The 60,948-nt window shown below is 41.9% G+C and overlaps 3 protein-coding genes across 3 annotated transcripts; 1 reads left to right on the top strand and 2 right to left on the bottom strand.

Annotated features, from left to right (window-relative positions):
• Positions 1-315: 315 nt before the first annotated feature.
• Positions 316-14,202, bottom strand: SKP2A (F-box/RNI-like superfamily protein). The gene is made up of 5 exons (XM_078591120.1): positions 14,047-14,202; positions 13,116-13,376; positions 2,764-3,112; positions 1,826-1,967; positions 316-901 (listed from the first exon to the last, which is right to left on the bottom strand). The coding sequence occupies exons 2-5, from the start codon at positions 13,355-13,357 to the stop codon at positions 567-569; spliced, it is 1,068 nt and encodes a 355-aa protein (XP_078447246.1). The 5' UTR covers positions 13,358-13,376; positions 14,047-14,202; the 3' UTR covers positions 316-566.
• Positions 14,203-16,440: 2,238 nt separating this feature from the next.
• On the top strand, positions 16,441-20,466 carry LOC144716169 (3'(2'),5'-bisphosphate nucleotidase 1-like). The gene is made up of 8 exons (XM_078591242.1): positions 16,441-16,708; positions 17,106-17,181; positions 17,355-17,428; positions 17,529-17,731; positions 18,315-18,519; positions 18,675-18,773; positions 19,097-19,250; positions 20,176-20,466. Exons 1-8 carry the CDS (start codon positions 16,493-16,495, stop codon positions 20,346-20,348), a joined length of 1,200 nt encoding a protein of 399 aa, XP_078447368.1. The 5' UTR covers positions 16,441-16,492; the 3' UTR covers positions 20,349-20,466.
• A 15,694-nt stretch (positions 20,467-36,160) lies between these two features.
• Positions 36,161-40,964, bottom strand: EMB3003 (2-oxoacid dehydrogenases acyltransferase family protein). The gene is made up of 6 exons (XM_078591181.1): positions 40,021-40,964; positions 37,710-37,901; positions 37,287-37,374; positions 36,817-36,887; positions 36,658-36,741; positions 36,161-36,525 (listed from the first exon to the last, which is right to left on the bottom strand). Exons 1-6 carry the CDS (start codon positions 40,837-40,839, stop codon positions 36,421-36,423), a joined length of 1,359 nt encoding a protein of 452 aa, XP_078447307.1. The 5' UTR covers positions 40,840-40,964; the 3' UTR covers positions 36,161-36,420.
• Positions 40,965-60,948: the final 19,984 nt, after the last annotated feature.

The following is a 60,948-nucleotide window of genomic DNA, read 5'->3' as shown; positions in this document are numbered from 1 at the left end:
TATTTGGCCATGAACACGAGACATTCAGGTCCCCTTCGTCCTTTGCACGCATGTCACCCACATCACACATGAACGTGCAATTACTTCTATGGGAAAAATTACTAAAATTTTCAATAAGTGCGCATTTTCTCAAATAGAAATATAATTGCAAAATATAGATGATATCATATTTGGACCGTCCATGTGGCCATGAACATGAGTCATTCACGTCCCCTTCGTCCTTTGCATGCATGTCAAGATTTCACTATGTTCAAGGAGGATCCAATCCAAGAATTCATGAGTGTAATAGCATGGAGAATGATCAGGAGTAATATGGACATAAGAAATGGGTTTGACCCACATGTAGACTGAACCAATCTCCCAACGCTACCAAACAATAATAAGATGTCGTCTCCTGGTTTTTCCAATTCTTTTTCATCCATGATAAATATTTACAATTATTTAGAGCTGAATTATCCAGACTATCACCCGGAAGAGATATACAATGGGCACCATTATCCAAAATGAAGAAGCTTGTCCTACCATAATGCATCGTCCACAGCACATCAGCCATGGGCTTCGGGTCTTTAATGAGCCCGGTGTGACAGTGGTATCGGCCTTGGCCTACGGGAGTGGACAGCACACGCGCAGTGCACGGTTGTGAGGCTGAGACAGCCACTAATTATGAGAGAGTGCTGGCCCGGGCACGTGTGGAGAGAAGGATACGAGTCACAGACAGCCTGCACAGCCGGCGGAGTTAACGCCGTGCACTGGCTTATGTTCAGGTTGACCAGGCCCGAGCCATCCGGACCAGCCCTCCGGGCCAGCGAGTACATGGCCCGGTCTGTGATGTTCTGGCAATAGTACAGATCCAGTGATCTCAGCCTTGGGCACCCTTCTGCCAGTGCCACCACACTCTCATCTGCGGAGAGGTGAATAAAAACACATGGATGGTTTAAAAAAAGATGAATAAATAGCCATGAAAGATTAAATTGGGAGATGAGTAAATACCCATGAATGGTTAGAAAAAGAGATGAATAAAAGACCATGGATGGTAACATAGAGATGAAAAATACCAATGATCGATTAAATTGGGAGATGAGTAAATAACCGTATTGGTTAGAAAAAGAGATGAATAAATGACCATGGATGATAACATAGAGATGAAAATTACCAATGAATGATTAAATTGGGAGATGAGTAAAACCCATGAATGGTTAGAAAACGAGATGAATAAATGACCATGGATGGTAACATAGAGATGAAAAATACCAATGAACGATTAAATTGGGAGATGAGTAAAACCCATGAATGGTTAGAAAACGGGATGAATAAATGACCATGGATGGTAACATAGAGATGAAAAATACCAATGAACGATTAAATTGGGAGATGAGTAAAACCCATGAATGGTTAGAAAACGGGATGAATAAATGACCATGGATGGTAACATAGAGATGAAAAATACCAATGAATAAATGAATAAATATCCCCCGATGAGTAAATACCCATACTGGTTAGAAAAAAATATGAATAAATGACCATGGATGGTAACAGAGAGAAATGAGTAAAGACCCAAGGATGGCCAGAAAGAATGATGAATAAGAACCCACGGATGGTTGGATAAAGAAGAATAAATACCTATGGATAGTTTTAGAAAAATAGGAACAAATATCCAAGGATGTTTTGGGAGAGACATGAATAAATATCCCCCGATGGCTAAGACGAGATGAATAAATACCCATGGATGGTTAGAGATATACAAATGGATATCCACGGATGGTTAGAGAGCGAGTGATGGATAAATACCCATGGATAGTTTGTGAGAGAGACAACTGCTTAATACCTGTTATGAGAACACATCCGCATAGGTCTAGATTCCTGAGATCTGGGCATCCAAAGGCGAGTGCCATGACCCCTTTATCTGTCACGCCTTCGCACCAGCCCAGGTTCAGACATTGCAACTGTTGACAGCTGCGTGCTATCGCCTGCACCAGGAATATAATCAATATAAAAGAGGAGTTCAGTTCTGATCGAAATTTTCAAAAACGATATTAAGGGAAATACAGAAAAACTAACTAGAACTTCGAGTTGCCCATAGAACTTCAAGTTGCCAAAAATAGTAGCTCAGTTCTGATTGAAATTTTCAAAAACGAAATTAAGGGAAATACACAGAAACTTACTAGAACTTCGAGTTGGCGATAAAACTTCGAGTTACCAAAAATAAGCTTAGATAAATAGAACTTCGAGTTGCACATAATTGTTTGAAACAAAACCATAATTATAAAAAAGAACCATAAAGTAATTATAGAGATAAAAGGGACTTTAAGTTACCCATAAGAGTACGAGTGATAGTAATAAACTCAAAGGTAACAATAAAAAGTAAATTATCCACCCGTGAAGTTGACCATAAGTAAAATTTTAACCTTTTTTTCTTTTTTTTGAAATATATAACCTTTTTTTCACATTTTCAACCAAAAAAAGCTTGGATAAATGAACCCCCAAGTTACCCATAAAAATAATAGGAAAAAGTGCCCCCATGTTTCATAAATTATGATACAAAAAAGAACCTCCAACTTAACCTTAATGATGGTTGTAGTAAAATGAACGGACACCCAATATAACCATAGTAATAATAAAAAGAAGTTTATAGTAATATTAAACTCAGCCTGAAATTTAATCATAAACCCCACCTACAAAGGTCCATCAGTAATAGTAAAACAACCTCCCAGTTACACATATTAATAATATTATGAAAGGTAATTATAAAGGGGAAAAAACCACCTGCAAAGCTCTGTCAGATGAAGCTCGAACACATCCGCAGAGGTTCAGAGACTTGAGATTTCGACAGGAAGTGACCAGATACGCAAGGGCGGTGTCACTAAAGGCAGAGCAGCCGCTTATGTTAAGGGTGGTGAGATTAGGGCATCCGTGAGCTAAGGCATACAGGGAACAATCACGAAGTTTGAGACTTTTGCTAAGATCTAAATCTCGGAGATCCCGGCAATGAGTTGCAACACACTCTACTGCATCGTCTTCAAGCTGAGGTTTATTCTGCCTCAAAGATAGAACTCGGAGCTTTGTGAACTTTGGAGCGAGAGAAAGAAGAAGGCTATTCATATTATTCTTACACCTGCCACAAACAAATATCAACTTTAAACTTAAATCTGCAAATTTATATCTCGTCAAGTAAATAAATAATACTGGCATCCATGGAATGCAGGGACCATGAGCTCTTCAAGAGAAATTTTTTAACTCTTCATTCACCCCAGACATCAGAAGGCAGAAGCATTCAGGTTTGATTTCCCCATGCCTCATTGATGCTTATTTACAATTAGAAGTAATATTATTTTATCAAATGAATGGGAACATGCTTTGAAGAGATCTATTGAGTCTATGTTTCATTGTCTGCACGAAACTAGAAATAGACACAAATATTTCATTCATTCTTCTTTGAGTTTCTTGCTTCTGACAGAACAAATTCTTGTGTCTCTCTTTGATAATCATTGAATTGACCTCTAGTTTTACTAATTGCGTTAAAATAGATCTAGAGCTTACCAATGACGGAAAGAAAAGGATTTCATCCTAATGAATCTTGCGCACAAAAGTTGGCATGTGCAAAAGGAGTTATTGTTGAATAAGCTTTATATGTATCTGTCTGTTTTGTTCATCTCCCACTCTCACACACCTCCCTATCTCTATATGTATCTTCTTGAAGAGAACCCTAAAATGAGCTATTTGATTTTTCCACATTTTCTCTCCCCTCGGAGCTTCTTCACTTTGGGGCTTTTTTATGGTATCAGAGTTCCGATCCGCCGCCACGATCTGCCGGTGACGTTTGTTTACCCAAGTCGGGGTGTTCTGCTGGTATTCGCCGCCAATGTTTGTTCTTTCAGTGTGTTCTCATCGCTCGTTCAGTGTCATGTTCAATCCACCGACGCTCGATCCACTGCCGAAGTCACGCTTGATCAGCTGCCGCTGCCCACGTTCAGAGCGTTCTCTACGATGCTCGTTCTGCCGACGCTCATTCAGCGTCAAGCTTGATCCGCAGATGCTCGATCTGCCGACGTTCAGAGCGTTCTCATCACTCGATCGGCCGGTGTACGTTCGTTCGGTGCTTGTTTGTCCAAGAGGGAGCGTTCTGCCAGTGGCGTCTGTTTGTTCGTTCGTTCTGCGTTCATTCACTGTCGTTAGGCATCACCGCCAGCAGCAGCGGACTCCAGCTTGTTTGGCATCACCAACCACCGCCATCCCTCTCGTGTTCGTTCGGCGTCACTGACTGCTGCAACGATCCGTCAGCGTTGCTGTCTTGATTCGCCCAAGTCGGAGCATCTCATCGAGATTCATTAATCTCGTGGGACCTCCAACTCCAATATGGCGTCCAACGACTCTACTACTTCTGCTGCCACTTTGCCACCGGCCTTGTCTCCTAACTCACCCAAATAGAGCTCTTGGCACTATTCTGATACGGACCTTGATCTAGGCTCGTATCGGAGGGACGGTAGAGGGCGAGGTAGGGTAGAAGTTCCCGGGGTAGAGAGGAGAACGGGAATGGTCGGGGAAAAGCCGAGAGGGGATAGGGATCGACCGAGGACGAGCCGCCTGAAGATGCAGTGAAGTGGAAACAATCACAAGGACGGGGATCATAGAGGGAGATGGAGCATGGATGTAAGAAGAGACGAGAGGGAAGAGAGGACCAATATTCACTTAAGCCAATAACATTCTGTCTGCCCTCCTCCAAGGAGAGCTGTGCTATTTAAAGGGAACATAGGGGGAAAGGAAACATAGCGAATGACAATGATGCCCTTCACGCTATCAGGGGATCTTATCATATTCTTTGCCCTGTATACCTTTTGAATTTAGATTCGCTGGGTTAAATCTTCTTCAATGGCATCAGTACGTTCAAATTACCTTGAAAGGAAACTTATGAAGCATCTTTCTGAGAGCCGCCGCTTCCCACCACCTCACACTATGATCATTGACTTGATGTTGAGGGTGTGGTTCACCGATGGCTTCTTGACAGTATCAGTCGATCATGTGCTGCTGAATTCTTATCTCTAGACTCCGCAATAAGATATGGGAAGCTGCTCAAGAATTTCATTAAACCTTCTGTTCGAGCTTCTAGCCTGGAATTGACCTCTCTTAGGGCTGAGTTGGACCATTACATGCCTCCTGATCCCCACTCTGTTGATCGTGGGTATGTCCTTCAACTCTGGGTGTTTAAATTCCTCATGGGACTGAATCCCGAGTACGAATCTCTACGCAGCCAACTTATTCATCAGGAAAATGTTCCTACCTTGAAGGAGGCCCTTCTTGTCTAGCCAAAAGGTTATGGAAAATCCTCTCCAGAAAATCCGATAATGGAAGGATCAGCCGAGTCTTGATTGCGCAGCTTCCACAGAGTTCTCCGTTCTTGTGTGGCATATTACAATGGCTGTTGAGCAGTTGGGGAACTCACGACCTACATCTACCTGGGGTGTGCAGCCTCATATGCCCTCTCCTACGGTGCTGCAACCTTGCGTTCATCTTCTCCTTTCTCCCTCATTCACAGTGATCTATAGGGGTCAGGCCCTATCCCTAGTACTTCGGGCGCATGATGGTTAGTGATATTCATGGATGATTCCACCCGCTTCACATGAGTTTATCTCCTAAAAAATAAATCAGATATTTCCGAAACTATAATTTCATTCCATGCCCTCATCCAAAATCAGTTTGCAACGTCCCTCAAAAGCTTCAGCTCCGATAATGCCCGGGATGACGATAACTCCACCATTTCTACCTTCACCTCTCATGGCATCGTCCATGAAACATCATGTCCCTACACGCCTCAACAGAACGGTCTTGCGGAATGCAAGTTTTGTCACATCTTTGACACCTCTCGCTCTCTCCTTCTTCGCATGAATATGCCCATTTACTTCTGGGACGAAGCCTCTCTAACAGCTGTCAACCTCATCAATCGCCTTCCCTCTCGCGTCCTTTCCCACCTTTCCCCTATCAATGCTATACATCAAGCCTATCCGAAGGTTTCCTTGAAAACTAATCTTATTCCCCGTATTTTTTGGTGCACCTGCTACGTTGCTAACCATCATCATTCTTGGGATAAGCTTGATACTAAGGCGCTCTATTGTGTTTTTCTGGGTTACTCTTCTCATCAAAAAGGGACATAAATGCTATCATCCTTCCATTCATCGCCTCATTGTGAGTAGAGATGTCACCTTTGACAAGTTCATTCCATTCTATGTTTCTGGCTTGTCGTATTCTCCTTCCTCTCCTCCTTCATGTGATGAGTCCCTAAATTTCCTTGTTCCACTTAACCTCCCTTGTATCTTTTACCTGTTACTCCTCCATCTGTTCTCCCAACCTCAGCTCCTCATCAGAAATTTGATGGGACCACGTACCATCGCCGCCTGCATCATCCCGTAACTGTCTCTTCTGCGTCGCCTGCGCCACTAACCGATGCACCAAAATCTCCTCCCTCCCGCGATGATCTTTCCCTGGACTCTCCAGCTTCCCCACCTCTTGCTGCCCTGAAGCCTCCTCCACCCTCTGATAATCTCCCCATTTCCTTGCGGAAAGCCCCTCAGTCATGTACCTCTACTCCTCTTTATCCTTTGGCCAATTACGTTTCTTTCCATCGCCTCTCCCCGTCTTACCGTGCCCTTCTCACCCGTCTTGATTTTATTGCCATTCTGAAGATGGTGGATGAAACGTCGGCTTTCCCGGAGTGGCGTCACGCAATGGAAGAGGAATTGGCTGCCTTGGAAAAAAACTGGACTTGGGATCTTGTTCCTTTGCCTTCGGGCAACCATTTGGTTGGCCGTCGGTAGGTCTATACCGGCAAGTACCAGCCTGATGGCTCTCTCGAACGGTATAAGGCCCATCTTGTGGCTAAAGGATATACACAACATTATGGTATTTATTATCTGGAGACATTTGCCCCAGTTGCTAAGATGAACACTGTTCGTCTTCTTTTTGCTCTTGCAGCTCATCATGATTGGCTTCTTCAGCAGTTTGACGTCAAGAATGCCTTTCTCCATGGTAATCTCCATGAAGAGGTTTATACGGCCTTGCCTCCCGGCTATACGGCTCCACCTTCGGCGTTCCCATGGTATATCGTCTCAAGAAGGCTCTCTATGGCTTGAAGCAGTTTCCTCGGGTTTGGTTTGGTTGCTTTACGCACTCGATGAAATTATTTGGATATTCTCAGGGCAATGGTGACATACAATTTTCTATCGTCAGTCCTTTTCCAGGAGAGTCACACTGCTTTTTGTGTACGTGGATGGCATTATCATTACGGGGAATGATTCGCATGCGGCAGTCCAGTTGGCGGCTCACCTTGCTGGTGAATTTGATATCAAACATCTTGGCCTCTTCTAATACTTCCTTGGCATTGAGGTGGCATATTCTGCGAGTAACATCTTCCTTTGCCAGAGGAAATATATTACAGACCTTCTTCAAGAGCTTGGAAAGGAGGACTCACAAACCCTTACTACTCCCATCGAAGTGAATCACCGGCTATCTCTGGTAGAGCATGCAGAGGCGTGAACATGAATAACTTATGAATTTAAGAATAGTTTGATTTCATTACCTCAGAAGTGACATTTGAGACTTTTGTTAATCAAGGAAGGTACCAAAGATTGGTTGGTAAGCTGATATATCTCACTCACACTCGCCCAGACATCGCTTATGCCGTGGGCGTGTTAAGTCAATGTATGCATTCTCCGAAGGCGTGTCACATGGATGCTGCCAATCGCCAACTCTGCTATCTCAAATGTACTATTGGTCGTGGTTTTCATTTCAAGCGTAAAGGTGATCTCCAATTGGACTTCTATACAGATGCTGATTATGATGGTTCTCATGTTGACCGTCGCTCAACGACGGGCTATTGTACCTTTCTTGGTGGCAATATTATTACATTGTGCAGTAAGAAACAGTCTGTCGTCTCTCAATCCAGTGCTGAAGCAGAGTTTCGTGCCCTAGCACAATGTCTCTGTGAGGCATTATGGCTCACCAATCTCCTTGCAGAGCTGAAGCTTTCATGTCATCAACCTACTCAAATCTTTAATGATAATAAGTCGGCTTTCAGCATAACCTATGATCCGATGCAACACAACCGCACTAAACATGTTGAAGTTGATCGTCACTTCATGAAAGAGAAGCTGGAGTCGGGACGCTCTAGCATTTCATAAGTCCCGTCCGCCCATCAACGAGCTGATATTTTCACCAAAGGACTGTCTGCCCTGCATTTTCAAGAATTCTGCAGCCAACTTGAAATGGATAACATCCACTCAACAGTTTGAGGGGGACTATTGAATAAGCTTTATACGTATCTTTCTGTTTTGTTCCTCTCCCACTCCCTCACGTCTCTCACTATATGTTTTTATCTTGAAGAGAAACCTAAAATGAGCTATTTGATTTTTCCACATTTTCTCTTTCATTGGAGCTTTCTCTCTCTTCGGAGCTTCCTCTCTCCTCAGGGCTTCTTTAGTTATAAATAGTGAGGGTGGGAGTTCCAGCATCAAGATTTGAATCCCCATTCAGATTTTAATCTTCTCTCTGACTTCTTGTGTCTTCGTTGGCTCAATTGGATTGCATGAATTTTCGAATGCTCTTTGACATTTTGATTTTCTCATGAAGTTACTCTATCCTCCCTACATCTTAGGTATAAGTGCATGTCATTGTCTCATATTCTTCAAGAATATTGACGGTCTTCATTCCTGGGTGTATAGCTTTTTGGAAAATGAGTTGATACGGGGATGTTCTTTTGCCTCAAACAAAAACTCCAACAAAGATAAGCAGGCAGTAAAATAATTAATCACTAAATATTTGGATCATAATCATTGATATTGGTCTTTCAAACAAAATGATTATCTTTCCAATAATTGACCTCTGAGACTGAACTGCTTGAAATTATGCATTTGTATTTCGCACTGTTGCAGAACATTTTATGGTGATAAAAAGAGAGTATGGATTTTATACTTCATAAATATTATACTATCTTCTTTCCTGGTTGTAAAACCTTTTCTGAAACCAGATGTTCTTTTGTCTTTTATGGAAGTACCCTGAAGACGAATGGGTTAATCACTAATCACTTGGATCATGATGATTATTCTTGCCCCTGTAGACACATGGAATCCAAATGCTCAAAGGAACGGGAAGCTTCAGTGTCAGCGGCGATTCTGGTATCCGCAGGTGTTCTTGAAGGGTGCTTTGAGTTAGGTCTATCTTGTTCACAGATGGCTGGCTCTTTTGAACAGTAATTTGTTGCCAATGGCACGTGGTCTTAATGGGAAGGTGGGAGACTCAATTGATCGATTGATCGGGGAACGAATGACGCCAGAGAAGAGGGAGATGGACTCCCGGTGGCAGCTGTGCGAGATGCCACAGACACCCCTGATCAATATGTAAAGCAATGGCACACCGCTGATCAGTTACTTTGCTTCCTATTGAGTTACTGGACCCCTTATCAATGAAGTTGAAGCGGATACCAGCTCAGCCTCATCAGGAGATCAAGAAGAGGACCAAGGGGATAATGCTGAAGGCCTGATCAGTTAATTTGCTTCCTATTGAGTTACTGGATCCATTACCAATTGAGTTGAAGTGGATGCCAGCTCAGCCTCAACCGCTGGAGATGTATTGTATCTGGAGGTTTGGTCAGCAGTTGAAGAATTCCATCTGCAAAAAGCACATAGTATCCAAGGAAGGGAAATGGATAGGCACAGAGGAGACTGATGGGGAGGAGATTGACTGAAAATACTCTCCTGGTGGCCAGACGCCATATGTCTCAGAGAAAACCAACGGCATACATCTCAGAGCAATACCTGAGGGGACGGCTACAGCTTCCACAGCAGGGGGAAGCAGCACACATAGAGTAGTAGCATCAGAAGTTGTGGTGGCCAAGGATAGCTTGTGGATGTGGATTAGGCGGGGGAGATTCCAACCTTATTGTGGAGGGGCTGGGAAAGGGTTGCCGGAGTGGTTGATCAGTACGACTGGTGGAGTTGGTAGGGTGTGCGCAGACGAGGGGCGTGTGAGCCGGTTGGACATGGTCATCATGGGCCCATGGGGAGTGGTCAGAGATGTGGCGGCGGATGCACCTTTTATGACAGCGGTGAGTCCCGTTGGAAAGTGGTTGTACAAAATCAAGAAATTGTGCAAAACTGTTCATTGGTACAGTGAACGAGGGTTGGATGAGTGTAGGGCACGCTGAACATGTGTTAGAAGGCTGAATCATGGACGGGTGGAGCCATCCATTGTTTAGCACGAGGCTATTACGCACCGACTACCCAGATCCTCCCCTTTGCCAGAGATGCAAAGGCATGGGCTATCACCAGTTTGAGTGCCTGGGGAGAGACCAGCAGAAGGGAATGAGTCCCCGTGGATAAAAAGGATTAAGGGACTTTCGAGAGCTGGAATGTAGAGTGCAAGGGGATGTGAAACTATGCAGCAGCATTGAAAAAGGTCTTGGGGAAGCCTAACCATCAATAGCCAAGATCAAAAGGACAACTTCCTTCATTGGCGCTTGCATTAAAGAGGAGCCCTTGAAGGGTTGTGACAGATCCCCAGTGACTACTGCCTTCCTTGGTGGTTGCAAGAATGGCGAAGATTTGATCAAGAGAGGGCCCCTGGCATGGAAGACTTTTGCTGTCTCAAATGGGCCGGCGGATCTAAAAGGAGGATCTTTGCAGCAAAGGCTAGTTGTTCAGAAGAGAAAAGTTGGCCTGATGAATGTGACAGGGTTTTTGACATGGGGGGTTCTCTGGGAATGGATGAATACTGAGGTTTACTGTCACTAAGTACACTGAATGGAATTTACTGTCATCTCGTATCTGAAACTAATAAAGAGAGGCAAGGGGTATTGTGCAGGACGGATCCTACCTAGAAAAGGGAGGTTGGACTGGTGATGGTGGACATGGAGGAGGAAAGCGCCGAAGTGGTTGATGACTGAAGGGAGGACCATGGAGTGAAGGAGGATCCTCCTATGAATTGTTGAGCACTGGTGATGGTCACTGCCCTGAGATTACAGAGGGTACAGAGGCCAAAAAGGGGTTGGCTCAAGATTATTTATGAAGTGTGTTTCATGAAATGTTCAAAAGCTTTGCAATGAGAGTTTGCAGGAGACAATGTTAGCAAGCGATGGAATACGGGATTGTAACTTGGGGAGCTGAAACTTTGTGGAGGGCTTTCTGGAAGTGGGGTTTGGTGGTTGCCTGTAATGAGACTCTGTTCCCTGGATGGGGTATAGGGTTGTGGTCACAAAGGAAGATAGGAAGATGGAGATGGATTGGAGACATTGATCTAGGCAGCTGTGACTAAGAGAGGATGATGGGATGATGACAACAAGTGACTCTTCCATCTGACGACAAATGTCCAAATGCGATCATAACAGATGTTAAGGCTGCAAGAGGGAAGCCAGGACTAAGTTATGAAACAGGTAGTTGGTTGATCTCTGGCAAACCATTAAGACTTTTTCTAAACAAGGGGCATGAATCAGGAGGAAAGTGGTGTGGCACAAGGGCAACCAAGTTGATACAGAAGCAGCAAGTTGAGTGGATCAATAGCCGAGTTTCATTTGGCCATGAAGGGGTTAAATGGAGAACAGGGTCTCAGAATGGAAGGCTTTATAATATTTTTCTTTAATGAATTTTGGGAGTTAGTCAAGACAGGTTATGGCCATGTTAAAATTCAGGAGAGGAATCTATGGCGTAGAGGGAATCAATTGATAATGCTTTTTTCTTTTTCCAAAATTCAAGGGGGATTTACCACTGAATGATTGGCCAAGGTCTTGAGATGTTTTGCCTCTTACTTTTGGAAAAAAGCTTCTGGAGGAGGGTGGACTCATCTGCAGCAGTGCCTTTGCATGCATCTGCTGCTCAGCCTCAGGCATGAATCTTGTTCCAGCATCCTAAGCCATTCTTCATCAAGTAAAATTCAGATTGCATTCTCCGAGATTAGAACATCTCATATTATTTGGTCAATTCCACGAAGAACTACAGCGCCTGAAGTTTCATCAGCAAATTCAACGAATGACATCTCTCCTTGTATTATTTACTATGGTAGCTCTGGTCACCAGTTTGAAGATCCTCCAGGCATAGATTTTCTCCACACTTCTGTGTAGATGACCCCGGATCCTCTTGGCCTTGGTCACCTGCCATACTATCCAGCAACCATCCATGTACACTGGCATCTTCCTTCTTCCAGACTATTTGAGAAGATGAATTAACTACTTACTCACCAGGATTAAGTCCACATATTGGCTCCAATCCATAAACTAGAAGCCATAAATCTTCACAAGCTTTGGGAAGAGGCTACTGCCGACTGAAGCTTTAAGGGCCTTGCCCATTAGAAAGAAGGAAAAAGTGGAAAGAAAGCAGACAGAGAAGGAGAAGAAAGAAATGGGCATGAAATGTCTACTACTGGTAGTGAGGACTTTTTGATAGGTTGCTACATAGATGAAGACTTGAGTTCCAAACCTTCAGGAAGAGATTACTGCCGGACATTTAGACAGAGTGTTTTGTGCTAGGGTGCGAACAAGACTGTTCTCAGCTATTCTTTAAGGACCCCTTCGCTCGAGTGGTTTGGGACAGCCAAAAGACTACATGGGTGCCTGTAACTTCAGATGAGACTTTTTGGGCTTCTCTTAGGAGTGGAATATTCAGGACAGAAGTGGAGTGAGAAGGCTATTAGAGGTGCGATGGGACATATGGCCGCATCTTAAAGATATTGCTTTGAAGGGAAACACGGCTTTAAAGGATGGCATCATTCATGAATTGAAGGGTTTTTTTCCATGCTGGTTTGGAAAGGTACGAATGGTGGAAGGGGGGTGGGGTGTGAATTTGGTCCTCCTAATATCTCTTGTTTATATCTCAAATAATATTCAGTCGATCACCAATATCGGGTGATTTTCCTTTTTCTGTCAAAAAAAATTATTTCCCTTGTCAGGAAATTCATTGTGATGCCAACATATTAATCGCCATGAAATGAACTGATCGACATTACGCACTAGTATTTCTTACTATTTCAAAGAATCTCCTGGCCATTAAAAAAGAATATACAGACGGATCTAGGAAAACTTCAAAGGCAAGCCTAGCTAAAAATCAAGACCAAATAAGAGAATTAAAGAAAGATGACTTTACCATGAGAGAGAAAGATGAGTAAGGCCAGCACCAAGGGCCTCTCTCCAACCTGTACACACGCCAGAGGCAACCACAGCCGTCCGATTGTCTGTGAGTGATATAATCCGCAACAAAAGTTCCATAGGCAGGTCCTTCCAGCCGGTCATTTCTGATATCATCCCAGTCATCGCTACCCCACTGGACAGTATAAGGTTCTTGAACCAGAAATCTAGGTCACTTTTGCCTGAGCCTCTTTCAACCATGACAAACTGTGCAACACACCTAATAAAACAGGAAAAAGGAGAGAAAAACAATCTAAGATATCGCAATTGAAGAAATAGGAATAAATAGGTTTTGTTTTCCTAGAATTTATGGATTCCTCTTGATGCGGGCACAATTGAGGAAACTCTAAAAAAGACTCTGGAGGGGGTTCTAAGGCTCATGCATGATAATTTAGTTATAAATTAATTCAGGAGACATATATGACGGGAATTTTCCTCGGAACATATCAACACTTGATACAAATTTTGATACAGGACGCGTAAACCTCCTATCAGAAGCATAACCAACCAGAAGATCAACAAAGCAAACACGATGCAAGAGTTTACAAAAAAAAGCAAACAAACAAAGAGAGTCTTCCACTGAGGAAACGCGTCGGACCAACCATCCGTAAGTGAAAAATCAATAAAAATCATATAAATTTCAAACCTATAACGGAAAAATAGATTTTTTCCAACTCAGAACTCTTTTCCTTCAACTATTTCAAAGGCCCTCGTCTGAAAAAGCCACACAAACATGTTCAAATCCGAAATCCGAAACAAAGAGTCTCAACGCACCAACAATCCCAGCATATTCGAGTCTAAAGGAAATTCAAAGAAAGAGGCGATCGCCCAGGCGAATCCATGCTATCTCCGATCATACTCTTCACTGAAAAAACGATCCAGCCACTCACCCGAGGGAAACAAACGACGGAAGAAATCACTTGAGACGAAGAGCTCGAAATCTTCGACCAACTGCTGAAGAGAAGTTCGATCACTGCGATCGATCAAGCGCAAAAACGAAAGCTGAAGACGACCTCCCACGTAAAACGCCAAGAACAAGACGTACGTCGTTCTTTGAAGAAACCCCGCGCGGGCCCCACCTCCGAAGATACCAGAACAAGATAAACTTTTAGTTTTCAACCCCATAACTTTAAAATTCTCCTCCGTACCCCTAAATTTGTTCAAAAAGTCTTCTCAAGCCCACATTGACTCCACGTGTCAGTTTACAGTTTTACCAAAAATATATTTATTTATTATTATTCCAGAACAAGAACAAGATAAAGGTTTCCTTCATTGACTTATAATTTCAAAACCCAGGGGCATATTATTGGACTCTGAAAAAAGTCTTTGAGAGCCCACTAGTTTGGCTCACTGATTCGGCACGAACCCGTGAAAGATGTGATGGGATGGATGACGAGTGGATGGGTAGTTCGTCACGTCTCCCCTCCTGTCATATATCTCTATTTAAGAAAAATCTGACATAGTCTGTCACACGTCACACGCCACCGTGCCATGTCATCGTTGTGTCGTCGTCATATTTCCAACCCATCTACACAAACGGTTTATTGAGGCCATGAATTCGCCCGAATAGCTGGAATTTCAACGCCGAACTGTCCAACCGTCCCAATCGGGGAAAATCCTTTTATGATACCCTCTCTCTATCTCATGCTCATAGTCAATTGCTCGTCTCTCTCCACTTTGCTCATAGTACGACGCAGTTTATTTGTCAGTAATTGACTCGACCAGCTTTACCGGTTAAGCTATAATCGTATAAAGATGGATAGATACGAAATTCTATTAACCTTATTAATGTATACTGTACTACAATAAAGTAGTACTCGTATACGACTCTCACATTAAATAGGTATGTCGTATCATATAAAAAGAACTTTCCCTCCACTGCTGACAAGCTGCCTCTGCGGGCCGTGAACAGGTGAAGAGAGCTTTACAGATGGATGACTTGAGAGAGGCAGAGAGAGCAAGCAATCTTATATAAGTTATCTCAACTTATCTTCCCGTTATGTTAACTGTTTGGACCCATCGTCATCAGTCACATCATATCATCATCCAGGCAATTCATCACATCTCCCGTCATTGGCCTCCCAGACCTGCCTGTGAACCAATGCATAGAGCTTCTTAGAGGGATAACATCCCATCACGTCAATCATCCCGACCCCTCGTCATCCGTCACATCATATCATCATCCAGACAATTCATCACATCTCCCGTCACTGCGCTCCCAGACCTGCCTGTGAACTAGTGCATAGAGCTTCTTAGAGGGACAATGTCCCGTCACGTCAACCATCCCGACCCCTCGTCATCCATCACATCATATCATCATCCAGACAATTCATCACATCTCCCGTCACTGCGCTCCCAGACCTGCCTGTGAACTAGTGCATAGAGCTTCTTAGAGGGACAATGTCCCGTCACGTCAACCATCCCGACCCCTCGTCATCCATCACATCATATCATCATCCAGACAATTCATCACATCTCCCGTCACTGCGCTCCCAGACCTGCCTGTGAACTAGTGCATAGAGCTTCTTAGAGGGACAATGTCCTGTCACGTCAACCATCCCGACCCCTCGTCACCCATCACATCATATCATCATCCAGACAATTCATCACATCTCCCGTCACTGCGCTCCCAGACCTGCCTGTGAACTAGTGCATAGAGCTTCTTAGAGGCACAATGTCCCGTCACGTCAACCATCCCGACCCCTCGTCATCCATCACATCATATCATCATCCAGACAATTCATCACATCTCCCGTCACTGCGCTCCCAGACCTGCCTGTGAACTAGTGCATAGAGCTTCTTAGAGGCACAATGTCCCGTCACGTCAACCATCCCGACCCCTCGTCATCCATCACATCATATCATCATCGAGGAAACTCATCACATCTCGTGTGAACGTGTGAAGAGAACTTCGTGGCGGGGATAATGCCCCATCACATCAATCGTCCGGAACCACTAGTCATCCGTCGCATCACCATTATTTAGGCAACTCGTCACGTCTCCCATCGCCGTGACGGTCTCCGGGACAGATTTTCCATCATGTCTTGGGGTGCCTAAGCTTGGGTGCAATGGTGGAGGATGACGTTATCATCCACGTGTCAGTCAACCAATTTTATTCATAGATTTTTATCCAAAAATAAGATAAAATTTTAGTTCTGAGCCGTATAAAATTAAAATTCTTGTAAATATCCGCAGGCTCAATATATTTTAAAATATCTCAATCTAATAAATATTAAAACCCGATGAATGACAAATAATTTAATTTTAAAATTTAAAAAATTCTCTTCTCGTCCGACGAAGAGAGTGATAGAAAGAGAAGATCAGCGAATCGGGGAAATGGGAACGATCTCTGCCAGTCTGCCGTATCTCGCGAGGAATTTCCCTGCAAGAAGAGATCTAGTACGTTTCAGATTGAGCAATTCTTCTCTGAGCAGTGTTCGTTGTCGTCGCCGAATTGGGAGTTCAAGAACTTCCGCAACGTCTTCAATGGCGTACGAGAGAGAGCTCGAAATAGCAAAGAAAGCGGCCGCACTTGCCGCCCGCCTCTGCAAGGTACCTTTTTATTGATGGCTTTTCAGGTTTTGGTTTTCTGCATTCAAAACCGATGGGTTTTGGGGAAAAGATTAATGTTACACGGCGTTATCCCTATGGGTGTTCATTTTTTTTTTTTGATTTTCTTCATTGTAGGAATTACATACAAGATATGTTTAAACTGAGAACGGTTCATTCGATTGAAAGGATTTCATGAACCGTCCTCTTTTTTGTAAATCATTCATCAAACTCTTAATAAAAAACCCTAGTAATCACTGCACCCATTTCAAGTTTCAATCCGCATTCTGATTTAATGTTGGCTACATGACTATGATGTTTCATTTTGATAAATTTCCGAGTTCAAGATTCCACCCATTCCAAGTTTCAGCTTGTCCAAATTTTTTCTTCATCGTTTCAGTCTGTACAGAAGGTCTTACTGCAGCCGGATGTCCAATCAAAATCAGATCAAAGCCCAGTCACTGTGGCGGACTATGGTAAGTAAATAATTCGATTACGTTTGTCTAGGTTGGGAATCGATGTGGTAATGTAATTGAGCCTTGAAGAAGTTCAAGTGAGACACTTATACGTTCCTAAATGCGATGGAAACAATTACAAATTGATAGAATTATTTATTTTTTGTCGTACCTTGTTATTCTACGTTTTTCAGGGTCGCAGGCGGTGGTTAGCTTCGTTCTTGAGAAAGAACTTTCAACCTCATCTTTTTCTCTGGTGGCTGAGGAGGTGATAAACTGAACCCATATTGTTACTGATATTAACATTTTGTTACTGATATTTATGGAATAATCATTCAGTGCAAAAACTCATGGAGTTATTTCTCTAGGATTCAGGTGATCTGAGGAAAGATAGTGCCCGAGAAACTTTAAACCGCATTACTGAACTAGTGAATGATACTTTATCCGAAGATGGTACATACCGAGTATCCTTGAAACCAGAAGATATTTTAGTGGCTATTGACAGAGGCAAGTCAGAAGGCGGCCCTTCAGGGCAACACTGGGTCTTGGACCCCATCGATGGGACAAAGGGGTGAGTTTCATGGCTTTTAATACCCTCAATTTCCTGTCAGCAATAGACAGATTTTTTTTTTGAACCATTCAGCAATAGACAGATACTTCACAAGTATCGTTTACGATGTGAGATTTGAAATTATAATTGCTCAGACCATGTTGTTACCTTTGCAACTATCTCATTGTTATCTTGTCCTGTCCCTTTGTGGTTCACCTGGCAGGTGAGATACCAAGTTGATCTCTGGTAATGCTTGCTGAAAAAATCATCATAGACAGTTTTTTCTACATCTTGAGTGGCGATTACAACTTTTTCATTGTTGTCCTCATCCTCGTCCTAGACATGACTTTGGTATTGAAAATTTTGTCATTGTCTCTTATCCTTTGAGTGAGGGTACCAGAGGGAGACTGATGAGGAGTGATGATGAGACAAAATCGTCGTCGTCATTGTCATCATATCTGTTGATGAGAGACAATGGCAATGATAATTTTGTCATTGTCATCCTAGCATGATGAATGATGGGTTCGATGACAACGTGCCACGGTCCTCTTGTCATCATCTTTGGCGTCGGCAATCACTAATATCTGTGTCCAATACCTGACAGGTTTTTGAGGGGAGATCAGTATGCGATAGCACTAGCCCTGCTTGACGAGGGAAATGTCGTTCTTGGGGTCCTTGGCTGCCCTAATCTCCCATTTGACGGAGTCAATGTTCAAGATAATTACAGTGGAGAAAGCGGGTGTCTCTTCTCTGCTAAGATTGGGGAGGGCGCCTACCTGGAGCTTCTAGATGGCTCTAAGCAGGCAAAGGTATTCGTCTTTCACAAAGATTGCTTTGTCCAGTAATCTTGATATTTTGAGAAATCAGAACTGGTTGGTATTAATTAATTAAATTAAGGGCCTAGTAACCATTTTCAATCTACTGTCTATTAGAAACAATTATCTATTGGATTGCTTAAATTCAGGTTCACGTCAGCGCTGTTGAGGACCCTGCAGAGGCATCCTTCTTTGAGTCATTCGAAGCTGCCCATTCCTCTCATGACCTTTCCAGTTCCATAGCCAAGGTATGTATGGACTATAGTTTGGAGTCAATGATGTCAAGCACAGGCGGAAGATGAAATCATCATTGCCATCATCCTTTGGTTTCTAAGTGCGATTAGTGCCATCATTTTCATCAATTATAAATCTAGACGAATGTTATCCTCATTGTCATCCATCGATTCCCAATATAAATATAGAGCATCTGATGTTGTCATGGTCACCATCATTCGTTCAAGACCAAACTGGATGATGATAAAAAATTCATCATCGTCCGCCGACCCTAGTGTGGATCTTGAATATGAAGCCTTCATCTACCTTTGATAACCGCTGAATTCGACTGTTGTAGAGACTAGGAGTCAAAGCTCCGCCAGTGAGGATCGACAGCCAGGCTAAGTATGGGGCGCTAGCAAGAGGCGATGGGGCCATCTACCTTCGTTTTCCTCGCAAAGGATACCGTGAGAAGATTTGGGACCATGCTGCTGGATCAATTGTCGTCACAGGTTTGACGATTTAATTTTCCTTTCCTTTATCGGCAATATTTTGGCCCTTTGAGGGAGGTGGGTGGGTGGGTAGGTAGGCAGGTAAGATTGGTAGGTAAGATAGGTAGATAAATGATAGATAAGTTGATATATAGGTAGTAATGTATGTAGGTAAATAAAGGGGTAGATAGACAGATAGTAAATGGGATAGATGGGTTGATCAGTTGGTAGATAGACGAGTTTGTAGATAGATGGGTTGATAGATTGACAGATAGTGAAAAAGATAGACAAATGGTTGCTAGATTGATAGACAACTTTGTAGATAGATGGGTTGATAGATTGACAGATAGTGAAAAAGATAGACAGGTTGGTTGGTAGATAGATAGACGAGTTTGTAGATAGATGGGTTGATAGATTAACAGATAGTGAAAAAGATTGACAGGAAGGTTGGTAGGTAGATAGACGGGTAGATAGATAGACAGGTAGATAGGTAAGTAGATCGACAGGTAGATGGAAAGATAGTAAAAAAGATAAACAGGTAGGTAGATAGAGAGATATATTGGTTAACAACTGTCCTATAAATAATGGTAAAAAAGAGAGAAAGATCAGTTGGTAGGACGGTAGAAAGACTGATAGATAGTCAGACAGACACACTGTTAGAGAGCTCTGACAGAATGACCTTTCGTGTCATCTTAGCTTTCTTAATATGTTTAGCCATTGCAACACTTCCAGAAACTGGAATGGTGCTCTGCTGGAAACCCAGTGGTAGACATATGAACAGAGAAGTCCTATGTTTGATGTCTAATCAATGATTGGTTGTAATCATCTTCAACTGACAAATTCACTGTATTTTTAGTTTGGACTTTGTAAGGGCAAGAACCTCGTTTCAGAGAGAGAGAGATTTTGTGGACTGCTGACAGTGGAATGCTTTAATGTCATTGTGCAGAGGCAGGGGGGGTAGTGACAGATGCAGCAGGGAAGCCCTTGGATTTCTCCAAGGGAAGGTACCTTGATCTTGACACGGGCATCGTCTCCGCAAACCCAAAGTTGATGCCCGCTGTCCTCCATGCTGTTCAAGCGTCATTAACAGAGAATTTTGATTCTGTTGGACGTCTCTGAACGCCCCCCTCTCTCTCTCTCTCTGATGCATCATGAGACAAATCTTTCTTGTTGTCTGGTTTTTCAAGAAGACAACGAATTATTGTGGCTTCCTGTATGATATCTCACTCTTGCTGTCTCTCTATCTCTATATCTCTTTCTGGTTGCTCTTTCTATATCTGTCCCTCTCTCTCTCTAGATTTCTTTCTCTTGCTTAATATCTATCTATCTGATCAGTTATCCCTCTCACTTTCTTGCTCTTTTGCTATTTCTCTCTCGGTCTTCTTGTCTCTCCACTGCCCTCCTGTTATGTCTATTTATCACTCTCTTCTTTTGGTCTCACTCTATGGCCTACTCTATTCCTTTCACCTCTGCTTCTCTCTTTTGCTCCCTCTCCCCTGCTATTTTTCTCTCTTTTCTCTCCTTTGCTCTCTCTCTCTCTCATCCTCCTTTCTTTTGACCAATTTCTCATAATTCCTCTATTGTCCTTATCTGTCATGCTCATTGAAGGATACCCAGTTGATCTCTGGGTCGGATACCTCACATATTTTTAAGGGGAGATCAGTATGCGATAGGAGTAGCCCTGCTTGAAAGAAGGAAAAGTCATGCTCAGGGTTGCTGTCTGCCCTAATTTCCCAGTTCAATCTGTCATTATTCTAGAGAATCATAGTACAAGTGGATAAAAGATGTGGCTTTTCTCTGCAACTATTGGCAAAGACATTTGGAGCGTTTAGATGGTTCTAAACAGACAAATGTATCAGTGATTGCATAGGAATCTGAAAGTTGTAAGATATTTTTTTTGATCTCATAATCTTGCTGTTTTTTGGAAATGAGATTGGTTGGTGACAATCAATTATGTAGATACAATCCCCAACCGACCTTGGGGTATTTCTATCCTTACGTGCTTGGTGTATTTTGCTATTTTCCCTCCATGAACGTTTCACTTTCAACAGTGGTATCCTTCTCTTTAGGAAGGCACCCGAGAATGAATAATTGAGTTCCAGCTTTATTCAACCCATCACCATCTCCTCCATTTTAATTATTTCAAAACCTTCTCCCAAAATATCCTCCTTGATAAGGACCTACATCATGATTCCTACCATCAATTAAATGATGAACGGTCAAGTTGTTCATATTTTTATATGAACATATTTTAATACTGTATTAGAAACATATTTTAATACTTGAAATATGAACATATTTCAAGTTGTTCATATTTTATAATAGAAACATTCCGCGTCTAGCTGCTTAATTCTAGGTTTGTTTCAATACTGTAGAGGATCCTGCCCTGGCATCCTTCTCTGAGTCAATTCAAAGCTGCCCACTACTCTCATGATCTCTCCAATTCCTTAGCCGAGGTATGTGTTGGTTTGGGTTTGGTCTATAGAATGACAATCATGTATAGATGATGATGACATCATCCTCTATCAGAACCATCAGATCATCAAGTGGTCATTGTCTCATCATTATCTCATTATTCCAAAGGGATGTGAAGAGTGTCTTTCTAAATGGAGAGATTCAGTAAGAAGTATATGTGAAGCAACCACCAGGTTTTGAAGATCTAGCGAAACCTGACTGGGTCCTAAAGCTACATAAAGCCCTATATGGTCTTAAGCAAACACCTAGAGCCTGGTATGAGAAGGTGAGTACATACTTAACTTCACATGGCTACAAGAGAGGCAGTGTAGATACCACTCTCTTTATTAAGAGAGAAGGAAAGGACTTGATATTAGTCCAAATCTACATTGATAATATTATATTTGGATCTATGAATCTAAAGTTATGCAAAGCATTTTCACGGCTCATGCAAAATGAATTTGGGATGAGTCTAATGGGAGAACTAAGCTATTTCCTCAAACTTAAAATTCTACAAAAAGCAAAATGACATCTTTATATGCCAAGAACAGTATACTAAATAACTTTTGAAAAAGTTTCAAGTAGAGGATTGCCAAGCAAAAGGCACTCCCATGAATCCAAGTACTAAGCTGGACATAGACATCATTGGTCAAAGTATTGACAAATGGATGTATATAAGAATGGTTGGATCCCTACTATACTTGACAGCTAGCCGACCAGACATACTTTTTAACTAATGCCTTTGTGCTAGGTTTCAAAGTGATCCCAACAAATTCCATCTAAAAGCAGTGAAGAAAATATTACAGTACCTCAAAGGGACAGGATTTGGTACCCTAAGAATCAATATTTGATATTGATCAAATTCTGTGATTCAGACTGTGCAGGATGTAAAGTTGATAAGAAAAGCACATGCAGTACTTGTGCATTTCTTGGGGGTTGCCTCATATCATGGACCTCTAAAAAGCAAAACTCAATAGCTTTATCCACAGCTGAGGCTGAATATATAGCAGGTGGACGATGTTGCACTCAAACTCTACGGGTTAGGTAGAACTTTGAAGATTATGGGGTTACATTGAACAAAATACCTAAAATGTGCGACAATACAAGTACCATAAATTTGGCCAATAACTCCATCATGCATTCACGAACGAAGCACATTGGAGTGAAGCATCACTTCATTAAAGATCTTATATCAATAGAGGTGACATTGATTTTCACTTCATATCTACTGAACATCAACTTGCAGACACCTTCACTAAACCTTTAAGTAAAGATCGGTTTAACACTCTACGGAGAGAGAAAGGCATGACTCATGATAGAGATTTATAATGACTGCCATCCACAATTTTTTTATCTACGTTTTGTTTAGATCCATTAAGGAAAAGACATCAAATTTGATGGTCCTACTCCTCTTAAGGATCACATTAAACTGAGACTCTTGGGGACTCTACTCGTGATATACATGGATTTTTAGTTTTTAATATACTCATATAAAAGTTTTTGATTTCTTTCACTTATTAAATGTATTAAACTATATCAATTCTTCTTGCCGTAATTCATACACAAAGCAAGTATTTGTTTTTCTTTTTTTTCGTGGATTCTCCCAAATTCATGTCTAAAACATTATTATTGTTGTATTGAATCTTTCCCTATTTGTTGATCTCCAATTTGACTTTCCCTTGCTGATGAGAATATCTGGGGTATGCAGGCTATTTGTTAGGGGGATATAGAATGTTGGGGGAGCTAGAATGTAGGGGGAGCTAGAACTTAGGGGGAGCTATCCTGATATTTTCTATCATTTTCAAAAAGGGGGAGAAAAAAATATGAGTGTTGTGGTATGTTTTGAAATTCATAAATAATGGGGAGATTGAAGATTAAGCTTTAAGGGCATTTTAACGCAGTGCTTTAATATGTGTTTTGATGAATGTTCAAAATAATGCATGCTTCAGTAAGGGTTGTGATCAAAGCACAATAGGCTTTCGATCAACTAGTTGACTGATTGTAAGTGAAGATAAAAGAAGAGCTATAGTTATATTAAAAGGCTACTTAGTTTGACCATACGCTGAACAATGTGAATGATGTACTTGGGACTTGTAGTTTCTATGACATGAAGACAAACATATTTTCTAATACTCTTTAAATATTTTGTGTAAATTTTTCTTCATTTGATTTGTTGAATAACTTGTTCAAAATACTAATTACTATCTCCAAGTATCTAATGGTGAATTCTAATTCTAATTCTATACATACAGTTTTGAGCCCTAATTTCAAACGACCTTCTCCTTTTCCTTCAAAAATTATAGTTCAGATGCTAGAGAGATCTCTCAATTTCTGGAGAAATTATAAAGCACTATTTGAACATGCTTTGAAGAGATCATTTTTTCTGACATAAATACAAGTCCATAGAACTTGGAATCATGTTTTCTGTGTATGGTATTTTATGATTCAAAGGAAAGAAGGATGGCATCCAATCTTCGCACTTCCTCCACTCTGTGATAAGTTTACAACCTTTAGAATAACTTTCATACTAATTCTGAGCTTTTGTTCAACATATAAATTGTTGATAACATCCATAAAAAACTAAAAAACTTAGTATTGTATCATTTGGTTGAGTTTAGAAAGAGTTATAGAGATTAAAAGTCGGACACGGAGGGATTGGGCTGTAAACTAAGGACATGGAAAGATTGATCTCTAGAGATTTGTCTGAGTTGGTTTTGAAAACTTTTTGTGAGATAGTAGTTGAGCAAAATTGTGTTGCAAAACTATTCCAAGTAAAATCATCACATTTGGTGCAGGATTGAAATATATATTTGAGTTTTAAGTGTCAAAGGTCAAACACAAATCAAGAATTTCATCCAAAGAAATTTGTGGAGAAGAAGACTAAAGAAAGAATGACCACAAACAAGGAGGTATTACTGAAGGGAGGTCGTAATTATATTTATGAAATTTTATCTCTGAAGTAAATATTTTAACATAAAAATATTCTTGTTGAAATACTTAAAAGTGATCCGTGTCTTAAATACTCTTTTAAGCAGCCATCAATACTAAGTGCTGTTCAAGAGAATACATTATTCAAAAATATTCTGTTATTGCTAGATTTTTGTGATCACTCAGGTTAAAGCTTTGGGGCCAAAAGAAGAAGGCTTTGATGACCAAGCCGAAATAGATCAAGCAACGTCATTCCGTGGAAGTCTTTTAGGGTTGAGGACGACAAAGCTTCATCGGCCTTTTCTTCTTTCTTAATATCCTTGTCCTGCTCTACTTCCAAGTGATTTTCTAGGGGGCTACACACAAACTCGATTAGGTCACATCATCACCTCGCAATGGATACCCCCGAACAACATTAAAGATTAATCTAAGCTGTCTAAAAAAATATTTGTGTCTCCCATTTCCTTTACCTCATAAATGAGGTAATTAAACCTTACGCTAATTAAAAAATATAATAATAATAGAAAACCTAATTCACCCCCCTTGAATTACTCCATGGCCATCTAAACTAACTAGATATTTAGGGAGAACGGCCTAAATATGTTCAACATAGGAAATCGAGATGCACAGCGATGATGGCGGGGGAAGGGTTGAAGCGGCAATGAAACTGTACGAGGCTCGTTTCGTTCATCTCTCCATCTCGCCTCTCTTTCTCTCTCTAGATCTCTCGCACTCTCGCCCATTCCACAAAGAGTGAGCCGATTTCTGGCTGCCTCTTCTCTTTGCGCGTCAGGTAACCAAGAATCAAGTCCAAGGGCCAGTTCAGACCGTAAACAAAACAGACTAAAACCGCAACAACAGATGTTAATGCACCCAACATCAACACATGCAGTCTCGCTGGTGTGATAGAGCCACAGGTGCCCATAGGTACACGCTTGGGTGGCGTTGTTTTGATGATGATTGACCATCTTGACGCACTCGTAGATGCATCCCACATAAATGTTACATCTTGCTAGTAGTATACAAAAACACCAATCCTAGGCACACTCTTCCCGACGGTGGCAACCAACATTGTATTGCACATGAAGCAAGTCTGCACACGTGCTTGGTTTTCTATTGTAATGATGGGTATGTCATGGCCAATGGTGGGATATATGTGCTCTATGCCCATCATGGTCCTTGGTAAGAACATATGTAGAGCTGATGCTGGCCTTTTTGAGAAGCATTGCGTGACGTGGGTTGTATCGATGCCTGGTGAAGAGGCCTTGTAATTGGCACCACAGCCTGCAGATGCTAAATATGGTGTCAGATCTGACAGAGGCATTAGATCGCATCCTTTGCTGCCACATGCACGTAGTGCAACAAGTGGAATTTACATTCTAGCCGTAGGTTGGAAGAGATGACCAGATATTTTCGACACGGTGCCTTGCTGCCATCGCTGATATAATGGCCAAGCACTAGATCACTTAGTCTATGCATGCAGCCAAGCACAGCCGACTCTATAAATTTTCTTGGCTTTATAGTACACAATATTGTCTCTCAAGATTCCGATTTCACTCCTTCAAACTATAATATACTTAAAGCCTTTCCTTAAAATAGACAAAATCTGCTTGACTTGTTAAACAAGATCAAGGCCAGTGCGCTGCTAAACTATGAATTTTCCCTGGCAAGTTTAGCCACATGACAAGCAGTGGTAGCATGAAGTCTCTAAAGTAGAAGGTATCTATTAAATGTTGAAACACCTGAAGAGATGAAGGACGTCATTCCTAATTTTTTTATCACACTAACTTAATGAGGCATTGGGTCGACAAGAATTCATAGAAGAAAACTTTGTGATATGTCATGCAAACTGAGGTGGACCCTCCAACTTCATGAGTCATCAAGTCATCAACGATGAAGTTGTTTGACAAGATGAGGGTGGATATCATGCAGGTTCTAACAAATATTGAGCCTACATCAGTCACAAACAGATGTAGCCTATTGGGATAACCATTCATTGGACCAATGCCTTTGGAAGTATCGTGAATGTGTCCATGAGATATTTATGCTCTAATAAATGCATGATGATGATCAATGGTTGGGATCCTCTATGACTTATTGGAGTTTGGTATAGAGTCAAAGGTCAATATGTGCTTCTGCAGAATGTAGAAATTACAACGAGTTTTTTCCCTACATGATCTCCATTACATGTATGCATTGTGATGACAAAAAATGCATTAACCAACAAAAGAATATTACTCATATTAAAAAGAAAATTACACAACAAAAATATGGGGTTCAACACCAAACAACACATTTTGTGCATCACATGTAGTACACATGGTAGTTCAATCAACACTGAAGGGTTTTGTTATCCATACTATGGCACCCACAATGGAGGAAGAGAGCAATGTTAGGATGACTACCAAACTTTATGAAAATGACTCTGATCTGGACGTGGGATCAAACATGGAAGACTCATTGGAGTGACATGCCAAATCTCTATGTGAGACGTTGGCCAAGGTAGAACAATTATTTGGGATATTCATCAATCAATAAAGTGAAAACTAGATTTTGTATATATGTATAAGATGCTAAATTGAAGCTAAAATTACTTCTGCTTGACTACCTGACACAATGAAGCCCTCCTAGATACTAGAGGAAGCTATTATCAAGTAAATTAGTGTAGGGACTGGTTACAATAGTAGGAAGCATAAAATAATCTCTCAAGAAGAATAGGAGCTAGTTACGGAGTTTTCCTTCCTCTTGAAATGTCAGTGTACAAAAAAAAATCAAAAACACTGTTCGATGAACTTATTTGTATATTATGTCCTCCTCCTAGTGCATGCACGAATGGAACACCTAGACAACATCATGCCATGGGTCACTTAATGCACATTCTTCAGTTGGAGTTAGATGCCCCAAGATGACCAAGCATCACAACTACAGGCATCATAATGCACTGAAAAATTAAATAACTATGAGAAGTTTCTGTATAACAAGGATAAAATTCTTGCTATTACAACACGTAAGCCATTTTTCTAGGGAAAAATAGTTGATGATGCATCCTGCTCAAAGGTGGTGGCATAGGGTTGACATATTCTCCTTGTTGTACGACCAACTATCCAAGACAAAAGTGAGACATACATGGCCCATCAACAATGACTGTCAAGGGCCTGGGTGAATTAAGCCTTCCATATTGAACACACTACAAAAAGAACATCACCAGCTTCGTTGGAATGACTTCAACACCTCCCTATGTACTATGCACCAAAGAGGCCGTGAAACAACACCCACATTGGGGAGGGGCTAGTTCATAAACTAAAATTTAGGATTTTATTTTATGTGGTTATTGACGTTGTGTTTTGAACTGAATAAATAAATTTATAAAAAGGTTAAAAAAAACATGGCTAGTTTCTGATGGGTAAGGATCATGTGCTGAAGGAATGGTGATTACGACTCTTGTTATATTAAATCTCAACAAAAAATGAGAAAATATATTTATAAAAGATGAGTTAGAGAGATGAGGGATTAATATAAAGGACAATAGATAGGATGTAGTGATATAATAGATAGAATTTGAAAGAGAGGGATGGAGGATGAAGTGACGATGAGAAGATAAGAAGATAGAAATAGAGATTGATAAGTTTTGGAGGACATAAATACATTTGTAAGTGGGATAATGACATGATGATAAAACATGGTGATAGGAATGACATAAGACTTTATAGAAATGATAGGATCTGATGTGATGTGATGATATGATGACGATGTGGATGATGGATATAACATAATAGTGTTAACGAAAATGGGACATTGCAAAGTTGAGAAGGCTGAACCTTGGTTAGATCTGCTGTTGGTCACCTCACCATTACCTAGTCACCTCGCTGGCTCAGTGGCCTCACCATCATCCAGCTCCACACCACTTCCAATTGCCTCTCCATCAAAGATTGCCTCACTGCCAGTCACATCTCTACCACATGTCCCTTGCTGCCTAACTGCCGCTTGTCACCAATCACTTGTTGCTCGTCATTCGCCCCAGCTTGCTTCAATGAAATAGTAAGTTAACTTAGGTTTTACCAATACTGGAATACCCATTTAAATATAAAATACAACCATAGTTTTGTTTATGGATATATTTCATTACCCAATATCCGTTTCCATTATTTGATATCGGGACATGAAAAACACAAAAAACTGGGGGATGTCGATGAATAACAGACCTCATTAGAATGGAAAAGTCACATTATCCATTGTCTGATATAACACTAAGTCAAGATGATAAAATAAATCCTTCTTCGATATCACAATTAAATATCCAGTTTTATATTTGTTAACTGAATGGTGGCACTCAAATGCACATTAGCACGTTAGAACAACTAGCATGAAGAGGAACACTCGTTCCAATGGTGCTCTTATCACAGACACCATTAGAAGTACTCGTAGTAGAGGAGAGTCTAAGGAATGTATGGTTGCCCTTGTGAGAAAACTACTGTCCCAGTGAGATGCACATGTTGATTTGGTGATAATTTGGAATGGTAACGTTCATCTTTTCTCTTGCTGCCAGCCTTCACCAATTTTTCCTTTATAATACTTCCTCTGATAACTGATTGTTCGCTTCTACTGGACAATAGTGGTAGTTTATGGTGTAGAAGACCTCTGATATAGTTCATAATTCATGATCCAATATAGTTGCCCCCATGGCAGAATGATTCTCCCACAAAAGTGTCTGATATACATCCTACTTCATCTCCATCACCTGGGCCACAATATCCATCAATTTATGATTTTTTGTATCCAGCTTCTCAACAGACAAAAGAGTCACATAGTCCATGTGGTCTCCATCTGGTCTATCCCCCTTGGCATCCACCCAGTGACCGTTTATGCTTAACAAGTCACAACTATTCTCTGTAGTCCATGCGTCCCTCGTGAACTTCACTGTCTAGGCACCAGTGATTATCTCCTGATTACCCCTGATTTGATGACATTTTTACTTAATTGTTTTAATCAAATTTTTCAAAATGATATCCGATTGGAAGACTTCGAATCTTTCGATCAAAAAAGGTCTTAGATCGAGTTTGATCTAGATTTTTTGTTCGATTTCGTTTGAAAAATCGAAATCTATCATATTTTATTCGAACTATTCGAACGTAAACAAACAGTTTGAGAAGAAAACAACCTCTCACGTGACCTCACTCACTCTGTCTCTTGTTCGTTCTCTCTCTCTCTCTCTCACGTTCGCTCACTTTTTCTCTCTGTATTGAAGAAATAACTTGATGTAAGAAATCCAAACCCAAGATTCTACTGTATAAATGCAGAATATAACAACTCAGACAAGATGAACATGTCGGCGTATATAGATAGATAATAAGAACCTCCTTATATCACCAGCGTGACGTCAACGTCCAAGGCTCTCGAGGCAGGGCACTGGCTTGTTTTGTGATGCAGTAGAAAACATCTTCCTTGAACTCCCAGGACAAGGGAGTAACCACCAAAGAGTGATGAAGACAATAGCAAGTGAGAGAGATAGAGTAGAGAGGAAGAGACAAGAAGAATAAACAGAAAATACCCTTAACGACTGTGAAAACAGATTAGGGTTCAAGGGGGTTAAGCCCCGTTAAATAAGAAAGAAATGGGCCCCAAATGCGCCATTTCCTCGCAAAAGGACAAGCGGGGAGGGCGCACCTTGATTCCCGTGCACCTCTCTTATTGGGGCTTTGACTAGTTAAGCCCCGCCTCTCCCGCATTCGCGGGGTGGGTGGCTGACAAATCCCCAACACTCGCAATCTCTCTCCCTCGTGCTCTCTCTCTCTCTCTTGTTCTCTCCTGCTCTCTATCTTGTTCTCTCCCTTTCTTTCTCTCTCTCTCTCTCTTGTTCTCTCTGTCTCCCTCGTGTCCTCTCTCTCTTGTTTGTCTCCCTTTCTATCTATTGCTTATTCTCTCTCTTTCTCTCTCACTTGTTCTCTCTCTCAAATGCTCTTATTTGTCCCCTCTCTCTCACTCGCTTGTTCACTATCGCTCTAGTGCTCTCATTCTCTCCCTTTGTCTCTCTCACTCGCCTGTTCTCTATCGCTCTAGTGCTCTCATTCTCTCTCTTTCTCTCTCTCTCTTGTGGTCTCTTTCTCTCCCTCTGGCTCTCTCCCTCTTTCTCTCTTCTCCCTTCTGGGTATGCCTCTCATTCTCCCTCACTTGCCTGCTCTCTATCTCTCACGTGCTCTCTCTTTCGTATGTTCTCACACCCTCTTTCTCTCTCTATTTATCTCTCTTTCACTTGTTCTCGCTCTCTCTCTCTCATGCTCTCTCTTTCTCCCTCTAGTGTTAAAGATAAGACTACGATGATGACGAAATATTTTAAATCTTCTTCCTCTGGAGACACGTCTCCAACTACTGACGCATCGTCGCCAAAACATGTTTCGACGGCGCTTCATGCTTCGGCTCTACTCACACCTCAGCCTGGTGACACGTCCACTTGGCGTGGCCCAGAGGTGCCTCGTGCTTCTGCTCCGCCTCGTCCCAACACATCTGTCATCATACTGGTGTTAGGTTAGCATTAACGCTAACCTAACGACTACCTCATGACACCTACAAACAGGCCTCATTGTATCAATCATCTCACGCTTCTTCTTTACCTCAATCCTCTTGGTACATTTCCATTCTTCTAGTTAAGTTGTGTTTTTCAGCTCCTCGAGAGCTCATTCTCTTCCTCGAGTTCCTCCGTCAAGCCTGCAACTCAGCATGGTATCAGAGCCCAAGCCGGAGACTACGAGAGAAGAACTTCTTCAAGAAGAAGAAGAATACTTTGACTCGTTGTCACAAGAAACTTCTCCACTGGCACAGAAGAAACCAGTCATCTCCGGTGCGTCAAGACGAATTCCAGCAAGAATGGTTCCTTCGACGAAGCTCACCAAGGAAACTACATAATATGGAAAACTCAAGTAATACCTACTCTCAAATCTCATCGATTCATGTCACATATCTTGGCAGAAACTCCTCTGGAAGCCAAAGATCCCAAAAGTGAATGGTGGCATTATGATCAGCACGTCCTGACGTTCCTACTCTCATCCATGACTGAATCAGTCATTGGATGCTTGACTGAAGCACAAATGACGAAAGATGCATGGGACATCTTAGCTGAAGATTTTGCCTAGTCAGCCGAAGCCAGGATCCAAGAGTTTCTTGGAAAGCTTCACACACAAACCAAGGGCAGCATGTCTTTGGAAGAGTACATAGCTCAGTTTAGTTCTCTCAACAGTGCCCTAGCTGCTTCATGAGAATAGATAGATCTACGGACAGCAGTACGCACGCTTCTCCGAGAACTAGGCCCTCAATACTCTCCAGTCGTCACCATTGCGAGAGCAGCAACTCTTCCCATGACACTCGAGACTGTTCTATCTCATCTTCGGGACCACAACGCTATGCTAATCTGTGATCAACCAAAGCAAGAAACGCCTGAATTCCCAGCCGTAGAAAATCAAGTTCAGGCATCGTCATCCAATGCAACTTCAGGTGAAACCAAAATTGACAACTCACAACGCAGTCAAGGTGGTTTTGGCAGGTCAAATGGACGCGGGTCCGGCAGATCCAACCAAAAACAAAATGGGCACCCTCCACCGAAATGCCAAATATTCTCCAGGATGGGCCACCGTGCAATAGTAGAGTGCTATGAGATATTCAACCGGACCTTTACTCCACAAGATCCTTGCAACACTCAGCCATCTCACTCCGACGCAAGAAGCACCTACGGTCGAGCACCTCCACATTTTGATACTCATTCCGGGTCATCCCTGCAAGTTTACAGTACCACGTCGTTAGTCGCTCCTTCCTCCTATTGGTATCTTGACAGCGGAGCAACCCACCATGTCGCTTCAGACCCAAGCCTCCTCGACGATCCTCAAGCTTACTCAGGTCAAGACAAACTCTACGTCGGTGATGGTTCAGGTCGGACTATACTTTCCTCTGGTTACACTACTCTCCAATCTCCCATTCGTGATTTAAAATTAAACCGCATCTTACATAATCCGTCCGTCACTCAAAATTTACTATCTGTATGTCAATTTTCTGCTGATAATGATGTATTTTTTGAGTTTCATCCTACCCATTGTTTGGTGAAGGACAGATCCACCGGACAGGTGCTCCTTCAGGGACGCATTGAGCAGGGCATGTATCAACTTCAACCAAGTGAGTCACGCGGTCGTCCTCAAACACTTCTTGGCGAACGATGCTCTCCAAACAACTGGCATCACAGGCTCAGTCATCCATCCTTTCGCGTTTTACATCAAACAATTCAAATTTTTTTTTTGCCTTCTACTCATCTCTCTAAACAATATCTTTGCTCGGCATGTGCCTTGTCAAATTTGCACAAACTCCCTTATTTATCGACTTCTTCTCATTCTACAAAACCTCTCGAATTAAATCATTCAGATTTGTGGGGTCCCCTGCCCATCGCATCTCATCTTAATTTCATGTATTACGTTATTTTCATCAATGATCACAGCAGGTTTACATGGTTTTTTCAGTAAAAAAACCAAAAGTGAAGTCCTTCCTACATTTTTAGGTTTCCAAACGTTGGTTGAACGCCAATTCACTTCGAAAATCATTTCCTTCCAATCCAATTGGGGTGTTGAACTTCAAGCACTCCAAACGCATTTTCCCAACTGTGCCATTCATCATCGTGTGTCCTGTCCACACACACCCCAACAGAGCGGGACGACCGAACGGAAACACAGACATATCATTGAGACCGCTCTTTCGTTACTTAGCCAGTCGTCTCTTCAGCGAAATTATGGGATGAAGCAGCATCCACAACAACGTTCCTGATCAACCGATTGCCATCTCCCCTTCTGGAACATCAGTCCCGGTTTGAACATCTCCATAAATGTAATCCTGATCTTCACTACCTCAAATCCTTCGATTGTCTCTTTTTTCCCCACTTACGGGCTTATGCAGCCCGCAATCTATCTCAGGGATCGAAACGCGGTGTGTTTCTTGGTTACAGTCCGCATCATCATGGGTATCGTTGCCTGTCGCTCATGATTGGCAAAATCTTCATCTCCCGCGACGTTCAGTTCGATGAACATCAATTCCCCTCCGCCATTTGAGGACTTCATCCACCTCCCGAGGCTTCAACTCCCCCGCCAACCTTGCTAGTTCTTCTCAGGTCATCTCCCCAACAGATTCCTCTCCCTGTACCCAGTGTACCGTCCTCCCCTCGGCATTCTGAATCCTTTGCCATTTCTCCCGAAACTACCTCCAACCCTCCTTCCGATCCTCATCTCCATCACACTCCACCTCCCTCCACCAATCGGCGCCTCACTCAAACCTCGTTCAATCGTTCCCCCCACTCGATTGACGCATCCTCTCTCCACTACTCTGACCCGCCAAGTTAGAACACTGGCTGACATCTACGCTTGCGCTCATCCTTCGTCCAGTCCATCTTCCCCCTACCATTTTGTCACCTCCTCTGTTCCCCCTAAGCCCTCCTCTTACGCTGTCGCCGCTCGCCATCTTCCGTAGTGTCAGGCCATGATCGCCGAATTTCAGGCCCTTATCTGCAATCACACCTGGACGCTCATTCCGGCTCGCCCCTCTCATCACACACTTGGTTGTAAATGGGTTTTTCGCCTCAAGTTAAACCCTGATGGATTCCCTCAACGCTACAAAGCGCAGCTTGTCGCTCAAGGCGACCGGCAAACCCAAGGTATCGACTACTCTGACACTTTCAGTCCCATAGTTAAAATTACATCCATTCGCCTTCTTGCTACTGCCATTACCTCTGCTTGGCACATTCATCAGTTTGTCGTTTCAAACGCATTTCTACATGGCGATCTTCAAGAGATCGTGTATATGCGTCCACTGCCCGGTTTTGCTCACCCTCGCTTACCTTCTCACCTTCGCTGCTGCGTAAGTCTCTCTACAGTCTTAAGTGGGCTCCTCGCGCCTGGTTCATGAAACTCTCCTCCTACCTTTTTCGACTTGGTTTCTCTGGGTCCCAAACTGATCCCTCCCTCTTCTTTAAAATCACTCCCCATTCTCGGCTTTATCTTCTTATCTATGTGGACAATTTTTTGGTCATCGGTTCGGATCGCACCGGGGTAACCTCTCTTCTCAACGAGCTTCTGCAAGTTTTTTCTATTCGCGTTCTTGGACCTGCACGACATTTTTTGGCCATTCAACTGCTTCCGCATCCTCAAGGTATGCTTCTAACTCAGTCTCATTATCTTTTATCAATCCTTACTCGTGCTTATATGCTCAACTACAATCCAACTGTTACTCCTGCGCCCTCATCTTCATGTGAGTCGGCCAATGACCCCTCCGGCCTCACTCTCTACGGCAAATCGTCGGCTCTCTTCAGTACCTAACGTTGACTCGTCCACACATTTGTTACGCTGTAAGAAAGGCTTGTCCCGACATGCATCAGCCGCAACCTCTTATGATATCCCCAAGGCACCCAGCATCTTGGCTTACTTTACTATAAACAATCTAACCCTACTTTGAGCATTTTCAGTGACGCAGATTGGGCTGGTGACTCTGCTGATAGGCGGTCAAGCAGCGGCTATCTCATCTATCTTGGGTCAAACCTTGTCTCACGCCCCAACACGAAAGCCGAATATAAGTCAATGGCCAATGCGACGTCCGAATTATTATGGATTCAGTCCCTTATTAGAGAACTCCAACTCACCACAACTGGCAAACCGATACAGTGGTGTCACAACCTAGGCGCCACATACCATGCTCGCAATCCAGTTTTTCATGCTGGCATGAAACATGTCGAAATCGATTTTCACTTCATCCGTGAGCGTGTTGCTGCAAATCAACTCCAGATCATGTTCACAACCAGTGCAAACCTGCCTGCTGACATCTTGACGAAAAGTCTTCCTAAACAGCCATTCCTGCGCATCTGTCCCAAGCTTAATCTTGTTCCTACGATTAGCTTGTGGGGGCGTGTTAAAGATAAGACTACAATGAAGACAAAATCTTCTTCCTCTACAGACACGTCCCCAACTGCTAACACATCGTTGCCACCGCATGATTCGGCGGCGCCTCGTGCTTCGGCACTACTCACACCTCAGCTTGTGACACGTCCACACTTCCATGTAGAAATGAGTTTGAAATGTCTAATTGATGAATGTGCCAACCGGAGGAAATGTCAGTAACAAGAAGAAGGCAAATGGATGTAATTTTATCTACTGGGCTGGTTCTCTATCTCATTCGCTCTCGCTCTCCATCTCTTCTTCTCTCTCGGTCTTACGCTTTCTCTCTCTCTCTCTCTCTCTCTCGCTCACGCTCTCTTTCTCTATCGCTTTCTCTCTCTCTCTCTCTCTGATCTCTTTCATTTCATTTGTTATAATTTTTTTTAGTTGTTATCAATTCAAACTATTCGATCTGATCCAAACTGCCAGTTTGCATCGAATCAGATTGAATTATTTGATCCGAACATTGGGCCGGGTTGAAAATTACAATCCAAACCCGATGCGAATATCGTGTACAAATCAAACGTACATCGCCACCAGATCAACTTTAAATTCCAACATTGGAGGAAAATAAATGCCAAACTCACATTACACATTGAATGCACAAAAACTGAAATCAGAAATTGCCAAGTTTTCTAAATAGAAACCTTTCCCTCGTCCACAAGTTCCCACAGCCCTGTCACCCTGAACCTCATTGTCACCCACAACACCACACTGGAATTAGCGATACACATCAATAGAGCAGAAAGCCCTTAAAAAAAAAATAGCCGCAGCAATACTTCTAACACTCACTAATCCAAAGTACTTTCAGTCCACTAAAAGGACCCACCAATCGTTAACCCAAAGTCAAGTCAATCTCCCTAAAAGGTCAAATCTTTTGGATCCTCAATGATCTGCGCCAGGGTCTGGAGAAACGCTGCCAGGTCAGCCCCATATATTATCCGATGGTCAGCCGTCACATTGACCTGCAACATAAAAATAACCCAAAGTCAAACTGGGTAAGTCGTTGACTTTGACTTTCATGCAGATGTGGTCAATGGGTAGTGGAGATGCAGACACAAGGAACGACTAGATCCAGATCGGGTTGTCGGGGATACCTGCATCTGGCTCTTGATCCCAATCCTTCCGTCCTTGGTGCCCACGAGGCTTGGCTGGGATGCACCGACGGCCATGATTGCTCCCTGGTTCGATCAGGATGATCAGGGTTTTTTGCAGAATATTGAAAAAGATAAGCCAAGGCAATGGTGTTGACTTACAGTGCCAGGCGGCAGGATGGCATCGAAGCGGTCCACCCCGAACATCCCGAGATTGGAGAGCGTGAATGTGCCTGAAAATCCCAGAAAATATGAGCCATTTTAAGGAGAAAATAATGCTGAGGATATAGAGTTCTTAATCACATCAGGCCACTAAAAACATATGCCATAAAAGACACCCGATGATATCACCTGTTCCTCCTTTCAACCATGGGCTTAGCATGATTAACAGAAAGCTGTAATAAGTTCCGAGTAAAACACCTAAGAAAAGATTATCCATTGCCTGGCCTTTGATGAGGATGTTGTAATCCATTTTCTTTAATTCATTACTGTTACGAATTCAGTATCATGATGTGTAAATCATACAAATAATGCTCCGGACTGACCTGCTACTCCACAGCAAGAATTGTAAAGAAATGGACTGAGAGAGCTATACATTTCTAACAACTGAAGTAAAAGAAAGAAATTGTTACCTGTGTTGTACTCATGAGGTTGAAGCTGCTTTGATCTAGCTTTGTCGACCAACTCCTTCCATTTCCTCGACAAAGAATAGATGTCGACCTGGGAATGAAATCGTTAGTGAAGATCTGTAGAGAGGGTGGGATTTAAATACCAACTTCCATTTAAATGGGATTGGTCCCCACTTAAATTATGTTACTCATTCTCCAAGTGGGAATAAGCTACTTAAAGTATACGATGTGGGTCACTTTTAACACCGGACCCACTTTCAGATTAACGATTACAAAACATAAAAAAGTTTCCTGATTTATAGAAATCATAAACATGTTATCCATTAATAGATTAACAATCATAAAACCTAAAAGCTTCCTTATAAATAGAAATCATTAGTAAAGTTGTGGAAAGAGAAAGTAGGAGAAAAATGAGTGGAATTCGACCTTGTCAGCGTCCTGAAGAACAGGAGTGATCAGCCCTCCATCAATAGCTACAGCCACTGCAATATTGATGCTGCTATTGTACGTGAAGCTCTTCCCATCTCTGCAGCTGGCGTTCACGACAGGATGCTTGACGAGTGCCATTGCCGTTGCCTTTGCCAGCAGGGCAGTCATGGTCACGCCCTTTGATTTGATCTGGAATCAGTTTCACGAAGCCAAAGACATGTGAGAAGTCTTTAGATTTTCATAAGTAGAAGGTGATTGGAGGAACGGATTCTGGGGAAAAAAATAATAGAAAAGACCAGACTAGGAAGATAATGATGATGACCAAGAAATTAGAATACAATAATAAGAATGATAAGAATAATATACGAGAATAACAAGAAGAATGAAGATGATGATGATGGTACTGGTGATTATGATGATGCTGGTGGAGGTGATGAAGACGATGAGACTAGAAGGAACTTGAGGAATAATAAGAAAAATAAAAAGAAAACAAAAAAGAAAAAGAAATGAAAACAATAATAACCATAGGAAGAAGATGATTATGAAGAAACAAACAAATACTACCAAGACGAAAAAGACAAGCTGATGAAGTTGATTATGAAGATAATTACAATGATGATGATGATGATTGTGATTTCTTGAATATCGAAGAGAAGGATTTGTGGAAGAAAAGAAAAAGAATGATCGTATTATTTTCACACACACAGCCCACGGTACAGTACACCCTGTTCCCTTTTAGAGGGACTACATATCGACCGTTGGAAAATATGACCGTTGGAATCAACGGTCATATTTCACGATGATCGGTCCCATTTATAGAATATGGGCCCGGTAGTACATGATATAACATAAGTTAATGGGCCTCATTTTTGGGCCATATGATCTAACAATGATGAGGATGAAACTAACATAAACTAGAAGAAGAAGACAACGATGATGCCGTTGATTATGAATATAATTACAATGATGATGATAATGATGAAGAAACTAACATAAATTAGAAGAAGAAACTGAAGTTGATTATGAAGATAATTACAATGGTGATGAAGAAGAAACAAACAAAAACTGGGAGATAACAATCATGACGTTCATAATGAAGATAATTACAATGATTATGATCAAGAAATTAATATAAACTAGAAGAAGAAAAACAATAAGAGAAGGATAATGACGTCGATTATGAAGAACAAGAGTAAGAAGAAAACAATAATGATGGGGTAGATTATGAAGATAATTGGAATGATGACGAAGAAACTAACAGAAACTTGAAGAAGAAGAAGCCAAGGACGATAAAGTACATTATGAACATAATTACAATGATGATAATGTTGGTGATAAAACTAGAAGAAGAATAAGACAAGGATGATGAAGTTGATTTTGAACATCACTATAATGATGATGATGATGATGATGAAACTAGAAGAAGAAGAAGAAGAAGAAGAGGAAAAGATGATGAAGTTGACCATGAACATTATTACACTGATAATAATTTTTTTTTGAAAAAATTACAATGATGATGCTGATGCTGATGATGAAACTAGAAGAAAAAGAAGAGGCAAGGATGATGAAGTTAATTATGAACATTATAAAAAAGAATGATTATAAAAAAAAAAATTATGAACATTAATACAATGATGATAATGAATAATGATTATAATGATCATGATGAGACGAAACTAGAAGAAGAAGAAGAGCTGAGGATGATGAAGTTGATTATAAGCATTATTACAATGAAGATAATGGTGATAATGAAGATGATGATGATGAAACTAGAAGAAGAAGAAGACGACAAGGATGATGAAATTGATTATGAACATAATCACAATGATGATAATGATAATGATGAGGGTAGAAGAAGAAAAGGATAAGGCTGATGAAATTGATTATGAACATTATCACAATGATGATAATGATGATAATGAAACTAGAAGAAGAAGACGACGACAAGGATGATGAAATTGATTATGAACATAATCACAATGATGATAATGATGATAATGAAACTAGAAGAAGAAGAAGAAGATGACAAGGATGATCAAATTGATTATGAACATAATCACAATGATGATAATGATGATAATGAAACTAGAAGAAGAAGATGATGACAAGGATGATGAAATTGATTATGAACATAATCACAATGATGATAATGATGATAAGGATGATAATGAAACTAGAAGAAGAAGAAGACGACAAGGATGATGAAGTTGATGATCAACATAATCCCAATGATGATAACGAAACTTGAAGAAGAAGAAGAACAACAAGAACAATAACAATAACAATAAAAAGAAGAAGAGGATATTACTTTCTTGTAGAGAGCATCCAGAGCATCAGTGGTGAAGGTGTACCCCACTCTAAAAGTGGGCACAGACAAGCTCTCCACCATGTTCCTGCTCACAGCCCCCTGCATTGTGCTAAACGCCACAACCGATCCCACCTCAACCGGAAGAACAGCTTCCCCACCCACTCTCAAATCCGAAGAAACCCCATCAGAAGAAGCAGCGGCAATTTCAACATCCTTGGCCACAATTCTCCCATTCGGCCCACTCCCCACAATCACCCCCAATTCCACCTTCAATTCCTTGGCAAGCTTCTTCGCATACGGCGAAGCCACAACCCTCTTCCCACCCCCCGACGCCGGATGATGATCCGAAGACGAACGAACATCAATCGGCAAATCCACGATCTTCTGATCAATTTCCACCACCGATGGCGATGATTGCGATGATTTTGTAGTTGATTGTGATGATGATGAGGCTTTGGATTTGGCTTCGGAGATCTCGGCCTCGGTCTCGGCGAGGAGGGCGATGGCGGAGCCGACGGCGGCGACGGCGCCTTCCTCGACCATGATGGCGGCGAGGAAGCCGTCGTAGAAGGTCTCGACGTCCATGTCGGCCTTGTCGGACTCGACGACGACGACGCTCTCGCCCTTGGAGAGCTTGTCGCCTTCGCTCTTCATCCAGGAGACGATCTTGCCCTCGGTCATCGTCGAGCTGAGCGCGGGCATGAAGATTTCTCGGATCTTGGCCTCGATCTTGGGCTGGCGGTGGGGGGGTTTTGTGGGGGTCGGAGAGGAGAGGGGTTTGCGGGAAGAGAGGAAGTGGGTTCCGAGCAAGGCCGCCATGGGAGCTCAAAGCTGCGAGCTTTGCACTGGAACTGCCAAGGATCGGGGAGAAGACGGAGGTTGAAGAAGATGGGGGGCCGGTGTTGATGGGTTGGAACTTTGGGATCATCGAAGCGACGGCGGAGATCTCTATAGTTGGATCCAATCAAGGAATCCATGAATAAATGGATGAAAGAATGGATGAGTAAATGAGTTGATTAATGGATGGATGGATGAATGAATGGATGAAGGGATGAATGTATGATTGAGTGAATTAATGGATGGAAGAATGGATGAGTAAATGAGTGAATTAATGGATGGATGAATATATGAATGGATGAATAAATGGATGAATGAATGGATGAATAAATGGATGAATGAATGGATGAAGGGATGAATGGATGAATGAATAAATGGATGAATGGATGAATGGGATGAATGTATGAATGCATAAATGGATGAGTAAATGAGTGAATCAATTAATGGATGAGTGAATGAGTGAATGAGTGGGTGAATGAGTAATTGAATGAATGAATGAATGAGTGGATGGATGGATGAGTGAGTGAGTAAATGAGTGAATGGATGGATAGACAAATGGATGGATGACTGAGTGAGTGAGTGAATGGATGGATGAATGGAAAAATAGATGGATGGATGGATCAATGGAGCCAATTTGTGGAACATTAATGATAACAACTTGTGGAACCTTAATTTGGCTTTTCTTCTTCATATAGAGCCAATTTTTTGGGCTTTCTCTATCTGAACTTTTGTGCCTTCTTAGGGGTCTTTAGATTGTTTCTCACCACGCCCACTATTCTCAAGTTGTCATTTTTGGCTTTGATGGTTTCAAGGTAGTAAAGATTGTTACCTTTGGGGCCTTTCTTTGGCCTTCCTTTTCTATATGGAGCCAATTTTCTGGGCTTATTCTGTTTGAAATTTTGCTTGAGAGGGGTCTTTAGGTTGCATCTCCCCAGAGGCCACAAATTTTTAATTTTATCATTATTTACTTTCATAAATACAAAGTTGTAAAGCTTCCATTGGTTACATTGTTATACCTACAAACTTAAAAAGGGCAAATGAGTCACTTTGCCTAGGCGGTAGGTTATAAAATTGGATCTAAGATATAAACTTAAAAATCATTAATAAAATAAATTAAAAAGGTATGAGCTATTTATTATTTTGGATGTGATCCCTTGAATCCATATAAGGATATAAATTATAATGATAAATTTATTGATTTTTATACAATTGAATTTCCAATATCACATAAATCATAGGGTAAATAATCTACTATTGCCACCAGTGGTCAAACTGAGTTTGCACATCATCGATAAGCATCCAAAATGGGTGGCAGCAGAGTGACATTGAACATCTTATTATTAGGTGTACTCTATGAGGGTGCCCCTGCAGCCAATTCTGGACTTAGTATAATTCTGTGTCCATGATTAATCATCTCAGGAAATTCAAATCGGTGTGACATGCATGAATTTGAAGAACTAGAATATTGTCAACATTGTCTCTTGGTCGGTATCTCTCCTTCGTTGATCTTTATCGTTCACACTTCAGTCACCCCCTCTCTCTCTCTCTCTTTACTCTATCTTTTGATTTGATATTTCTTTCTGTCCCTCTTCATCTGTATAGTCTATCTCTTTGCATAATCTCTCTCTCTTCCTCTCCATAGTCTATCTACGTATTTGATCTTCATCCCTCTCTCTTCCTCTGTTTATTCTATTTCTCACATCATCTCTCTTTGTCCTCCTCTGTTAAGTCTATCTCTTTATTTGAGCTTTCACTGTCATTCTTCGTCTTCTCTTTTTTCTATCTCGATATCTGATATCTCTCTATCTTCCTCTCTTTAGTCTATCTTCGTGTTTGATCACCTTCTCTCTCTTCATCTGTTTAGACTATGTCTTACTTGATCTCTCTTTATCCTCCTCTGTTAAGCATATTTCTTTATGTCGTCTTTCTCTGTCATTCTCCTTCTCTTTTGTCCATCGCTTCATCTGAACTCTCTTTATCTTCCTCTCTTTAGTATATCTCCGTGTTTGATCTCCATCTCTCTCTTCCTCTATTTACATTATGCCTTTATTTTATCTCTTTTTCTCTTCCTCTATGTACTCTATGCCTTTATTTTATCTCTATGTACTCTTCCTCTCTTTAATATATCTCTTCTTTTTATCTATCTTCCTCTTACTCTGTTTACACTAACTCGTTATTTTATCTCTCTTGCTCCCCCTCTGTTTACTTTATCTCTTCATTTTATTGCTCTTTGTCTTTCGCTCTTTATGCTATCTCTTTATTTTAACTCTCATTCTTATCCTTTCACGAGTCCATCTTTTTACTTGATCTCTCTGTTCCTCTCTTTACCCTACGTTTTTATTTGAACTCCCTTTATTCGCTTTCTGTCTATCTTCCTCTCCCTTTTTAATCCATCTCTTTCTTAGATCTTTAATATTTTCCTCTATCTCTTTACTCTCTCATTCTTTCTCTTTAATTTATCTATTTCTCAGATCTTTTATCTTTCCCTTCTATCTCTTTACTATCTCTTTCTTTAATCTGTCGCTCTTTGGTTTCCCCCTATTTATTTCTCCCTTCCTCTCTCTCTCTTATCCTCTCTTTTTCTTTGTTATCGCGCCCTCTCTCTCAGTCGCTGTGTTCCTTCTATCGATAGGTATATCTCTCTTCGCTTCTGTCTTCTGTCTTTGTTCAATCTCTTGCGCTTTCTTTCATGCGTCTCTCTTTATTTGACCTGGATTCCCCGCTCTCTATATTTTCCTTCCCGTTCTCTCGCTGCACTCTCTTTTGTTGCAACCCCATTCTTACACATCTTTTTATCTGAATATCTCTTTATGAATCCTCGTCTCTTCTTTACTATTGCGTTTAAATCATAGTGCTCCCAAAATACTTGTATCACTTTTCCGTGCAGTCATCCTTCAACCGTATCCCTAGCTCAATAACCCTCTTTATCCATCTATCTCCGTCTATCTTTCCTCCTTCCCATATCCGTGTTTCGCCACAAACCTATCTTCTTGGTTGTTGCAGCAACCAATCACACATTCTTTTACTGTACCTCCCATTCTATCTTTCTATCATTTTCTCTTTTTAGTCATTCTGTGATCTTTATCTCCCTTCTTTAGTTTGTGTCAATTAATCACTCTCTGTGCAGTCTCTCTCTTCCGGTGGGCAACACACAAAAGGTGAATAAACAGACAGCTTAAGTGTGTTTTGCGGCAGCGGATCCACACTTTGGCTGTCTGTTTATTCACCTTTGTTCTCGCCACTGCCATGCCTCTCTCCTTCACATGTAGCTGACCCAGAAGGCCCACATCGCATTAACGAGAGACACACGGATAACCAGATAGAGATAGAAATATAAATAGCTTATCGACGGATGGAAGAGGATAGAGAGACGGACCGCAAGAGTTTAACAATGGCTATGGATGGATGGGGTAAAGGGGTTAGGTTAGCAGCATCAAAGAGGAAGGTAGAAAAATTGCGTAAAATATAAAGATGGGAAGGAGAAGAAGACGAGGAACAAAAGATATGGATAGAGAGAAATAGAGGCCGAGATGGCGTTGACTGATCAAACAAAAAGAGGACATCAGATATAGAATATATAGAAAGCTTGAATGGGAGGTTCAGTAAAAGAATGTGTGACTTGTCGCTGCAACAACAAAGAAGATATGTTTTTGGCGAAACACGGATATAGGAGGGAAGGAAGATAGACGAGGCTAGATAGATAAAGAGGGTCATTGAGTTAGAGATATGGTTGAGGGATGACTGGAACGAAAAGTGATACGAGTGGTTTGACAGCACTATGATTTAACTGCAATAGTAAAGAAAAGACGTGGGTTCATAAGGAGACATCATACAGAAGGATGTGTAAAAATGCGTGCTACAAAAGAGAGTGCAGAGAGAGAACGAGAGAGGAAATATAGATAGTGGGAAATCCCGGTAAAAGTAAGAAAGAGTCGCAAGAAAGAAAGCGCAAGAGATTGAAGAGAGATACAGAGTAAGAGAGGGAGTGCCAGATCAAGAGAAGCCTAAGCGAAGAGAGATATATCTATCGATCCAAGGAAGGCACCGACTGAAAGAGAGAGGGCACGATAAGAAAGAAAAAGGGAGACAAGGAGAGAGAGGAAGAGAAAGAAAGAGAGGGAGACCACAGGGCGACATATCAAAGAAAGAGATGGTAAAGAGATAGAAGGAACCGAAATGTGTAAGAGTTCGTAGATTCTCAAGAAGCTCCTCAAGAACAAGAAATAAGAACGGAGAAAGAAGAAGAAAGGGAAGTGGGAGAGAGAGAGTGATGGCGAGGACGCCAACACTTCAGCATCGAACGCGTCACCACGGTCAACCGGAGTCAACATGCCCGCTATGGACCACGGTCAACCGGAGTCAACCGAAGTCAACACGCCGCAACCGTCGACAAGGACGTCTCCACCCACGCACGTCCCTACGCGTGTCATGACACGACGCCAGAGGCAGATCCACAACTGCCCTTTGGTGTGACACGGCGCACGTCTTTATTTTCTCATCATTTTCTCTTTCCTCTAAGGCCTATATATAGGCCATTGTTTTCGAGAAACATTAGGCAGTCATTAATTCAAGAATTGAGTTTTGTTAATTCTTCTTGGAGGACCACCCAGCCTCCCTTATCCTTCTTAACCCTAGCCGTTGTCGCCGCTGCCGCCGCCACCGCCGCCGCTGCCGCCACCGCCGCCTCGCGACGTCGTCCTCCCACCTCCCCTCCATTCTCTCTCTCTCTCTCTCTCCATTTGCCCAGCCTTGGCCACCCAAGCAGCCTTGCCAGGGCCGCTCAGGCAGCCCCAACCAGGCCGCCCTAGGCAGCCCTGCCAAGGCCGCCCAAGCAGCCCCGCCAAGGCAGCCCCGACCAAGCCGCCCAGGCCGCCCCGCCAGAGCCGCCCAGGCAGCCTCGCCAGAGCCGCCCAAGGCAACCCCGCCAGGGCCGCCCAGGCTGCCCTCCAGGGCCGCCCTAGGCAGCCTCGCCAAGGCCGCCCAAGGCAGCCCCGCCAGGGCCCCAAGCAGCCCTGCCAGGGCCGCTCTAGACAGCCCCGCCAAGGCCGCCCAAGGCAGCCCTGCCAAGGCCACCAGGCAGCCCCGCTAGGGCCGCCCAGGCAGCCCCGCCAAGGCCACCCAGGCAGCCCTCGCCAGAGCCGCCCAAGAGCGCCCAAGCCGCCCAAACCGGGCCGCCTGAGTCCGCGTTCAGGCTGCCCCTGTACGGACGCCGTCGGTGCTTCAAGCCGCGCGCGCTGCGCGTGCTCGGGTGCACTCCACGCGCACGCCAGCGCTCCGCACGCTTCGCTCGCTCAGCGCCCGCGCGCGCTGCTTTGCGCGCTCCATGCACCCTTCGCGCGCGCAGGTGTTCGCCCACGCTTAACTCTGCGCCCACTGCACTCAACCAGGGCCGTTCAACGCTCGGAACGTCCAACCGCGTTCTCGTCCACTGGGCCGCTCAACGCTCGGATTCGTCCAGTCGCACCACGATCAGAATGTCTCGCTCCCTCTTCACGCACTACGGTGCAGAGGTACACCTGAACCCTCTGGTGTCAAAGTGTTCTCCGTCCAGTGTTTTCTCGGGAAGATTCCACCGCCGTCGGAATCTGAATTGGTTTTGAGTTTCTGCTTCTTCTACCTCCCTCTCGAGTATTTCCTCGCGACGCGAATCCGATGTATTGATTTCAGTGCTTAGGCATCGTCGCAGTGGGGGAAGACAGTACTCCCGCCGTCGATAAGGGTCGGAGCTGCACCACCAGATTTTTCATCGGTTTTAAAGTCCGGACCCGACCGTGTGGATTTCTGTGGATTGTTTTATCCCTCCTTATAAACCCAATTCCCTTCGTCAACCTGTCCGTCGTCCTTTCCCCTTTGTCACCCCTCACATATCCATCCTACCCTTACCCACATACCCAGTCGTTCCGCCCTTCCTCGTCTACCCGTGAGTCGTCCTCGTCAGAGAGAGAGAGAGAGAGAGGGAGAGAGAGAGAGAGAGAGACAGAGAGAGAGAGAGAGAGAGAGAGAGAGAGAGAGAGAGAGAGAGAGAGAGAGAGAGAGAGAGAGAGAGAGAGAGAGAGAGAGAGAGAGAGAGAGAGAGAGAGAGAGAGAGAGAGAGAGAGAGAGAGAGAGAGAGAGAGAGAGAGAGAGAGAGAGAGAGAGAGAGAGAGAGAGAGAGAGAGAGAGAGAGAGAGAGAGAGAGAGAGAGAGATAGAGAGAGAGAGAGAGAGAGAGAGAGAGAGAGAGAGAGAGAGAGAGAGAGAGAGAGAGAGAGAGAGAGAGAGAGAGAGAGAGAGAGAGAGAGAGATATAGTTGAAGTGGTCTTTAGATCATTGAAAATCCACTCCTTACATTTGTCGACATTGGTTGTTATTTGTATTACCAAATTGTAGTTATAAGTTTGTTTATTTTGTTTTGTTTGTTTAAATCATGTCCGTTATAATGGTTGTAATGGTTAGTTAGTTTGTAGTCGTAACCGTCGATTAGTTGGCCTATCTAAGTGAAATCCTGACCGTCTATGTATTATCCTATTCTAGATTGAATCCTACCCGTCTATGTTTAAAGTGAAATGAAGCTCATTGCTGACTTGTCTTGCCCAGTTGTTCATTCCTATCTTCGTATTCTTCATCTTTATCCTTAACAAAATGATCTAAGAAATAGAAAAAATAAAGAGAAAGAAAGAGAGTAAAGAGATAAAAGGGAAGATAAAAGATCTAAGAAATAGATGAACTAAAGAGAAAAAATGAGAGTAAAGAGATAGAAGGAAAGATAAAAGATCTAAGAAATGTATAATCCAAAGAGAGAGAAAGAGAGCGTAAGTGAAATGGGGAAAGATAAAAGATCCAAGAAATAGATAGGCTAAAGAGAAATAAAGAGAATAAATAGATAGAGGGAAATAGATAGACGAGAAAGAGAGAGAGGGGGAGAGAGTGAGAGAGGGAGAGATAGTGAGATAGAGAGAGAAGAAATAAAAAGGAACTGAAGGGAGGAAGAGAAAAGGAAATTAAAAAAAAAGATAGGGAACGGAGAAGAACAGAGGGATCGAGTAAAAAGATAAGACTACAGAGAAGATAAGAACGAGAGTTCAAATAATTATATAGCATAAAGAGCAGAGGAGAAAGAGATATAAAATGAAGAGATACGGTGAACAAAGGAGGGGGTAGAGACATAAAATAACGTGTAGGGGTAACGAGAGTAAGAGGAAGAGAGATGAAAAGAAGGGATAGATTAAAGAGGGGAAAGACAGAGAGATGAAATAAAGGCATAGAGTAAATAGAGGAAGAGACAGAGAGATAAAATAAAGGCCTAAAGTTAGTTGAGGAAGAGAGAAAGATCAGATTAAGAGATATACTTTACTGAAGAGGACAAGGAGAGACGAACTAAGAGATAGGCTAAACGGAGGAAGAAAGAGAGATAGATATCAATTACGGAGATACAATACAGAGAGAAAGAGAGAGAGAGAGGAAATGCAAAGAGATAGCCTATGCAGATGAAGGAGATAAACACAGATCAAATCAAATGGTTAAGTAAAGAGATAGCGAGAAAGAGAGATAGAGTGGGTGACTGAAGTGAGAGCGATAAAGGTCAAGGAGAGAGAGAGACTCCACACAGAGGGACCAATTGACAGATACCGAAGGGAGACAAAGATCACAGAATGACAAAAGAGAGATAAAGCTTGTAGAAAGAGATACTGAGCAAAAGAGAGATTGAGGAAAGCGAGAGAGGGAAACAAAGAAAGAAAGAACGAGTTAAAGAGTGGGAGATCGAAGAAAGAAAGAACACGGTTAAGGGAGATCCAAGAAATAAACGGCGCATAACAGAGCGACAGATACAAGAAAGCAATAACGCGACAGAACGAGAGATCAAAGAACGAAAGCGCAGTACAGAGCGAGAGATCCAAGAAAGAAAGAACGCGATACAGAGAAAGAAACAACACGATGGAAGGCATGATATCGAAGAAACAAAGAACGGAATACGGAGAAAGAGATCAACGAAAGAAGAAACACGATACAGTGCAAGATTGTAAAGAAAGAAAGAACGCCATTCGGACCAAGAGATCAGATTAAGAAACAACGAGATACAGAGCATGAGATGAAAGAGAGAAAGAACGCGATGCAGAGCGAGGGATCAGAGTAAGAAACAACGAGATACAGAGCATGAGATGAAAGAGAGAAAGAACGCGATGCAGAGCGAGGGATCAGAGTAAGAAACAACGAGATACAGAGCATGAGATGAAAGAGAGAAAGAACGCGATGCAGAGCGAGGGATCAGAGTAAGAAACAACGAGATACAGAGCATGAGATGAAAGAGAGAGAACGCGATGCAGAACAAGAGATCATAGAAGGGCACAATGATATACACAGCGAGAGATGAAAGAAAGAAAGAACGTGATACAGAGAAAGAAACAACACGATGGAAGGCATGATATCGAAGAAACAAAGAACGGAATACGGAGAAAGAGATCAACGAAAGAAGAAACACGATACAGTGCAAGATTGTAAAGAAAGAAAGAACGCCATTCGGACCAAGAGATCAGATTAAGAAACAACGAGATACAGAGCATGAGATGAAAGAGAGAAAGAACGCGATGCAGAGCGAGGGATCAGAGTAAGAAACAACGAGATACAGAGCATGAGATGAAAGAGAGAGAGAACGCGATGCAGAACAAGAGATCATAGAAGGGCACAATGATATACACAGCGAGAGATGAAAGAAAGAAAGAACGTGATACAGAGAAAGAAACAACACGATGGAAGGCATGATATCGAAGAAACAAAGAACGGAATACGGAGAAAGAGATCAACGAAAGAAGAAACACGATACAGTGCAAGATTGTAAAGAAAGAAAGAACGCCATTCGGACCAAGAGATCAGAGTAAGAAACAACGAGATACAGAGCATGAGATGAAAGAGAAAGAACGCGATGCAGAGCGAGGATCAGAGTAAGAAACAACGAGATACAGAGCATGAGATGAAAGAGAGAAAGAACGCGATGCAGAGCGAGGGATCAGAGTAAGAAACAACGAGATACAGAGCATGAGATGAAAGAGAGAGAACGCGATGCAGAACAAGAGATCATAGAAGGGCACAATGATATACACAGCGAGAGATCCAAGAAAGAAAGAACGCGATACAGAGAAAGAAACAACACAATGGAAGGCATGATATCGAAGAAACAAAGAACGGAATACGGAGAAAGAGATCAACGAAAGAAGAAACACGATACAGTGCAAGATTGTAAAGAAAGAAAGAACGCCATTCGGACCAAGAGATCAGAGTAAGAAACAACGAGATACAGAGCATGAGATGAAAGAGAGAAAGAACGCGATGCAGAGCGAGGATCAGAGTAAGAAACAACGAGATACAGAGCATGAGATGAAAGAGAGAAAGAACGCGATGCAGAGCGAGGGATCAGAGTAAGAAACAACGAGATACAGAGCATGAGATGAAAGAGAGAAAGAACGCGATGCAGAGCAAGGGATCAGAGTAAGAAACAACGAGATACAGAGCATGAGATGAAAGAGAGAAAGAACGCGATGCAGAGCGAGGGATCAGAGTAAGAAACAACGAGATACAGAGCATGAGATGAAAGAGAGAAAGAACGCGATGCAGAGCGAGGGATCAGAGTAAGAAACAACGAGATACAGAGCATGAGATGAAAGAGAGAAAGAACGCGATGCAGAGCGAGGGATCAGAGTAAGAAACAACGAGATACAGAGCATGAGATGAAAGAGAGAGAACGCGATGCAGAACAAGAGATCATAGAAGGGCACAATGATATACACAGCGAGAGATCCAATAAAGAAAGAACGCGATACAGAGAAAGAAACAACACGATGGAAGGCATGATATCGAAGAAACAAAGAACGGAATACGGAGAAAGAGATCAACGAAAGAAGAAACACGATACAGTGCAAGATTGTAAAGAAAGAAAGAACGCCATTCGGACCAAGAGATCAGAGTAAGAAACAACGAGATACAGAGCATGAGATGAAAGAGAGAAAGAACGCGATGCAGAGCGAGGGATCAGAGTAAGAAACAACGAGATACAGAGCATGAGATGAAAGAGAGAAAGAACGCGATGCAGAGCGAGGGATCAGAGTAAGAAACAACGAGATACAGAGCATGAGATGAAAGAGAGAAAGAACGCGATGCAGAGCGAGGGATCAGAGTAAGAAACAACGAGATACAGAGCATGAGATGAAAGAGAGAGAACGCGATGCAGAACAAGAGATCATAGAAGGGCACAATGATATACACAGCGAGAGATGAAAGAAAGAAAGAACGTGATACAGAGAAAGAAACAACACGATGGAAGGCATGATATCGAAGAAACAAAGAACGGAATACGGAGAAAGAGATCAACGAAAGAAGAAACACGATACAGTGCAAGATTGTAAAGAAAGAAAGAACGCCATTCGGACCAAGAGATCAGAGTAAGAAACAACGAGATACAGAGCATGAGATGAAAGAGAGAAAGAACGCGATGCAGAGCGAGGGATCAGAGTAAGAAACAACGAGATACAGAGCATGAGATGAAAGAGAGAGAGAACGCGATGCAGAACAAGAGATCATAGAAGGGCACAATGATATACACAGCGAGAGATGAAAGAAAGAAAGAACGTGATACAGAGAAAGAAACAACACGATGGAAGGCATGATATCGAAGAAACAAAGAACGGAATACGGAGAAAGAGATCAACGAAAGAAGAAACACGATACAGTGCAAGATTGTAAAGAAAGAAAGAACGCCATTCGGACCAAGAGATCAGAGTAAGAAACAACGAGATACAGAGCATGAGATGAAAGAGAGAAAGAACGCGATGCAGAGCGAGGGATCAGAGTAAGAAACAACGAGATACAGAGCATGAGATGAAAGAGAGAAAGAACGCGATGCAGAGCGAGGGATCAGAGTAAGAAACAACGAGATACAGAGCATGAGATGAAAGAGAGAAAGAACGCGATGCAGAGCAAGAGATCAGAGTAAGAAACAACGAGATACAGAGCATGAGATGAAAGAGAGAAAGAACGCGATGCAGAGCGAGGGATCAGAGTTAGAAACAACGAGATACAGAGCATGAGATGAAAGAGAGAAAGAACGCGATGCAGAGCGAGGGATCAGAGTAAGAAACAACGAGATACAGAGCATGAGATGAAAGAGAGAGAACGCGATGCAGAACAAGAGATCATAGAAGGGCACAATGATATACACAGCGAGAGATCCAAGAAAGAAAGAACGCGATACAGAGAAAGAAACAACACGATGGAAGGCATGATATCGAAGAAACAAAGAACGGAATACGGAGAAAGAGATCAACGAAAGAAGAAACACGATACAGTGCAAGATTGTAAAGAAAGAAAGAACGCCATTCGGACCAAGAGATCAGAGTAAGAAACAACGAGATACAGAGCATGAGATGAAAGAGAGAAAGAACGCGATGCAGAGCGAGGGATCAGAGTAAGAAACAACGAGATACAGAGCATGAGATGAAAGAGAGAAAGAACGCGATGCAGAGCGAGGGATCAGAGTAAGAAACAACGAGATACAGAGCATGAGATGAAAGAGAGAGAACGCGATGCAGAACAAGAGATCATAGAAGGGCACAATGATATACACAGCGAGAGATCCAAGAAAGAAAGAACGCGATACAGAGAAAGAAACAACACGATGGAAGGCATGATATCGAAGAAACAAAGAACGGAATACGGAGAAAGAGATCAACGAAAGAAGAAACACGATACAGTGCAAGATTGTAAAGAAAGAAAGAACGCCATTCGGACCAAGAGATCAGAGTAAGAAACAACGAGATACAGAGCATGAGATGAAAGAGAGAAAGAACGCGATGCAGAGCGAGGGATCAGAGTAAGAAACAACGAGATACAGAGCATGAGATGAAAGAGAGAAAGAACGCGATGCAGAGCGAGGATCAGAGTAAGAAACAACGAGATACAGAGCATGAGATGAAAGAGAGAGAACGCGATGCAGAACAAGAGATCATAGAAGGGCACAATGATATACACAGCGAGAGATGAAAGAAAGAAAGAACGTGATACAGAGAAAGAAACAACACGATGGAAGGCATGATATCGAAGAAACAAAGAACGGAATACGGAGAAAGAGATCAACGAAAGAAGAAACACGATACAGTGCAAGATTGTAAAGAAAGAAAGAACGCCATTCGGACCAAGAGATCAGAGTAAGAAACAACGAGATACAGAGCATGAGATGAAAGAGAGAAAGAACGCGATGCAGAGCGAGGGATCAGAGTAAGAAACAACGAGATACAGAGCATGAGATGAAAGAGAGAAAGAACGCGATGCAGAGCGAGGGATCAGAGTAAGAAACAACGAGATACAGAGCATGAGATGAAAGAGAGAAAGAACGCGATGCAGAGCGAGAGAACAGAGAAAGAAACAACGAGATACAGAGCAAGAGAAAAAAGAGAGAGAACGCGATGCAGAACAAGAGATCATAGAAGGGCACAATGATATACACAGCGAGAGATGAAAGAAAGAAAGAACGTGATACAGAGAAAGAAACAACACGATGGAAGGCATAATATCAAAAAAACAAAGAACAGAATACAGAGAAAGAGAGAAACGAAAGAAGAAACACGATACAGTGCAAGATTGTAAAGAAAGAAAGAACGCCATTCGGACCAAGAGATCAGAGTAAGAAACAACGAGATACAGAGCATGAGATGAAAGAGAGAAAGAACGCGATGCAGAGCGAGGGATCAGAGTAAGAAACAACGAGATACAGAGCATGAGATGAAAGAGAGAAAGAACGCGATGCAGAGCGAGGGATCAGAGGAAGAAACAACGAGATACAGAGCATGAGATGAAAGAGAGAAAGAACGCGATGCAGAGCGAGGGATCAGAGTAAGAAACAACGAGATACAGAGCATGAGATGAAAGAGAGAGAACGCGATGCAGAACAAGAGATCATAGAAGGGCACAATGATATACACAGCGAGAGATGAAAGAAAGAAAGAACGTGATACAGAGAAAGAAACAACACGATGGAAGGCATGATATCGAAGAAACAAAGAACGGAATACGGAGAAAGAGATCAACGAAAGAAGAAACACGATACAGTGCAAGATTGTAAAGAAAGAAAGAACGCCATTCGGACCAAGAGATCAGAGTAAGAAACAACGAGATACAGAGCATGAGATGAAAGAGAGAAAGAACGCGATGCAGAGCGAGGGATCAGAGTAAGAAACAACGAGATACAGAGCATGAGATGAAAGAGAGAGAACGCGATGCAGAACAAGAGATCATAGAAGGGCACAATGATATACACAGCGAGAGATGAAAGAAAGAAAGAACGTGATACAGAATGCGAGAGATCGTAGAAAGGAACAAGGATATACAGTGCGACATATCAAAGAAAGAAAGAACAAGATACGGAGCAAAAGATGAAAGAGAGAAAGAAAACGATCCAGAGCGAGAGATCATAGGAAGAAACAACGAGTTACAGAGCGAGAGATGAAAGAAATCAATAATACGATACAGAGCGAGAGATCGTAGAAAGAAACAAGGACATACAGAGCGAGAGATCAAAGAAACAAAGAGCGGGATCGGGACAAGAGATGAAAGGAAGAAAGAAAGAGCACGATACAGCCCGAGATATCCAAGAAAGAGAGAAAGAGAGAGAGAGAGAAAGATGGAAGGAAAGAAAGAGAGAGAGAGAGAGAAAGATGGAAGGAAAGAAAGAAAGCGCTCGATATGAAGATATAAAACCAAGAGAGAGCGAAATAGAGCTTGCAGAAACGATGAAGAAGATTTCCGAGCGGTTGCACCACTTCCCTTTCTCGGTTATTCTTGTTGCTTAAAACAGGTTCTTGGATTCCTCTCTTTGTGGTCCTATTCTGTCCGGCCAAGAATATCAGTTAAAGAAACGGAAACTCTGTGCATTTATATGGTCAACCATAGCCATCAGCCCGGAAATTTTCCTGTAGATATTCAATTAAAGAACCTGTTTTATTTATTACACGAGAATTTCCAAGACAACCGCTATGGTCCTTCTTATAAATACACCGCCTCTCCCTTGAAACTGGTATTCTTGTCCTGCTGGAAGAGCAACGGAAGAGAGAGGAAATCAAGAACTCTTCCGCAGCAAGAAGAATCAAGAAAGAGGAGAGAAAAGATGCCGTGATACGCCGATCCCTGCCCACACTGCGTCAACAAGAAGCCGCGGCGATCCGCGGCCAATCTATCCTGCGTTCACCCTGCTCCATTGCAACCCCAGATCGAGCGCTTGGCCTTGCCAGGACTACTACACGCCTACAGATAACCATTTGGGCCGACCCAGATCGGGGTTGCAGAGACTAGGTTTGTCGCTCGGACTACAAAGATTGAGCACGCCAAACGCCGTTGTTGGATTCAAGGGAAGGATCTTGGACTACACCGAACGCCGTTGTTGGATTGGAAGGGATAGTTAAAACTGCTCGAGGCTGTTTACCAAAGAAGCCACGTCTTGCAAGCGATCTGGGTCTTTTTCTCCTTAACCCTTTCTTTTTCTCCTTCTTTCTTTTCTTCTTTGATCTCTCCCTTTACATCGCTCTATTTCATTCTTTCTCTTCGTCTGGGTCGCCTTATTTGATCTCTATCTCTTTCCATGATCCTTCTCTCTCTGTAGGCAGTCTCTTTATTTAATCTTTATCGTTTTCTATTGATCGCCCGCACTTGGTTACCCTCTCTCTCTGTCTCTCATTAGTTTATCTGTTTATAGATGGCAGGCCTGGCTTCGACCGTGCTCAATCTCTGGAGTGCGAGCGACAAAACTAGTCCCTGCAGCCCCCATCTGGGTGGGCTCGAATGGCTCTCTGTGGGCGTGTGGCAGTCCTGGCAAGGGCAAGCTCTCGGTCTGGGGTTGCGGAGGAGCAGGGTGAATGCAGGATAGATTAGCCGCGGATCGCCGCCGCTTCTTGTTGCTGCAGTGTGGGCAGGGATCGGCGTATCCCGGCATCTTTTCTCTCCTCTTTCTTGATTCTTCTTGTTGCGGAGGAGTTCTTGATTTCCTCTTCTTTCTGTTGCTCTTCCGGCAGGACAAGAATACCAGTTTCAACGTCAGAAACTGCGTATATGTAAGAAAAACAGTAGCAGTTGTCCTGGAAATTCCCGTGGAATAAGTGAAACAGGTTCTTTAATTGAATATCTACAGGAAAATTTCCTGGACGATGGCTATGGTTGTCCATATAAATTCAAAGTGTTTCCGTTTCTTTAACTGATATTCTTGGCCGCGCTGAATAAGACCACAAAGAGAGGAATCCAAGAACCCGTTTTCCGCAACAAGAATAACCGAGAAGGGGAGCTCGGGAATAGACAGTAAGTGTTTTAATCATAGCCGTTATAATAGTTATAACGGCTATGATTAAAACACTTACTAAATATAGTATCACTCGATCGTTTATAAATATCAACCAATGTTATTGACAATAGTGTGGGAAATAAGAGATCGAATTCTATCTTGTGTCCCTCGTCATTCTTCCCTCTCTCTCTCTCTCTCTCTCCCTCTCCCTCTCTCTCTTCTTCTTCTTCTTTCTCCAACTTCCTCAAGCGAGAACCAGTTTTTACATGGTATCAGAGCCGGGTTCGTGAATATAGATGGCTCAAGAAAGCTCGATGGCAATTTCACCCATGGTGTCTACGGGGGAGATCGTTACTGCAGCTGTTGGACAAGTCCAGGCTGCAATTCCTACAGGAATCATCATCAATCCGACATTGAATAATGAGAATTACCAGATGTGAAAAAGCTCGATGCTGCCTGTATTGCACGGGTATGATTTAATGAGGTTTATAGATGGAAATTCTCCTCCTGGAGATCCATGACAGTCTGCAATCGTAGATGTTCAAGGAAACATGGTCGAAAATCTGGAATTCAAGATTTGGTGGACAACAGATCAAAAGTCAACAGATCAAAAGTTCTGGGATTTCTCCATCAAACTATCTCAGAATCTGTTCGTCCATACATTAGAAAGGTAAAAACATCACGAGAAACCTGGGAAAGCCTGGAGAACACCACTGGTTGGAATCAGGCTCGTATCATGGATCTCCAAAGGCAATTTCATAACATGAGAAAAGGTATACAAAATGTGGATGATTACATTAAGCCTTTCAAAGAACTTATAGATTCTTTAAAACAAATGGGTCATCCAGTTGATGATTCATCAGTTATCTACACGTTTTTAAGAGGCTTGGGCACAGCATACTCACAATATGTAGTCAGCGTTAATGCTAACCTCTATCATCTGAAGTTTGATGAAATTATATGATGCCTTCCTTGTTTTTGAACAAGAAGAAGACAAGAATTCCTTTCCACCAATGGCTAACAACCTGAAGATTCCGAAAAACCAACAAGGATACAACTTCCAAGGAATTTTTTTTGTCTCAAATAGGTTTAACTTCCAAGTCAGATGATGAGGAAGAGGAAGAAACCAAAGATTTCAACCCCGATGGCAGACATGCCTTCAATTTGGACATAGAGCAAGGGAATGCCCAGAATTTCACAACTCGAGACCAAGCAGTCAATTTCCATCATCAAATACACAAGCATTCTTAACAGAAATCAAAGATGTTATCCTGACAGTGGAGAAACACATCACGTTACAGTAGATCAGAGTCATCTATCTCAACCAACTCCGTACTCTCAGAATGACCAACTCCAAAAAATGTAACGGTTCAGGTCTGAAATCTTATCCATTGGCTCTTCAAGAATTACCGCTTCGAATTGAATATTATATCTAAATGATATTCTCCATGTTCCTGAAATCACAAAGAATCTACTATCTGTTCACAAATTTACCAAAGACTACAATGTCTTTTGTCGAATTTCATGATTTTTATTGTCTTTAGAAGGACAAAGCAACCCGTTAGGTTCTACTCAAGGAAACGGTTAGAAATGGACTTTACCACCTTGATAATCAATATTTTTCAAAATGCGCTTTTGTTAAAAAAAAAGCATCTTCAGGGACCTGGCACTCTCGACTTGGACACCCACAACTCTGCATTTTGAATTCAATCATGAATAAATTTGGTCTTCCGTTTTTTCATAACTCTTCTAAATTCATATGTGAACCTTGCAATTTAGCCAGATCTCACAAGTTACCCTTCGTAGCTACTAATCATCTCTCAAATCAATGTTTGGAGATCGTTCACTCGGTTTTATAGGGTCGTTCCCCTGTAATTTCTCGGATGGGTTTCTCTTATTACGTTGTGTTTATAGATGATTTCAGAAAATATGCATGGATTTATCTTCTGAAAAGAAAAAGTGATCTCCAACTGTGTTTATTGAATTTCAGAATCGTCTAGAAAACCAATTAAACACAAAGTATGTACAATCTGATTAGGGAGGAGAGTTCCAATCACTTAATACTTATTTAAAACAAATTGGATAATACACAGAGTCTCCTGCCCACACACCTGAGCAGAATGGAACTACTGAGAGGAAAAATTGCCATATAATTGAGACTTCTCCTGCTTTATTCAAACATTCTAAGATGCCAAAGCATTTTTGGGATGAGGCAGTTGCCACTACGGTTTTTCTTATTAATCGACTAATTACACCTGTTCTTACAAATCGATCTCCATTTGACGTTGTGTTTAAAACTCCCCCTGATTATACTTTTTTGTTAACATTTGGCTCACTTTTTTTCCCATATCTTAAACCTTATACTCATAACGAGCTTGAAGATGGATCAGAAACCTGCTTTTTCGTGAGATACAGTCCAATGCATCATGGATACAGATGTTTATCTCTCCAGGCAGGTAAGCTTTATATTTCTCGACATGTTGTGTTTTATGAAGAATCATTTCCATTTAAGAATACTGAGAATAATCAGTCGGAAGGTATTTTAAGTTCATTTCCATCAAAAATTTTCAAATCTTCTTCCAAAAACTCATTCCTCAATATTGATCTGTCGAAAATTCATCACTTCAACGGAGGGGCTGATCATAACAAAGATCAGACACAGCCTACATCTTCAGCTGACAGTGAGTTATCTAACGTATTAGATTTTAACACCAGAAGGCCAAACTGGATGTTCCTCAAGCTCCAAAACGGGTGACGAACTTAATCAGCCGATAAGTTCTTCAGCTAATAAAACTCAGAAATACTATCCAGATGTTCCTACAAAAAATATCGAGATATTATTTCAACATTTTATCAGAATCCTGAACCAAACACCAAATTGAAAATAAGGGATCTCACTTGTTTATATGATGAACAAAGTCATAATTCAAAAGAACTTTTTGTGCTCTACCCGATATCCAATCCGTTTGTGTTTTCATGTTACCAAAAAAATGTGTCTGAGCCTACAACGTTTACTACTGCATCCAAATATTTAAATTGGATGCAGGCTATATCCACTGAATTTCACGCTCTTATGAAAAACAACACATGGACTCTTGTACCCCGTGATCCAAATTTACATATTATTGATTGTAAATGTTTTTATAAATTTAAATATAAACCTTCTTGAGGTATAGAATGATACAAATCCTGGTTGGTTGCAAAAGGTTACAACCAAGTTTTGATTATAATGAACCATTTAGTCCAGTAATTAAACACAACTATCTGATTAATGTTGTCTCTAGCAGTTAGTCAGAATTGGCTTATCCATCAATTATATGTCTCGAATGCTTTCCATCATAGTGATTTACATGAAATTATTTTCATGGAACAACCACCAGGGTTTAGAAATCCAATGTTCCTAATCATGTGCGCCGTTTAAATAAATCGCTCTATGGTTTAAAACAGTCTCTACGAGCCTGGTTCACCAAACATTCTAAGATGCCAAAGCATTTTTGGGATGAGGCAGTTGCCACTACGGTTTTTCTTATTAATCGACTAATTACACCTGTTCTTACAAATCGATCTCCATTTGACGTTGTGTTTAAAACTCCCCCTGATTATACTTTTTTGTTAACATTTGGCTCACTTTTTTCCCATATCTTAAACCTTATACTCATAACGAGCTTGAAGATGGATCAGAAACCTGCTTTTTCGTGAGATACAGTCCAATGCATCATGGATACAGATGTTTATCTCTCCAGGCAGGTAAGCTTTATATTTCTCGACATGTTGTGTTTTATGAAGAATCATTTCCATTTAAGAATACTGAGAATAATCAGTCGGAAGGTATTTTAAGTTCATTTCCATCAAAAATTTTCAAATCTTCTTCCAAAAACTCATTCCTCAATATTGATCTGTCGAAAATTCATCACTTCAACGGAGGGGCTGATCATAACAAAGATCAGACACAGCCTACATCTTCAGCTGACAGTGAGTTATCTAACGTATTAGATTTTAACTTGCCAGAAGGCCAAACTGGATGTTCCTCAAGCTCCAAAACGGGTGACGAACTTAATCAGCCGATAAGTTCTTCAGCTAATAAAACTCAGAAATACTATCCAGATGTTCCTACAAAAAATATCGAGATATTATTTCAACATTTTATCAGAATCCTGAACCAAACACCAAATTGAAAATAAGGGATCTCACTTGTTTATATGATGAACAAAGTCATAATTCAAAAGAACTTTTTGTGCTCTACCCGATATCCAATCCGTTTGTGTTTTCATGTTACCAAAAAAAATGTGTCTGAGCCTACAACGTTTACTACTGCATCCAAATATTTAAATTGGATGCAGGCTATGTCCACTGAATTTCACGCTCTTATGAAAAACAACACATGGACTCTTGTACCCCGTGATCCAAATTTACATATTATTGATTGTAAATGGTTTTATAAATTGAAATATAAACCTTCTGGAGGTATAGAATGATACAAAGCCTGGTTGGTTGCAAAAGGTTACAACCAAGTTTTGATTATAATGAAACATTTAGTCCAGTAATTAAACACAACTATCTGATTAATGTTGTCTCTAGCAGTTAGTCAGAATTGGCTTATCCATCAATTATATGTCTCGAATGCTTTCCATCATAGTGATTTACATGAAATTATTTTCATGGAACAACCACCAGGGTTTAGAAATCCAATGTTCCCTAATCATGTGCGCCGTTTAAATAAATCGCTCTATGGTTTAAAACAGTCTCTACGAGCCTGGTTCACCAAACTCACAAGTAAGTTACGCTTGGTTTTGTTGGTTC

The sequence above is a fragment of the Wolffia australiana genome, chromosome 20, assembly GCF_029677425.1.
Source record: "Wolffia australiana isolate 7733 chromosome 20, ASM2967742v1".
NCBI classification, from domain to species: domain Eukaryota; kingdom Viridiplantae; phylum Streptophyta; class Magnoliopsida; order Alismatales; family Araceae; genus Wolffia; species Wolffia australiana.
This window is presented reverse-complemented; position numbering and strand designations above follow the sequence as displayed.

What these genes read in the sequence shown, in the direction of transcription:
- LOC144716169 (XM_078591242.1), top strand. Translation starts at nt 16,493, where the DNA reads ATGGGAACGATCTCTGCCAGTCTGCCGTATCTCGCGAGGAATTTCCCT. An exon ending in TTTCTCTGGTGGCTGAGGAG is followed by an intron (nt 17,429 to 17,528) that starts GTGATAAACTGA and finishes TTATTTCTCTAG; the next exon opens with GATTCAGGTGATCTGAGGAA. An exon ending in TGGATCAATTGTCGTCACAG is followed by an intron (nt 19,251 to 20,175) that starts GTTTGACGATTT and finishes GTCATTGTGCAG; the next exon opens with AGGCAGGGGGGGTAGTGACA.
- SKP2A (XM_078591120.1), bottom strand. Translation starts at nt 13,357, where the DNA reads ATGGTTGAAAGAGGCTCAGGCAAAAGTGACCTAGATTTCTGGTTCAAG. An exon ending in ACTCATCTTTCTCTCTCATG is followed by an intron (nt 3,113 to 13,115) that starts GTAAAGTCATCT and finishes TGTTTGTGGCAG; the next exon opens with GTGTAAGAATAATATGAATA. An exon ending in CGGATGTGTTCTCATAACAG is followed by an intron (nt 902 to 1,825) that starts GTATTAAGCAGT and finishes ACCTCTCCGCAG; the next exon opens with ATGAGAGTGTGGTGGCACTG.
- EMB3003 (XM_078591181.1), bottom strand. Translation starts at nt 40,839, where the DNA reads ATGGCGGCCTTGCTCGGAACCCACTTCCTCTCTTCCCGCAAACCCCTC. An exon ending in TTCTTCAGGACGCTGACAAG is followed by an intron (nt 37,375 to 37,709) that starts GTCGAATTCCAC and finishes TTTCATTCCCAG; the next exon opens with GTCGACATCTATTCTTTGTC. An exon ending in ACCTCATGAGTACAACACAG is followed by an intron (nt 36,888 to 37,286) that starts GTAACAATTTCT and finishes TGGGATTTTCAG; the next exon opens with GCACATTCACGCTCTCCAAT.